This window comes from Meriones unguiculatus, chromosome 10 (genome assembly GCF_030254825.1).
Source record: "Meriones unguiculatus strain TT.TT164.6M chromosome 10, Bangor_MerUng_6.1, whole genome shotgun sequence".
Taxonomy (NCBI): Eukaryota; Metazoa; Chordata; class Mammalia; order Rodentia; family Muridae; genus Meriones; species Meriones unguiculatus.
Window position 1 is genome coordinate 111,785,351 of NC_083358.1, and position 72,089 is coordinate 111,857,439.

A 72,089-nucleotide genomic window follows, 5' to 3' on the forward strand; every position below is an offset into this window, starting at 1 on the left:
TCTGAGCTGCCCAAAGTCACACCCCTTGATGTTAGGGGTCAGAGCAAAATATCACATGCTCTCCCACCAGGAAACCTAGAGCAAAACATCATGTGCCCCACTTGCAGTAAAACATCACATGACAAAACTGAGTCTTCAGGGAAACCAGAAACTTCCACATCACATATTTATTTCTGTTTTAAAATATATATATATATATATATATATATATATTTACCTTTTACATTAACAATCCACACACAATAAGAATAATTATAATTATGGGAACCATAAGACTAGAACTATATGTCAAATAACACTCAAACAAAACTACATTAAATTTCTATCAATAAATAATAATTAAACAAAATAGCTTTTACATTTCCAAAGTCATACAAAATAACCTAAATTTCTATCAATATACAATAGTCACACAAAATAACCTTAAATTTCTATCCACATACAATACAAAATAACCTTAAATTTTCACAAAATAACCTTAAATTTTTATCAATATACATTAATTCATACCTAGGCAAAGTAACACATCAAATGACCAAAAACATCCTCCCCACCTTTTGAGAATGGGAATATCCTATATGCAAAGACATCTTTTGAGTACCCTATGAAAATCTGGGATATTGACCATGTCCCATGAAAACTAGCTGAATATTTGTTTTCCATTATTTCTGTTGTCTGGTCTCTGTGATGTGTCTAGTCTCTGTGTTGTCTGTCCAGTCTCTGTGTTGTCTGTCCTTTGGGCTAGCTCTCTTGAAAATGATTTGCATGCAAATTTTAATTTTAGAAAAATCAGTAATTGAGGTAAAACAAAACAAAACAGAACAAGTTTGCAGGAGTGAATCACTTGGGCTATTTGCTTTGTGAAGACCCTCATGGCTCAGGTGATGAGAGGTTTTCTCTGGTCAAAACTAATCTATATAATTTTTTTGGTAAGCATATTTTGACATTCCCTGTAGATACATAAGCCTAACCAGATCCCCATCTCATAACTATTGCAGATTTCCATCCTATTACCGCATCCTTAAAGTATATTGGTGGACCTAGATCTTCAGTGGTTTTTTGTTTGTTTGTTTGGGTTTTTTTTTGTTTGTTTGTTTGTTTTTAGTAACCCAGTGTCTCTCAGGTGCTGTTGTTCCTTTTTTTCCAAACATCAAGAAAATTTAGAATTAACAAAGCATTATTTAGTTTGTCCCTTTTTTTTTTTTTTTTTTTTTTTTTTTTTTTTTTACTTTTCCTTTTTGTTTAATAAACGTCTCTTCTAAGGTGCGATTGGTCCTTTCTTCAACTCCTTGTCCTGTAGGATTGTAATACCTGTAATGTGCTTTATATTGTAATATGCAAAGAATCATAGGATGAGTAATGTTTGCTAGCCCTTCTATGTATTGTATCTGATTGAAATAATACAGAATAAATACTTCATAGAAAATAGAGACAAACTCCCTGGCAATAATCAATGGGAATCGGTTGGAAATCAGGTGGGAAAATTCTTCCCAATGTTACAGATATGGTTTAGAAAAAGAGCCATTGTGATAATTTGCCTTAGCCATTGTGATTGTGTGCCTCAGAAAAGGTCAGCCCACCCTGCTAAACTTTACCCAATTCTGTAAAGGCAAGGCTTATGGTCCCTGCTTGCTGCCATGGAAACCCCCTGATCACAGACTTTCCCTTTAAAAATCCTGTTCACTCAGAGCTCAGGGTCCGACTTCTCTACTGCTGTGTTAGTGAGACTTGGGTCCTGAGTTTAATCGCTCTTGTAATAAAGCTCTCTTGCAATTGCATTGAGTCATCTCCTGGTGGTCTCTGAGGGTCCAGTGAACCTGGCATCACAGTAGTAGGCCTTTTATTTGAAAAGGGAAACAGTTTTGCCTTCCTTACAGGCTTCATGTTAGTTGTTTATTTTATTATAAATAGTTGGATAAAAAGATATAAAATTTATATAAAATTTAAGGATCTGGAGAAAAGTTTCAGAGATAAAAAATTAATGAAAGGTTCTAAATAAATATTTTAAGGCAATGTTTCAGATTTCTCCCCCCTTCTTTGCTATTGATATGCTTATATTGTTATAAGATTTCAGAAGTATAGGCTTATAATATTGATTAATAAAATTGGGATACAGTGATGGAACACTGACTGCTTATTTTCCAGTCACAATCTTGAGATTTTAATTTTCTCTTGGTTGTCTTCTGGAGATAGACTTAAAGATGCATTTCATCATGCTCAGATTATCTGTCCAAAATGTTTATTTGACCCAAAAAGTCAGAGATTTTACTATGGCATTTTGAATATCTGTGACTTTGGAGGTAGACTTTGATACAGGATTTAGGAATATTTTAAATTTATTTCTTCTAGTTGTTTTGTTAAGGAAAGCCCAAGCATTCAGAGTTTAATACTAAAGCCATTAATGTATATCTGCCAAAATTTTCAGTGTAACATGGAGATGGGGACGAAAAGTAAATGCTGAGTGTATAAAAAATGGCCAAGCTCCATTGGTGCTGATTACAATTAAAATGTTAAAGTTTCAGACCATGGACACATTTAAATTTTTATAAAGTTTGCTAAAGAAATAGCTAAGAAGAATTGGCACTCATTCCATTGGATGCAGTTTTATCTTATTTTTCTGAGTCTTTTTATATATTTCCTTTCGCAAACTCTAACTTTTAGCATTTATTAGACAATTTTTAGTTTTTGTGTCTAGTTTGAATTTGCCTCAGCAGATTTTCACCTGGTTGAGACTGCAAACTGACATCTGACATCTGAACTTGCTAGAAGCTGACTTGATTGCTCACTGCCTCCTCAGATAGATCAACAACTAACCAGAGGCTTCTGAGGACCACCCCATTCCCAGGCTTTGGCTGGCATTTCAGCCTCCCTAGCCCCTGATGCCAAAGGTCCTATTGTCACATTGAATACATTTTAGAAGAAGAGACCACTGGCCCAAAATCCTACCTACAGGCTGAAATGCTAAGTCAAAGGGGGGGCCCTGACATTAGCTATTATCTTGGGGACATACTTAGCTGGAGCAGAAACTAGTACTGCAGTACTGCAATTCTTTTGTTCAGTTTTGGATCATGCTTGCTTAACAAGTTCTTAGGATATATTAGGCAAAGACTACAGTTGATGGTAATGAGAACCCAATACTGCCAGTTAAAATCTGTCCATGGAATGTAAGAGCCCAAGATTGGCCTCTTTATTTACAAGAAAGGGGGTGGGAAATGAAGAGTTAAAGTTATCCTGAATGACTCCGTTTTGAAATGAGGAGCCATCTTGATTGGGGGCTGAACTCAAGTATCAGGAAATATCACACAATGTGCCCCTGGCAGAAAACAAATTTAGCTCTTCTAGCAACGGCCTACAGGAAATATCACAGAATAAATGTTTATTAAAAAAATAGAGACAATCTCCCTGGCAATATTTAATGAGAATCAGTTGGGAGTATTCTCCCCAAAATTTCAGATGTAGTTTAGAAGAATGGCAATTGTGCTTATTTAAAGAGTCACCTCTCCCCTATGGCTTTTACTCAATCCTGTAACATCAAGGCATGAACCCAGATATTTTCTGTCATGGAAACAGATCAATCCCCCCGCTTGCCGTCAAGCAAAGCTCCTGCTTGCAATCTTTCCCTTTAAAAACCCTGCACACTCAGAGCTCAAGATCCCACTTCTCTACTGCTGTGTCAGTGAGACTTGGATGAGGTCACTCCCTCTTCTGATAAAGCTCTCTTGCATGGAGTCATCTCCTGGTAGTCTCTGAGCGTCCCATGATCGCGGTATTACAACCTGAATTCCTTTGGCATTCACTTCCCAAAGAGAACCATCCCAAAAAGTGCACCTTCCCTTTTCTCACTCAAAGAATGAGAACCTTTATGATCAGAGCCCAAGCTTCCTGCTCCAGAGGATTGCAGCTCTCCTGTAAGAGGCTGCTCCCACTCTCCTGAGGCATGCTCTTCTCTGCACAGGATGCAAAATTAGGAGCACATTGCTTACAAAGGAGGTGACTTGAATTGATCACCTGCAAAAATTCAAGGGACAGATTTGAGAAAAGGAGTACCAGTTACCCTAACCTTAAAGCCACCTGGAAACCACTTAGTAGACACACTCTAGAAATCTAACTGAGGAGCCAAAAGTCAAAGGATCAAAGCCAATTGACTGATTTATGCTGTACTGAGGGATGAGCAACATTGGAGCCAGACTCACAAGAGTTCTAGGCTGGGAACTGCTGAGCTGATTGAATCACAGAAACTATTTCTGTGTTCTGTAAGCTGAGTGAATCTCTCCAAGATGTGAAGAACTGAGCAGAAAAAAGAGATGTAGGTTCCATTTTACACATCACTTTACAGAAGGGGAAACATCACACAGCACAATCTTGGGTACTGTTGACTATATGCTGCACCTTTGGAAACCTGAATAATCTCTTACTACTAAGGCCCAGCAGAGGAATCGTCAGTTCTAAGGTTGAAGAAGACTGAATTCACCAATGGAGAATGCAGAACATGAGGTGTTGAGTACCTGAATTCTGTGATTGAATTGAAAACCTCCCAGAGAGTCATAAACCACACCTTCAGTTAGACCTGGGAAAGTATTTCCAAGGAGGATTCTCTGAGGGGAAAGTATAAGACCATTAACAAAACTGGGAGGAGCCATCACACAGACTACTGGTCTGTTTGGAATAAAAGGCAGAAAGAATCCCACATTCACAGCTTCATGGCTCTGCTTCCTGCACAACATATACGAGATCTTCCTCTTGTCTTCCATGCTGTGAAGACTCAGACCTCTGACAAGGTAGAGACAACACCCTTCCCTGATTATGTTCCTGGAAGGGATGAGTGTAACACTATCACAAGTGTAAACAATATCTGGACAGAGACTGACTTCATCCTTTTTATGGAATATTGACCAAAGTATGCTCAATACAGTTGTGATGTCCATTTATGTTCCCAATAGGACAACTTCAGGAACTTAGTAAAATACAAAACAGCAGGGCACAACTTTTAGAAGAATTTTGCTTGACATGAATTAGGTAGACCCAGTTCAAATGCAGATTTTTGCAGTAGGAAAACACACACACCTTTAATCCAGATCTTGGGGCTACAAGACACACCTCTAATTGGGCCACACCTTCTACTATAAGCCTATACAAGCACATGAAGACGGAAACTCTGGTTCTTTGCCTGCTTGCCCTCAACTTGATAGCAAGTGGATCACTTCACTGGCAGTAGAGCCTACTTGTTCAGAAGTCCAGCATATATACTGAAGACACCTGAGACTTCTAGACTTTTGGATTAAGTAAGTACTGGCTTTAACTATTGTGGGATTAGCTGGACTGCAGTTTGTAAGTCATTGTCATAATTCCTCTTTCTGTATGTATATAGAGAAGTTCATTCTGTACATTGTTACTCTACAGGACCCCAACTGAAACCACATGAATGAAATGAGAGTCTCTAATATTTTCCATTCTTCAGAAGTTGGATATGAAAGCTAAATCTAGTTATTATTGACCTAAGTGTCAAGATACACCACACACACACACACACACACACACACACACAGAAACAATTTAGCCGTGGCTAGTGGCTGGTGCTAACTTCTCTGACTAATGTTCAAGTCTAGATAAATATTTTCAGAGAGATACAAATGTCCAAAGTCATAGAAAGGGGAACCTAGGAGAATTTGAAACTAAACTTTAATAATTATCTATAATTTTGTCATTCATGGTAAAGACATAAGAAATCCTAACTCTTTTTGTGTGTTTGTTTGTTTGTTTTTTTGTTTGTTTGTTTGTTTGTTTTTCTGGTCCAGTTTAACTTCTAAGCTACCTCCAGGAGAAATGTCTGACAACTTGGTAGCTGAGAGCCGGGGCTCCACACAGATCACCGTCCAGACATTTTCCTTCAGGTGGACCATAAGCAACTTCTCCTTTTGCATGGAGGAAATGAGGGAAACCATTAAAAGTGCCAGTTTCTCATCAGGAGCCAATGACAAACTGCACTGGCGTTTGAGTGTAAACCCCACTGGGAGCGATAAAGATAGCAAAGATTACGTGTCAGTTCATCTACTCTTGCTCCGCTGTCCAAAAAGCCCTGTTTGGGCGAAGTTCCACTTTTGGATCATAAATGCCGAAGGAGAGAAATGCCTAGGACTATGGAGCCAAATTGTCTTTAGGTTTGTGCCTGGTGGTGGCTGGGGATTCAAAAAATTCATCCTTAGAGATTTCCTGTTGTCCCAGGCAGAACACCTTCTTCCTGAGGACCACCTCACCCTCCTGTGTGATGTGTATGTGGTTCAAGACTCCTGCAGCACTCCAGGACAGAACATGATATCAGCAATCAAGGTTCCAAGCTGCACTTTGACAGATGAGCTAGGAGCACTGTGGAAGAATTCCCAATTCACAGACTGCTGTTTCTTGGTATCTGGTCAGGAATTCTGGGCTCACAAGGCCATCTTAGCAGCTCGATCTCCAGTTTTCAGAGCCATGTTTAAAGATGACATGGAGGAGAGGCAGAAGAACAGAGTTGAGATCAAGGACCTGGAGCCTCAAGTCTTCAAGGAGATGATGGGCTTCATTTACACAGGGAAGGCACCAAACCTCCACACCATGGCCACTGGTGTGCTGGCAGCTGCTGACAGGTATGGCCTGGAGCGCTTGAAGGTCATGTGTGTGGATGCCCTCTGCAGGGACCTCTCAGTGGAAAATGCTGCTCACAATCTCATCCTGGCTGACCTCCACAGTGCAGAGCAGCTGAAAATGCAGGCACTGGATTTCATTACACTTCATGCTTCTGAGGTCTCTGAGACTTCCGGGTGGAAGGTCATGGTGGATTTCCATCCCCAGTTGCTGGCTGAAGCATTCCACGCCCTGGCTTCTGCACAGAGCCCTTTCCTGGAACCCCCTCTCAAACGCCTGAAGAGATAGATGTTAGCAATGCTTCCTTGTGACCTACAACTGTCTTCCTAAAGTAGCAGCCACTATTGTTACCAGCAACTCCCAGGTAGACTATGGCATTAGTGCGGCGTTTACATTGAATCTTGGGAAGGAGAGTGTCATGGCTCAGGATTTAGGACCCCGGGGAAGAAGGTAGAATGCTATTCAGCTGGACAGCCCTGGGTTCTTGCTTATTCTACCTCAAATCTACCTTGTTGCTGTACTGATGTGATAGTTGTCAAATGAGTTGGAAACTGAGTTTGAACTCAGTTGATTGCAACAAATGCATCTCAACAGTGGTTCTTTGGGCTGAGACATGTCTGGATTGGACTGAAGAGAACCCATGATCAGGGGCTCAGAGCAAAGGGAAAAATAGAAATGAACCTGTAATGATACGAGAAGGGACAGACTTTTTTTTTTAAGCTCAGGTTGTAAGGACTGAAGGGATAACTTCATTGGGAAGAGCACCTGTTGCTCTTGCAGAGGACACCTGGACACTTCGAAGCAAAGACAGGAGAGGTTTCAACCATGATTAACTGGATATACACAGGGTCAGAGAGACTTTCTTGTTTCCATGGGCATATACCTTTCTGTATACAATACCTTGCAAATAAAATGCAAAATGAAAAAAAGGATGAAGTTCATTGTGTGTTTTTGTGGTTTCTTTGTTTAGGGAAGACAAGTTTAGTGCATCAAGGTCTGCTCAGCTGTGGAGGTTTGTGCAGACTCCTCAGTGCCCCAGGCGTATTAAAACCCTTTCTCCTCTTTCTTAACACTCAGTGTCTACTGCTGCAACTCATTTTTCCTTCTTTCATTCATTACTTACTTACTTGACTTTACATCATAAGATGATCAATCCTCATTCAGAAAGGAAATGGGGCAGATATCAGAAAAAAAAGTGAAATCAAGTAACAAGACAGGAGCCTACCACAGAGAGCCTTTGAAAGACTCTACCTGGCAGGGTATTAAAGCAGATGCTAAGACTGATAGAAAAACTTTGGGCAGAGTGCAGGCAATCTTATGTAAGAAAGGGGAAATAGAAAGACCTGGAAGTGTCTGAAGTTCCAAAAAGAAAACAACAGAATCAAAAATTCTGTGCTCAGTGGTCTTTTCTGAGCCTGATACACCTACCAGATTCCATTTATAAAGATAACTTAAAACCCTTGCACTAGTGTAGCCTGTGTAGCTCAGTCTCCAAATGTGCACCTTAGTAAGGCGAACAGGGGCTGTCTCTGACATGAACTCAGTGGCTGGCTCTTTGATCACCTCTGAGTGGGGTTCTGCATGACCTGGCCACAGAGGAAGACCTTGAAGGACAGTCCTGATGAGACCTGAAAGGTGAGGGTCAGATGGCAGGGGAGGATGTCCTCCCCTATCAGTGGACCGAGGAAGGGGCATGGGAGGAGATGATTGATGGAGAGAAGGAAGGATTGGGAAGGATTGAGGGTGGAGGCTACAGCTGGGATACAAAGAGAATAAACTCTAATAAATAAAAAATTATATTTAAAAAATCTAGGGAGGAAACAGAAACCATGAAACAGAACAACTACTCCACAAAGGCATCCAGAAATCAGCACCTAGACCTGTAATCATTCCAATCCCAGATTTGTAGGCTTAGATTTTCACCAAACCTACTTTATTTGGGGTTGTCATACAACTTTAATGCTCTTTCAATCCCCACCCCCATCCTAAGTAGAAGATTAGAAGGGAAAAGGGCTGTAGACCGCTTCTGTCTACTTCCTCCTGATTAGGGTCAATGGGTCTGTAGGGGGTTACCAAAACAAATTTATTAGGATACCAACAGCCCAGTCCAAAGATCGATACCAAGTAGCAACATGAAGTCAGAAAAAGCTGCAAGACTCAGTTGAATTGCCTGGAGAAGTTCTCTGGAATGTTTCTCTCCTCAAAGTCAAGTGTCAGAGCACTAATACCAGTGCAGACACGTCAACCCAAAAAACGAAGCCTCACTGTGTGGGAACCTATATATATATATATCTTCTCCTCAGAGTCCTCCCAGAGATGGTCTGAGCTGCCCAAAGTCATACCCCTTGATGTTAGGGGTCAGAGCAAAATATCACATGCTCTCCCACCAGGAAACCTAGAGCAAATCATCATGTGCCCCACTTGCAGTAAAACATCACATGACAAAACTGAGTCTTCAGGGAAACCAGAAACTTCCACATCACATATTTATATCTGTTTTTTAAAAATATATATATATATATATATATATATATATATATATATATATTTACCTTTTACATTAACAATCCACACACAATAAGAATAATTATAATTATGGGAACCGGGGGGAGGGGCAAGATGGCGGCGCCGGGAGGACTCTCATTCTGAGCAGCAGCACAGCAGGATCAGCACAGTGAACAGCAATCAGAACTCTCGGCCATAAAACACAGTCATTGTGTTTCCCAGGTGAGAGGATACCCCACGGTGGGGGATTCAATCAGCTTTTAACTCACCTGGCTAAACCGCGGAAGAGATCCTGGTTCCGCCAGACGCTTGGCTGCCGGCCGCCAGCCCCAGCCCCAGCCCAGAGCCACAAGCCAGTGTCTCTGGTCACGGTCCCAGACTGAACCTTGGGCACCATACTATCAGAGACTGGAATTTTCAGTCGAGAGATAACCCCAGGGTACAGGAAACGATTGGGACCGGCCTTAGGTCACCCAGACATCCCCTGGAAAAGACTCGGGCGGGTTCCATGGGCACCCCAGGAGCCAGCCCGGAGCCAGAGCTGGGGACCCAGGTTCCAGCACAGAGCCCTGCCTACCTTTGCGCCTGATTCGCCGCCAGAGATAGAAACGGCGGGTCTGATCTCAGAGCACTCAGCTCACCCCCAACCTGAAAAGGTCCCCGGAAAATTACCCAGCTTAGGGAGCCACTCAGACTCCCAAAAGCCACAAAGGCAGACACAGGCAGTTTCTGCGCACCAGACAGCTGGCAGAGACTGAGCCGCCATCACACAGCTGTGCTCCAGGCACAGGCAAATTTCTGTGGCCAGCCAGCTGGCGGACACTGAGCAGTGTGCACCAGGGCAAAAAAAGACACTAGGAGTCCCTGTCTCCAGAGAATCCACGGGGAAGGAAGGAAACTGTACTGATCTAAATCACCCAATCCTTCCCTAGAAAAAGTCTAGCAGTCTAGTGGGGCCGAAGCGCCAGCACTCAGCTGTGCTCCAGACACAAGCACAAACAGTTGAGGCGCACCTGATGTCCAACTGGGTCACAGCAGCTGATCATTAAATTTGCAACAAGAAACCCAGAAACAGGGCAGCTGCCCTCAGGACTTCCCTGGGTGAGAGGAGAACCCTCTCGACTAACAAAGACCACAGTTACCACTCAGGTCTATATCCCTGAGGTGAGCAACTCCTGAAAAAACACCAGCCATACAGGGACTATACCCAAAAAGCTGAGAAGACATCCTTCAGGAAAATCCAGCTTTCTGCAAAGGGGATTCTCTCCACCACAGGATCCCCAGGAACCACCAGAAAATAACCCCAAACTCCTAAGATAACACAATGGGTAGAGGCCAGCGTAAAAGCTCAAGCAACAAAAGACAGAGCAATATGGCATCTCCAGAACCCAGTTACCCAGGGGCAAGTAGCCCTGGACACCCCACCATAACTGAAATCCAAGAAGATGACCTAACAAGTATGCTCATGAAGATGATAACAGAGGAAACAAATAAGATTCGTAAAGACATAGAGGAAGATAAACTCAAACAGAATATTGCCATCCGTAAAGAAATAGAGGAAGCTGCAGCCAAACAGTTTATGGCCTTTAGAAAGGAAATGCTTAAAACACTGAATGAAATGAAAGAAACAGAGTTGAAGGAACTAAAAGAAAAACAGGAAAGTACAATCAGACAGGTGAAGGAAGTAAACAAAACAACTCAAGACCTGAAGATAGAATTGGAAAAATTAAAGAAAACACAAATGGAAGAAATAATGGAAAGGAAGAATCTAGGGAAGAAAACAGGAACTACAGAGGTAAGCATAACCAACAGACTACAAGAGATGGAAGAAAGAATCTCAGGTGTAGAAGATACAATGGAAGAAATCGATGTATCTGTCAAAGAAAATGTTAAATCTGAAAAATTCCTGACACAGACCATCCAAGAAATGCAAGACAATATGAAAAGACAAAACCTAAGAATAATAGGTATAGAGGAAAAAGAAGACTCCCTTCTCCAAGGCCCAGAAAATATTTTCAACAAAATCATTGAAGAAAATTTCCCCAAGCTAAAGGAGAGGCCAATTAGAATACATGAGGCCTACAGAACACCCAGCAAATTTGACCAGAAAAGAAAATCCTCCCGCCATATAATAATCAAAACAGTAAGTATACAGAACAAAGAAAAAATACTAAAACCTGCAAGGGAAAAAGGCCAAGTAACATATAATGGCAAACCCATTAGAATCACACCTGACTTTTCAACAGAGACTATGAAAGCCAGAAGGGCCTGGACGGATATCATGCAGACCCTAAGAGAACACAGATGTCAGCCCAGGCTACTATACCCCGCAAAACTCTCAGTCCTCATAGATGGAGAAAACAAGATATTCAATGACAAAAACAAATTTCAACAATACCTACAAACAAACCCAGCATTACAGAAGACACTGGAAGGGAAAATACAACCCAGGAAAACTAGCTACATTCAAGAAAACACAGGAAATAAATAACCTCACTTCAGTAAAAGAAAAAGCAACCAAGCACACAACCTGATGACCACAGCCAACATCAAAATCAAGAGATCTAACAGCCACTGGTCATTAATCTCTCTCAACATCAATGGACTCAACTCTCCAATAAAAAGACACAGATTAACAGAATGGATACGTAAACAAAACCCAGCAATCTGTTGCATACAAGAAACACACCTAAGACACAAAGATAGACATTACCTGAGGGTAAAGGGTTGGAAGACGACTTTCCAAGCAAACGGACCCAAGAAGCAAGCAGGAGTAGCCATTCTAATATCTGATAAAATAGACTTTCAACCAAAATTAATCAAAAGAGATGGGGAAGGACACTTCATACTCATCAAGGAAAAATTCCACCAGGAAGACATCACAATCCTGAACATATATGCCCCAAATACAAGGGCACCCACATTTGTGAAAGAAACATTGATAAAATTTAAAGCACATATAGATCCACACACATTAATAGTGGGAGACTTCAACACCCCACTCTCAACAAAGGACAGGTCAACCAAACAGAAATTAAACAAAGAAACAATGTCTCTGACAGAGGTCATGAATCAAATGGACCTAACAGACATTTACAGAACTTTACACCCAAACACAAAAGAATTTACCTTCTTCTCAGCACCTCATGGAACCTTCTCCAAAATAGACCACATAGTGGGTCACAAAGCAAGCCTCAACAGATACAAGAAGATTGAAATAATCCCATGTATCTTGTCTGATCACCATGGAATAAAGCTGGACCTCAACAATAACAGAAATAACAAAAAGCCTACACACACATGGAAACTGAACAACTTGTTACTAAATGACAGCTGGGTCAGGGAAGAAATAAAGAAAGAAATTAAAGTCTTTCTAGAAATCAATGAAAATGAAGACACAACATACCCGAACTTGTGGGACACAATGAAAGCAGTGCTAAGAGGAAAGTTCATAGCACTAAGTGCCTTCAAGAAGAAATTCGAGACAGCTCATTCAAGCACCCTAATGGCTCACTTAAAAACCCTAGAAAAAGAAGAAGCAGACACACCAAGAAGGAGTAGACGGCTGGAAATAATCAAACTCAGGGCTGAAATCAATCAATTGGAAACAAATAAAACAATTCAAAGAATCAATGAAACCAAGAGCTGGTTCTTTGAGAAAATCAACAAGATCGACAAACCCTTAGCCAGGCTAACTAAAAGGCAGAGAGACACCACCCAAATCAACAAAATCAGAAATGAAAAGGGGGATATAACTACAGACACTGAGGAAATCCAAACAATCATTAGGACTTACTTCAAAAGTCTATATGCCACAAAATTTGAAAATCTAAATGAAATGGACAATTTTCTTGATCGATTTGACTTACCAAAGCTGAACCAGGACCAGGTAAATCAACTAAATAGACCTATATCCCCCAAAGAAATAGAAGCGGTCATCAAAAGTCTCCCATCCAAAAAAAGCCCAGGACCAGATGGCTTCAGCGCAGAATTCTACCAGACCTTCAAAGAAGAGCTAACACCAATTCTCTTCAAACTATTCCACAAAATAGAAACAGAAGGAATATTACCAAATTCATTCTATGAAGCCACAGTCACCTTGGTACCTAAACCTCACAAAGACTCAACAAAGAAAGAGAATTTCCGGCCAATCTCCCTTATGAACATTGATGCAAAAATACTTAATAAAATACTTGCAAACCGAATCCAAGAACACATCAAAGATATTATCCACTATGACCAAGTAGGCTTCATCCCAGGTATGCAGGGGTGGTTCAATATACGGAAATCCATCAATGTGATCCACCATATTAACAAACTGAAAGAAAAAAACCACATGATAATCTCCCTAGATGCTGAAAAAGCCTTTGACAAAATCCAACATCCATTCATGTTCAAAGTATTGGAGAGATCAGGGATACAAGGCACATATCTAAACATAGTAAAGGCGATATACAGCAAGCCTATAGCCAACATCAAACTGAATGGAGAGAAACTTAAAGCAATCCCACTGAAATCAGGGACAAGACAAGGCTGCCCACTCTCTCCATATCTCTTCAACATAGTGTTGGAAGTCCTTGCTAGAGCAATAAGACAGTTGAAGGAGATCAAGGGGATACAAATTGGAAAGGAAGAAGTCAAATTATCACTATTTGCAGATGATATGATAGTATACGTGAGTGACCCCAAAAACTCTACCAGGGAACTCCTACAGCTGATAAACACCTTCAGCAAAGTGGCAGGATACAAAATTAACTCAAAAAAATCAGTAGCCCTCCTGTATACAAAAGACAAAAGGGCTGAGAAAGAAATTAAGGAAACAACACCCTTCACAATAGCCACAAATGACATAAGGTACCTCGGAGTAACCCTAACCAAGGAAGTCAAAGACTTGTATGAAAAAAATTTCAAGTCTCTGAAGAAAGAATTAGAAGAAGATATGAGAAGATGGAAAGATCTCCCATGCTCATGGCTTGGTAGGATTAACATAGTAAAAATGGCCATCTTACCAAAAGCAATCTACAGATTCAATGCAATGCCCATCAAATTACCAACACAATTCTTTACAGACCTGGAAAGGAAAATTCTCAACTTCATATGGAATAACAAGAAACCCAGAATTGCTAAAACAATCCTCTACAATAAAAGATCTTCTGGAGGTATCTCCATCCCTGATCTTAAGTTGTACTATAGAGCAACAGTTTTAAAAACTGCATGGTACTGGCATAGAAACAGAATGGTGGATCAATGGAACCGAACAGAGGACCCAGAAATAAACCCACACACTTATGGACACCTGATCTTTGACAAAGACGCCAAAACCATACAATGGAAAAAAGATAGCATCTTCAACAAATGGTGCTGGTCTAACTGGATGTCTACATGTAGAAAAATGAAAATAGATCCATACTTGTCACCCTGCACAAAACTGAAGTCCAAATGGATCAAAGACCTCAACATAAAACCAGACACATTAAATCGGCTTGAAAAAAAAGTGGGAAATACCCTAGAACTCATTGGTACAGGGGGAAACTTCCTGAACAGAACACCAACAGCACAGGCTCTAAGAGCAACAACCAATAAATGGGACCTCATGAAACTGAAAAGCTTCTGTAAAGCAAAGGACACCGTCATCAAAACAAAGCGACCACCTACAGATTGGGAAAGAATCTTCACCAACCCTTTATCTGACAGAGGACTCATATCCAGTATATATAAAGAACTAAAGAAGCTGAAAAGCAGCAAACCAAGTACTCCACTTAAAAAATGGGGAACAGAGCTAAACAGAGAATTCTCTGTAGAGGAATACCGAATGGCAGAGAAGCACTTAAAGAAATGCTCAACCTCATTAGCCATTAGGGAAATGCAAATCAAAACAACCCTGAGATTTCACCTTACACCCATGAGAATGGCCAAGATCAAAAACTCAAGTGACAACACATGCTGGAGAGGTTGTGGAGAAAGGGGAACCCTCCTCCACTGCTGGTGGGAATGTAAACTTGTACAACCACTCTGGAAATCAATCTGGCGCTTTCTCAGACAACTAGGAATAGCGCTTCCTCAAGATCCAGCCATACCACTACTGGGCATATATCCAAAAGAGGCTCAAGTACACAAAAAGGACATTTGCTCAACCATGTTTGTAGCAGCTTTATTTGTAATAGCCAGAAGCTGGAAACAACCCAGATGCCCCTCAATTGAAGAATGGATGCAGAAATTGTGGTACATCTACACAATGGAATATTACTCAGCAATGAAAAATAAGGAAATCATGAAATTTGCAGGTAAATGGTGGGATCTGGAAAGGATCATCCTGAGTGAGTTGTCTCAGAAGCAAAAAGACACACATGGTATATACTCACTCATATAGACATACAACATAGGACAAACCCACTAAAATCTGTGCATCTAAAGAAACTAAGCAAGAGAGAGGACCCTAACTAAAACGTCCAATCCCCATCCAGAAAGGCAAAGAGGGTGGACATCAGAAGAAGAAGAAAACAGGAAACAACCTAGGAACCTACCACAGAGGGCCTCTGAAAGCCTCTGCCCTTCAGACTATCAAAGCAGATGCTGAGCCTGATGGGCAACTGTTGGGCAGAGTGAACAGAATTTTAGGTAAGAAGTGGGAAATAGTAAGAGCTGGAGAGGACAGGGTCTCCACAAGGAGAGCAACAGAACCAGAAAATTTGAACACAGGGAACTTCCCAGAGACTCATACTCCAACCAAGGACTATTCATAGAGATAACCCAGAACCCCTGCACAGATGTAGCCCAGGGCAGTTCAGAGTCCAATTGGGTTACAAAGTAATGTGAAGAGGGACTGCCTCTGACATGAACTGACTGGCCTGCTCTTTGATCACCTCCCCCTGGAGGGGAGCAGCCTTACCAGGCCATAGTAGAGGACAATGCAGCCACATTTGAAGTGAACTGATAGACTAAGATCAGAAAGGAGAGGAGAACCTCCCCTATCAGTGGACTTGGGGAGTGGCATGCATGCAGAGGGAGGAGGGAGGGTGAGATTTGGAGGGGAGGAGGGAGGGGCTTATGGGGGGATGCAGAATGAATAAAGTGTAATTGATGAAAAATTAAAAAAAAAATAATTATGGGAACCATAAGACTAGAACTATATGTCAAATAACACTCAAATAAAACTACATTAAATTTCTATCAATAAATAATAATTAAACAAAATAGCTTTTACATTTCCAAAGTCATACAAAATAACCTAAATTTCTATCAATATACAATAGTCACACAAAATAACCTTAAATTTCTATCCACATACAATACAAAATAACCTTAAATTTTCACAAAATAACCTTAAATTTTTATCAATATACATTAATTCATACCTAGGCAAAGTAAAACATCAAATGACCAAAAACATCCTCCCCACCTTTTGAGAATGGGAATATCCTATATGCAAACATATCTTTTGAGTACCCTATGAAAATCTGGGATATTGGCCATGTCCCATGAAAGCTAGCTGAATATTTGTTGTCCATTATTTCTGTTGTCTGGTCTCTGTGATGTGTCTAGTCTCCGTGTTGTCTGTCCAGTCTCTGTGTTGTCTGTCCTTTGGGCTAGCTCTCTTGAAAATGATTTGCATGCAAATTTTAGAAAAATCAGTAATTGAGGTAAAACAAAACAAAACAGATCAAGTTTGCAGAAGAGAATCACTTGGGCTATTTGCTTTGTGAAGACCCTCATGGCTCAGGTGATAAGAGGTTTTCTCTGGTCAGAACTAATCTATATAATTTTTTTGGTAAGCATATTTTGTCATATTTTGTAGATACATAAGCATAACCAGATCCTCATCTCATAACTATTGCAGATTTCCATCCTATTACCACATCCTTAAATCATATTGGTTGACCTAGATCTTCAGTGATTTTTTTGTTTTTGTTTGTTTGTTTGGTTTTTTTTTTTTTTTTTTTTTGTAACCCATTGTCTCTCAGGTGCTGTTGTTCCTTTTTTTCCAAACATTAAGAAAATTTAGAAGTAACAAAGCATTTTTTAGTTTGTCCCTGGTTTTTTTTTGTTTGTTTGTTTGTTTTTACTTTTCCTTTTTGTTTAATAAACATCTCTTCTAAGGTGCGATTGGTCCTTTCTTCAACTCTTTGTCCTGTAGGATTGTAATACCTGTAATGTGCATTATAGTGTAATATGCAAAGAATGGTTTCGTCTTATTGCCTACATATGTGGGGGCATTATAGATCCTATTTTGTGTACATATCCCCTAATTGCCATTATTTCTAATAAGTGTATAATTGCACAATCATCCTTTGCAGAACTTGAAGCAGTTGCACATTGAAAGCCTGAGTATCTATCAATGGTGTGGTGTATATACCTTTGTTTTCTAAATTTTGCAAAATGAAAAACATTCACCTGCCATGGTTCATTTTGTGTTTGGTCCCCTTAAGGTTACTACCAGTAGGTAACAGAATTTGGTTATGTAGAGAACATGGAGGAAATGTTTTATTATTATCATTTCCTTAGCTTGTTGCCAATGTTTTCTTGAAACATTTCCCATTAACATGATGTTTCTCATGAAATTTAGAGGCTTCTAAAATGTTCCATATTCGCAATTGGTCAGTTTGCTCATTTGCTTGTGCTTGGCAAACATGTATGTGAACAGAATGGATAGTTTCTACTTCTGACATACTGTTGTAATCACATAAATAACGAAGTTATTTCTGAGCCTGGTTTTTCAGGAACAAATTCAGCAGTCTCTACATGGAAAACAACTCTTTCTGCATATAGATAATCAGTAATTATATTAAGAGATTCTGGAGAATCTAATAATACCATGAAGATTGCATACAGTTGTGAGTTTTGAACTGAGGTATATGGACTTTTGGTCACCTTTTTGTCTGACTTATAACCTGCCAGCGCTATCTTGTTTGCATCAGTCTAGAATGTTGGTGCCTCTGGAATTGCTGTTCTCTTTACAATATTTGGAAGAATCCAATTAGTTTCTTTTATAAAATGAATACATCTGCTTTTAGGATATTTATTATTAATTTCTCCCTATTAGTTAGACAAACTCTTTGCCAACCATCATTGATCACCCACAATGACATTATCTCAGTATTAGTAAGAAGCACTACAATTTCAGCCATATCTCTTCTTTTATAATTTGTTCAGAAATATTTTCTATATATGTTGGGACTAATTAAATAATGATGAGGCACACAACAGATCTTATATGAAAGAGGTTTCTTAGAAGGGGTTGAAGAGAGAGGGAGAAGAGGGAGGAGAGAAGGAGAGAGGAAGACGTGATGGAGGGAAGAGAGAGCGGGCACCACGACAGAGAGAGTGGAGAGTGCAAGAAGGCAAGAGAAGCCAAGAGAGAGACTAAGTAATGGGTCGATCCTTTTAAGGAGCAAAGTAACCATTCCTGCCAGGTGTGGCCACCTTGCCTGTGACACATAGGTTGCTAGGCACCCAGAAGCAAGTGACTAAATACTTACAATATATGTCTTCAGTTTTTTAATGTTCATTTATGTGCTCAGAAAATCCATTCCACAATGCTGTATTCCCATTGCATAATGAGCTCAGAAGGAGAAAGAGTTGAAGTCAAAATGATCAAAATGCAATCAAGTTTAGGATCAATTTGATCCACATAAGCATCTTGCAGTCTTTGTTATTCACGAGTTAACTCTTTTGCTGCTTCAGCTCTTGGACATCTTGCACTGTTTAAGTTTGAATCTCCTTGAAATTTTGAAACAAATTACTTAACTCATAAATATTCAACCCAATTATAGGCTTAAGCAATTAACATTTCCCATTAATTTTTGAAAATCATTAAGACTTTGCATTTGGTCCCTATGGATTTGTACCTTTTGTGGTCAACCTATTTGATGACTGATTTTATAACCCAAACAACTAAGCGAATCTCCTCTTTGCATTTTTTCCTGGAGCAATCTGTAACACAATCTTGGTAGGATTTTTTTTGTTTCCTTAAATATTTTCTCTGAGGTATCTGTATCATAATCAGCTAACAAAACATCATCCATGTAATAATATATGAAAGATGGAGGAAATTGCCTACTAATTATTTCTGATGGTTTTAACACAAAATATTGATTTAAAGTTGGATTATTTAACATTCTCTGTGGCAACATCCTCCAGTGCTATCTCTTTATTGAACCAGCATTGTTCAGAGTAGGTACTGAGAAAGCAAACCTTTCCCTGTCCTGCTTATCAAGTGTATTGTTCAAAAGGCAATCTTTCAAATCAATTGTTATTATAGGCCATGCTCTAAGTAACAAGGAAGGTAAAGGAAGCCCAAGATGCAAAGGACCCATTGGTTGAATAACTCTATTGACTCTCTTAAATCTGTTATCATCCTCCAATTTCCTGATTTCCTTTCTTCAACAAACACGGGTGGAATTACATGAGCTTGTAGACTCTACTATATGTTGAGCCTCCAGCTGCTCTTGAACCAGTTCTGTGATGGCCTGCAATGTTTCTTTTGTTATGGGCCACTGCTCTTGCCACACAGGTCTGTTTGATATCCAGTTCAGGGGCAAGGCTGTTGGTATTTCAGCAGTGGTTCCTACTATAAATTTGGAAAGTCAGTTACTGTGATGTCCTACATTTGGACAATGGGCACAGTTTCTATTTGTTCTTGATCACGTGTATCTATACCTTCTCCAGAAGCATCCAACATATGATCCCCAAGTACCTCATTTACTGTCCCTGAGATTGCAGGAATATTAATTTGAGTACCCCATGGTTATGAAAGATCCTTTCCTCATAAATTGAGGGGAAATTTATGTCAGCCAGATAGGGTCTCAACTTTCCTGTTTGCCCTTCTGTTCTCCCACCTTTAATCCACCTGACACTTTGTCTTATCTGCAATAATTTACCAATTCCTGTAAACTGTGTTATAAACCTTCTGAAGTGGCCAATCTGGATTCCAAGACTTTGGGAAAGTATACTGGCATCAGCTACTGTTTCCACCAAACCTTTTATTTCAACACTATTCATTTACACCATTAATTTAGGTCTCATCCTTAACTACTGTTTGCCAGAACACATGTTTCCTGGTATTCCCAAAATCCTCTGTTTTCTCTATTGGAGCAGCCTTGTCTTTGATGTAAGGAAACAGTAACACTGAGCAATTCTATCCCTTGCATTAAATTGCATCTTTTGTTTTTCACATATGCCAGATTTTAATTTCTTCCTTGCAAATCTCCATCTGTGACACCTAGATGCACAATAAATCCTGGAGAAGTTAATCCACTTCTTCTCAGGATTATTTCTACTGTCCCTGAAGGTAAAGGACCATAAACAACAGTGACTATCTTATAACATTCAACATTTGGGGATAGTGAAAGAGGAGTACCTGTGGCCAGATCCAGAGCTCCAGTACCTTCAGTAGCATACATTAGGTCATCCATACTTAGTTGTCATATTCCTGTCTGTTTGGTACCCCTTGGCTGACTGAAGGAAAATGACGGCATTGCCTGTTGTGGGACCTCGAGGTGACAGGCTCCTTTATTTGTTTTCCTGATGACAAGAGTTTACCATGTTTTCCCTTGCCACCAGAGCTAACAAGACCCCTAAAGCTTTTGCATTCCATGGCAGCCAGAAACTGCTTGTGCTCTTCCACAAACACCATTTTCTCCAGAGTCAATAGGCCTTCTCTTTTGAACTCTGAAGCTTCTAGTCTTACAGTTTCTTTGGAAAAGGCCAGATTCACCACAATTGTGAAACTGTGTGTTTTTATCTCTGAGATTTCTATCTATAGTGGGTCCAGTGATATTGTCATTATGCTCCTGAGAACCAATATCTGTTGTCTCTCATAACCATTGGTCTATTGGGGCTCCTTGTACTTTTAATGGCCTAATTGCTCTCTTACTTTCAATATTTAAATTTTCAAATGGCAAGATCTCTATCGACTATTTCTGGTTTCAGGAGCTTGTATAGCTCTATTGATGGCAGAAGTCAATCTCTATAAGAATTCAGTGAAGCCTTCTCCAGAGCCTTGTATTACTTTAGAAAAGGAGATAGTTTTTTCCCCTGGCTCTTCAACCATGTCCCACACTCTTAAAGCTGCAGCACAACATTGTTCAAGTATGAATTTATCATATCCAATTTGCTCTTTTAAATCAGCATAATGACCTTCACCAAACAGTTGGTCTTTAACATTATCCTCCTTGCTATATCATGATGTTGCACTTTCATGTCTTTGTCCTTCCAACACCATAACCATTGCTCTGGGCACCTGGTGATGAAAAGATATGGAGAAGGGTGGAGCTGCAGCCTGCCTTCCAGCCTAGATTGCTTCCCTCTTTTATCATGTGGGAAATTTCCTGTGTCAGATGCCAAGCCTGAAACCTGTTGTTGTCCCACTTACTCCTTTTGTTTTCCAAGCACACTCTAGGCAAAACTTCTGTAGGAGCACAACGAACTCTGCAATCCTTTTCAATACCAGATAAATTCGTGAACCTTCTGAGTTTTCAACATTCCCTGAACTTCTTTCTCAACAGTATTTATGAAGACCACATAACAAACCAGAAAATTTCCTCCAGGAGCAAGACAAGAAACCACCCTTCAGCAAGAGATGCTCTTTTGCCAATCTCCTTAAACAACATTGCCAACCCATCAAAACCTGAGGTTTAGTCCATTATGTTAGAATCAAAGTTACCCATTGTGCCTATGTCACGTTGGGCACCTCCTTTAGATTTCACTAAACCTACTGTTATTTAATATTTTATTTTATTTTTTAATATTTAAACATATATCATTTTTAATATAATTTTTATTTGTTACAATTTATTCATTTTGTATTGTAAGACCTGGGGTCTCACAGCTCAGGAGTTCAAGATCATGCCCTTCCTAGAAACTCCCACAGACCATGACTCCTTGTAAAAGCAAGAAGTTTATTAACCATTGCATAATGGGGTCACCTGTGCCAGTCAGCAAAGAGTGGCACCAGGAGACAAAAGCCTTAGGTTTTTAAAAGAAAAATGGCGGAAAATTTGAAGTTGCAGTTTGGGCAATTTAGGATTGGATGAGGAAGCTATAAAGTAAGATAATTGGTTAGTCTTAGGTACTCAAGCTTGGCCAGTGCTGCCAAGTGTGGATGCAGCTGCAATTGAAGGTGGGGGTGGTTAGCTCATCACTTAAGACTGGGGCTGCGGACTTTAGGCTGGAGGTCAGGAGCTACTCAGAAGAAGGATTGAGGCCATCTGGGTTGGTTGCTAAGAAACACTATCTCGAAGACAAGGGTCTGTTCCTTGTTTTTGCTGAGTGAAGGTCATTGCTTGCTTGCTGTTTTTTCTATCTGTCCTCACAGAAAGGGTCACATTTCTCCATTCTCTGAAAAGGTAATAAGAGGCTTTAGCTTAAACTGAACCTAAAACTCAAAACTATAGGCTTTAGAAGACATACAGGTTACAAAGTTAGTCTAACCCTTTCAGTATCTTAGCTGTAGTGCCACCCTCATTCCATCCCAAACCTGCTCTTTCTCCATCCCTCATCTCCCATTCCCCTTCCACAGTACACTGATGATGGAGGACCTCTTCCCCTTTCATCTGACCCTAGCCTATCATGTCTCATTAGGACTGTGTTTTATAGTCTTCCTCTGTAGCCTGATCAGGTTGGCCCCCTCATGGGGAGGTAATCAAAGAGTCAGCCACTGAGTTCATATCAGAGATAGCCACTGCTCCCCTTCTTAAAGAGTCCATTTGGAGACTGAGCTGACAACAGCTACCTCTGTGAGCATGGGGTCTAGGTTATCTCCATGAATGTTCCTTGGTTGGAATATCAGTCTCAGAAAAGGTCCTCTAGGCCAAGGTTTTTACTCTGTTGTTTTTCTACTGGAGCTCCAGACTTTTCTAAACCTACAGTATTTGGGATTCTTAAATACCTTTAAAACTCTTCCAACCCTCCTACCTTAGGTAGGAGTTCAGGAGGAGAAACGGCTGTAGACCTTCTTTATCTACTTCCTCTTGCTAGGGTCAATGGGACTTGAGGGTATTGCCAAACCCAGTCAGCAGGATAGCAGCAGTCCAGTCCAAAGGCCCACACAAAGCAACAAAATAAAGCCAGCGAAAGCCACAAGACTTCTGGATTCCCTTAGAAGGTTTCCTGCTGCAAAGTCATGTGTAGAAGCCCGAAGATCAGTGCAGCAATCTCAGTCCAAAAATGGATGATTCCCTATCCATCAGCCTCTATATATCTCCTCCCCTCAGAGTCCCCTCATGGATAATCTCAGTAAGCCAAAGTTATACCCCTCACATGTGAGGGCTCACAGAAAAACATCACATACCCTTTCACAAGCCAACGTACAACAAAATATCATGTGCTGAGCTTGCAGCAAAATATCACTTGACAAAACTCAGTCTTCAATAAACGACAAATTTCCACTTAGTCTAATACACTATCCAAGGACCATTCACAGAGATAACCTGTACCCAGTGTACAGTGGTAGCCCTTGCTAGCTCAGTTTACAAATGGGCATCCTAGTAAGGGGAACAGGGGCTGTCCCTGACAAAACCTCCGTGGCTGGTCTTTGATCACTTCCCCCTGAAGTGAGAGAACCCTGAACAGGCCACAGAAGAAGGCTATGAAAGACAGTCCTGATAAGACCTGACAGGCTAGAGTCAGGTGGAAGGGGAGGAGGTCCTCTACAGTCAGTGGACTGGGGAAGAGGCATGGAAGGAGATGAGGGAGGGAAGGAAGAAGAGCAGGAATGGGAAGGTACAAGGGTCATGATCTGATGGGATACAAAGTGGATAAATTGTAATGATTAAAAAAAATCATACTAAAAAGATTTTTGAAAGAGTAAAAAAGCTTAAGAAAAGATATGAGAAGTCTAGCATAACTGTCTTCTGAGAGGATTCATGCAAGAACTGATGGAAGCAGATAAAAAGACCCACATCCAAACAACAGGCATAGCCCATGGAGTCTGGGAAAAGATTGAAGGTGTCAGAGGGGTCAAGAACACAAAAAAGAAACCTACAGAGTAAACTAACCAGGGCCCATGGGAGTTCACAGAGATGAGCCATCAACCAAAGAACATGCATGGGCTGGACCTAGCCCTCCCAAACACATGTATTTAGCAAATGTGCAACTTATTTTGCAATTCCTCTAAGAATTGGAGCACAGTGCTTTTGCTGGTCCTGAAACCTGTCTCTGAATCTTTTTCCCATCACTGGCTGCCTGTGTGGCCTCAGCAGGAGACCATGTGCTTAGTCCTAGTGGGACTTGATGTGCCAGGGTCAGCTGGTATTCATGGGAAATATTCTCTTCTCTGATGAGGAGTGGAGGGGAAAACTTGGGGTGTGAGTGGTCCCTGGGAGTAGAGAATAAATGGACAAAAAGAGATTATAAAGTTAACTAATTACATAGTTAAATAATTAATTACATCATTAAAAGTTAAAAAAGAAAAGAAAGAAATAAAAAAAATCAGAGGAGGTAAATAAATCCCTTCAAGAAAGCCAAGAAGGCAAAAAAAACCCTCTAAAACCCAAAAAACAAACCAACCCAACAAAAAGAAAATGTTGTAGAAACTCAATAAAACACTTGAAGACCTGAAGATGATAATAGATGCAGTAAAATGAAAACCACCTGAGGGAACTCTGGAAATGAAAAATCTGAGTAAGTGCACAGGAAATATAGACACAAGCATTACCGACAAAATACAAGATAAGGACTAGAGAGCTCAGGTGTTGAAGATATTATAATAGAAAATGAAAATGTCAAATCCAAAAGAAATTTCCTGACTCAATTCATTCAGGATTTCTTGGACATTATCAAAAGAGCACTCTTAAAAATGATAGGACTAGAAGGACCTGAGAATCCCAGCTCAAAGGCCCAGGAAATATTGTAAACAAAATCATATAAGAAAAGTCCCCTAACCCAAGGGAGATACAGATAAAGATACAGGAAGCATCCAGAACACCAAATTAATTGGACCAAAAATGAAAGTTCCCATGCCACACGATAATCAAAACACTAGATGTAAAGAAAAGGAAAGAATATGAATAGGTCCAAGGACAAAAGACCAAGTAACACATTAAAGGGCAGACCCAACTTCTCACTGGAGCCTCCAAAAGCAAGAAGGGCCTGGATAACATGACTGACAAGGAAATTTCATCCCGAGTGAAGTAACTGAGACCCAGAAAGACACACATGGTTGTGCTCACTTGAAAGGATATATGTTGGTATAATGTTCTTGTGGAATGTACACAATTACCCTTGTTCATTAAAATGCAGATCTCTCTACACCAGCATGTGGTTTCAATCTGAACATTACATTGGGATGTAAACATCACATTGGGATTCTAAGCATCACCTGTTCAAGTTTGTGTAAATATGCTACCATTTGTTCTCTGTATTGTGAATAAAATTCTCTCCAATATTGTGCAATGGAGAGAATAGGGTAGAACATCCGGGTCTGAGAAGGAGGAGAAAGAAGCAAGTGAGAGGAGTCTGAGAGGAGAGATCAGAAGGACAAAACTTGGAACCATAGGAGAGATGAACCTGGAATTAAGCTATGAGGAACAGCAAGTATAATGTGGCAAATCTGAATGGGAGGAAACGATGTGGGTTTGGAGGTTTATGATGGACTAACTATTGCCTAGCATTGTGCTCTATGTTAATTAAATAAATCCTAGTCTCTGTATGGTGATTTTGGTATACAGCTGGGTTAGGAATAACTACTGTATAGCTAAAACATAAACCAATATTAAAAAATTAATATTCAACAACATAATTATTGCCCATAGAGTATATGATAACCATGCTATAATACACAAACCCAAAGAATCCAAAGAGGACCCCAAAGAGGATATTTGAATCCCACTCAAAGAGTTAAAAATAGACATCTGAAGTAGATATAATGAAGAAAGTGGATGAAAAGGGGTGTGGAGATTTAGCAGGAATGGAGATCAGGTAAAGGGAGAGTAGGGTAGGAGGGTGATGGGAGAGGATGGACCTGTGCTAGGATGGAAATAGGTGTGGGCAGTAGACCTCTCTGAGACAGGGGAAGCTACCAGAAGGCTATAGGGACACCCTAACAGAGATATATAGTAGTGAAGTGTATGGAGTCTTCACTGACAACTTCCTGTAGCCAGGTGGAACTACCAGTGGAGAGAGGGAGACACCAACTCACTCACAAAACCTTCTGTTTGAAATGTGTCTCCTGTATAAGAAGTGTAGGGATTAAAGTGTAGTGGCGATTCAGGGAATGGCAAGCCAGGGCAGACCAACTTGAGTCCCATCCAAGAGAGAGCCAACCCCTGACACTTTAATGAAACTTTGATGTGCTTGCAGACAGAAGCCTGTCTTCAGAAAGGCTTCATCCAACAGCAGATGGAAACAGGTACAGAGACTTACAGTCAATTAATAGGCCAATTTCCGGAACTTTTGTGGAAGAGGGGAAGGAGGTTTGATGGAGCCAGAAGGGACAAGGACTGCACAAGACGGCATAGGGAATCAACTAACCTAGGTCTTTGGGAACTCACAGAGACTGAACCACCAAACAAATAGCACGCAAGGCAGGACCCAGACCCCCCTACACACATGGACCAGATGTGCAGTTTGTCATCAGAGGGATTCCCTAACAATGAGAGTAGAGGTTTTTTGTTGCCGGCCTTTGGATCACTTTCTTCCAAATGGACTGCCTGATCTATCCTCAATAGAAGATGTGCCCAGTCCTACTTGACATTCCAAGGGGTTGCTATCCATCAGTGGTCTATCATTCTCTGGGAATCAAGTGGGTAGGGATGCAAGGGAGGAGGTGGTATAGTTAGGGGATTAAAGAGGAAGAGGTAGGGTTAGTTCACATCCTGATGTAAAGCCAATTGATTAATTAAGTAAATAAGTAATGAAGAAAAAAGTAGTTGATGCAGTAGACACCAAGTGCTAAGAAAAAGGAGAAAGGGTTTTAATAGGAAAGGAGCACTGAGGAGTCTATACAAACCTCCATGGCTGAGCAGAGCTGGATGAACTAAACTTGAATTTCCTAAACGTATAAACCAAAGAAACTAACAAAACACTTCAGTGCTTTTATTGATTTTATATTTTATTTGTAACATTTGCTATATGGAGATGTATGAGCCCATGGAGGCAAGAAAGTGCCTCAGATCCTGTGTATGGTCAGTTACAAATGGATAAACTTTCTCCTGTATATGCTGGGAAGTGTGCAGGTGTCCTCTGCATGAGCAACAGGTGCTCTTCCCAACTGAGTTATCACTCCTGTCCTTACAAACTTATCTCATAGAACAGTCTTCTTTGCCTGTCCCTTCTCATATCATTACAGGTTCATGGATGTTTTTTCCTTTGTTCTGATCCATCAGTCATGGATTCAGATCAATCTAATCCAGACATGTTTCAGCCTAAAGAACCCCTGTTGAGATGTGTTTGTTGCACACAACTAAGTTCAATCTCAGTTTGCAACTAATGAGACAAATATCAAACCAGTAGGGAAACAAAATAGATATGAAATAGAATAAACCAGAGTCCAGACATGTCCACCAGAACAGCATTCCACATTCTTCCAGCTGTTTGAAATCTTAAGCCACAATGCTATCCTTCCCGAGACTCACTGTGAATGCTGCAGCAATACATAGCCTACCTTGGAGTTGCTGGTAACAACAGTGGCTGCTGTTCCAGAAACACAGGTGGAGGTCACAAGGAAGCAGGTGCTAGGATCTTTCTCTTCAGGTGTTTGAGAGGGGATTCCAGGAAAGGTCTCTGTGCAGAAGCCAGGGCATGGAATGCTTCAGCCAGCAAGTGGGGATAGAAATCCACCATGACCTTCCACCCCGAGGTTTCAGAGACCTCAGAAGCATGAATTGTAATGAAATACAGTGCCTGCATTTTCAGCTGCTCTGTACTGTGGAGGTCAGCCAGGATGAGAGTGAGAGCAGCATTCTCCACGAAGAGGTTCCTTCAGAGGGCATCCTCACACATGACCTTCAAGCGCTCCAGGCCATACCTGTCAGCAGCTGCCAGAACACCAGTGGCCATGGTGTGGCAGTTTGGTGCCTTCCCTGTGTAAATGAAGCCTATCATCTCCTTGAAGACTTGAGGCTCCAGGTCCTTGATCTCAACTTGGTTCTTTCGCCTGTTTATCATGTCATGTTGAAACATGGCTCTGAAAACTGGAGAGTGAGCTGCTAAGATGGCCTTGTGACCCCAGAATTCCTGACCAGATACCAAGAGGCAGCAGTCTGTGAAGAGGGAATTCTTCCATAGCTCTCCTAGCTCATCCATCAGAGTGCAGGTTGGAACCTTGATTGCCGATGTTGTGTTCTGTCCTGGAATGCTGCAGGAGCTTGGAACCATGTACACATTGCATAGGAGAATCAGGTGGTCCTCAGGGAGAAGGAGTTCTGCCTGGGACAACAGGAAATCTCTCAGGATAAACTTTTTGAATCTCCAGTTGCTGCCTGGCAGAAACCTAAGGACAATTTGGCTCCACAGTCCTTGGGTTTTCTCTCCTTCAGCATTTATGATCTAAAAGTTGAACTTCACCCAAATGGGGCTTTTTGGACAGTGGAGCAACACTAGGTGAACTGACAGGTAATCTTTGCTATCTTCATCGCTCCCACCGGGGTGTACTCTCAAAAGCCATTGGAGTTTGTTATTGGCTCCTGATGAGAAAGTCACACATTCAATGGCTTCCCTCATGCTCTCCAGGAAAAAGGAGAAGTTGCTGATGATCCACCTGTAGGAAAATGTCTGGATGGTGATCTGCATGGAGCAACAATTCTCAGCTGCCAGGTCATCTGACATTTCTGCTGGAGGCAGTTTGAAGTTTCAACTTGGCCCCAAACAAAGAATCAAGATTGTTTTCCCTTTAACATGTAGGACACAATTACAGATACTGTAGAATCTTAGAATGTGCTCTCTGCTTTCTTCCCTCTTTGATGAGACTGGAATCTCTCTGTAATTTACTATCCAGATTTCAGTATTAGTTTCAGAGAAGACAGTCCAGCCAGTCCCTTAACGATTCTCACATCACTCCAATGACTTCTCTGTATAGAATCTTAGGTCAAATGGTAACTACTTTTGGCTATTATACACAACTTTTGAAGTGTTTTCTATGTTCAATACATTCTTCCTTCAAAACATGTTGTATTTGCCAGAGTCCTGTAGATTAACAGTACCTACAGAATTAGTGTGTATATGTTTATGTATGTGTATATGCATATGTATACATAAACATATATACATACTTATATACTACAAAGAGGATTAAGGAGAATGACTTACCCGCTACGGTCAGGGTAATCCACTGATGGCTAACTGGGCACAGAAAGTCCAGGAAGCCAGTGAGTTGTTAAGTCCAGTAGGCTAGACATCTCGGGTTGTTCAGTGTATGCTGGAATGCTGAAGAAGGAGGCTGCAATGCCAGTGAAGAGTTGGGATTGCCAGCAAGATGAGGGCAAGCAGGGGAATGAACAAAGCTTCCTTCTTCCATGTCCTCATTTAGGCTTGCAGGAGAAGGTGTGGCCCAGTTAAAGATGTGTCTCCCATGACCAAGACCCGGATTAAAGGTGTGTGTCTTCTTGTTTCCAGGATTGAATCAAATGTGTCTTTGGACCTCCAAGTCAGTATTCAAAGTGGATCTACCAACTTGAAGTTAAGCAAAAACTTTCTTACAGGCTGATGCTCCAGTTTTCGGCATGAGTTAATTCCAGACGTAATCAAGTTTTTAACAAGAGGAGACATCATGTGTATTTTATTACAGTAGTTAAATTGCCACAAGTGAAGGGATCATGGTATGTACTCACTTATAAGGGGGCATTAGCCATTTGGTAGAGGATAACCATACTCCAATCCACAGACCCAAAGAAGCCAAGGAGGGCCTAAGGTAGGATATTTCAATCTCACTTAGAATGACAATAAAATGGAAACTGAATGAGGTGGAAGGAGAGAGGTAGGTGGGAGAGGGGTTTGGGAGGGAAACAATAGTGGGATCATGTTAGGGGGATACAGGTTGTGGACTAAAAAGGAAGGACCTTGAGAGAGGTGAAAAATTGCTAAGATGGGGCATCTCTGAGAGAGGGGTGGCTCCCAGGAGTCTATGGGGGATAACCCTAGCTGAGATTCCTTGAAGCTAGGGATATGGAAACCCACAGTATCCATGGGGAATGCTCAGTGGAGGGAGGGAGAGACCCACTCACTCATAAAAGCTGCAACCTTAAATGTGTCTCACCAACAAGAAGTGTAGGGATTCAAGTGGAGTGGAGATTGAGGGAATGCCTAGCTGATGAGCAGACCAACTTGAGAGCCATCCCATGAGAGAGAGCCACCCGCTGATACTGTTACTGAAACATAGATGTGCTTGCAAACAGAAGCCTAGCATAAATATTTTCTGAAAGGCTGCATCCAGTAGCAGATGGAAACAAATGCAGAGACCAACAGGCAATTAAGAGGCCAATATCCAGGAGTGTTGTGGAAGAGTGGGAGGAAGGTTTGAGGGAGCCAAGGGGTGAAAGACAGCAGAAGAAGGCTTAGGGAATCAACTAACCTGGGCATATGGGTGCTCACAGAGACTGCACCACCAAGCAAAAAACATGTATGGGCTACACCCAGAACTCGAATACACATGTAGCAGATGTGCAGGTTGGTCATCATAGGAATTCCCTAACAATGGGAGTATAGCTTCTTTGTTGCCTGCCTTTGGATCACTTTCTTCTAACTGGACTGCATGGTCTAGCCTAAATAAGAGATGTGCCCAGTCCTACTTGACATTTCAAGGCTGATTAATATGCATGTAGGTCTACCCTTTACTGGGAATAAAGTGAGTGGGGAAGAAAGAGAGGGGGAAGTAAAGATAAAGGCTTAAATTGGAGGAGGTAGTGTAAGTTCACATCCTGATGCAAAGGCAAATGATTAATTAAGTAAGTAAGTAAGAAATAAAGGAAGTAAAAATGAGTTGCAACAGTAGACACCGAGTGCTAAGAAAGAGAAGAAAGTGTTTTAACGGGGCGGGGAAACTGAGGAATCTGCACAAACACCCACAGCTGAGCAGAGCTGGATGCACTAAACTTCACTTCCTTAAACATAAAAACTAGAGAAACTCAAAACTGACTTCATCATTTTTATTAATTTTATATTTTATTTCTAAGGGTTGGTATACAGAGATGTATGTGCCGCTGGAGGCAAGAAAGTGCCTCAGAGCCTGTGTATGTCCAGTTACAGATGGTCGAAACCTCTTCTGTGTTTGCTGGGAAGCACCCAGGTGTTCTCTGAAAGAGCAACAGGTGCTCTTCCCAACTGAGTTATCACCCTTGTCCTTACAAACTGAGCTTTAAAAAAAAGTCGTCTTTGTCTGTCCCTTCTCATATCATAACAGATTCATGTTTGTTTTCCCCATTGTTCTGATCCCGTGGTCATGGGTTATGCTCAGTCCAATCCAGAAATGTTTCATTAAAAGAACCCCTGTTAGATGTGTTTGTTGCAATCAACCGAGTTCAATCTCAGTTTCCAAGTCATGGGACAACTATCAAACCAGTACAGCAACAAGTAGGCATGAGGTAGAATAAACCAGAGTCTAGGGCTGTCCACCTGACCACCATTCCACCTTCTTTCCAGCTCTTTGATATCTTTAGCCACAATGTTGTGCTTCCCAAGATTCACTTTAAACATGGCAGAAGTACCATAGTCTACCTGGGAGTTTCTGGTAACAGTGACTGCTGCTTCAGGAAGACAGGTGGAGGTCACAAGGAAGCAGGTGCTAAGATCTATCTCTTCAGGCATTTGAGAAGGGGTTCCAGGAAAGTCTTCTGTGCAGAATCCAGGGCATGGAATGGTTCAGCCAGCAAGTGGGGATGGAAATCCACCAAGACTTTCCAACCCAAGGTCTCAGAAACCTCAGAAGCATGAACTCTAATGAAATCCAGTGTCTGCATTTTCAGCTGCTCTGCACTGTGGAGGTCAGCCAGGATGAGAGTGTGAGAGGCATTCTCCACACAGAGGTCTCTACAGAGGGCCCTCCAGGCCATACCTGTCAGCAGCTGCCAGCACACCAGTGGCCATGGTGTGGCAGTTTGGTGCCTTCCCTGTGTAAATGAAGCCCATCATCTCCTTGAAGACTTGAGGCTCCAGGTCCTTGATCTCAACTCTGTTCTTTCTCCTCTCCTCCATGTCATGTTGAAACATGGCTCTGAAAATTGGAGAGCGAGCTGCTAAGATGGCCTTGTGAGCCCAGAATTCCTGACCAGATACCAAGAGGCAGCAGTCTGTGAAGAGGGAATGCTCCCACAGTGCTCCCAGCTCATCTGTCAAAGAGCACCTTGGAATCTTGATTACAGATGTCTGTCGAGAAAGGCTGATGACATCTTGGCCCACACTCACCTTGCAAAAGAGTGTGAGCCTGCCATCAGGTAGTAGCCATTGCTCCTGGGACAGGAGGAACTCTCGAGGGATGAACTTTTTGAATCCCCAGTGTTGGTATGGCAGGAAACCCTTGACATTTTGGCTCTCCACATTATTTCTTTTCTCCCCATTCTCATCTAAAATCCAAAACTGGAACTTTGCCCAAGTGGGGCTCTTTGGACAGCTGAGCAATGCCAGGTAAACTAAAAGGTAATCTCTGCTTTCTTCATCAAACCCATTCTAGTATAATTTCAAACACCATTTTCTTTGGTCATTGGCTTCTGATGAGAAAACTGGACTGCTAATGACTTCGCTCAATCCCTCCAGAGAAAAATGGAAGTTACTGATTGTCCACTTGTAGGAAAATGTCTGCAACTGTGGATTATGGTATGCTAACCACTGGGAAATACTGCCTCAACTGGCCTACTACTAGTGCCCAGCCAAACGTGTGGACAAAGCCATGGACACCTGGAGAGCTATTCTTTCACATTGCGAGACGCAAGGTGAGGTCAATCTCTCGTGTTCATTCTTTCCACAGAAGAAGCTTCTCATCCTCTATGCCTGATGGCTGGACTGCCTCTGCTCAGGAAGCAGGAGACCACAGGAGCCAGGGACACTGCCAAGGTGATGGACTAACTAGTCATCTCTGTCATTTTGATTGGTACATTTACTTAGCTCATAATTTATCCTTCTCAGGTCTCTGTTCACATTGATGGCTAGGCTGGAGGGCTAGGCTTAGCTAATGGTAGCTTGGCAGCTAAAGAACAGACAATTAGGTTCACTATCAGCTCATTGGACAGTTCACTAGTTAGTTAAAACTACTAGGTACAATATCTTTTATATAAAACAAAACAACAAAACAAAACAAAAAAACAGTTTTGCCCTGCTCACAGGCTTTACATCAGTTGCCAATGTCTTATGATAATAGTTAAATAAAAAATATAAAGTTTATGTAGGATCTGAGGATATAAGAGTTCAGGTTATAAAAATGTAAAAAATGTTTATCTACATTTCAAAGTGTCGATTTAATGGATATCAGGTTAACACTGTAGTAAAAAAAAAAAAGAACAGTACAAGCAGTTTCTCAGGCAGGCAATTTTACTTAGCCCAAATATAAGAGGGCTTACTCAAGATTGCACAGAGCCTGCTGTCTGGTTACTATGGTTGCCCGGGGTTTCTCAGGGTCAGAACAGTCTTCTGTAGGACCACCAAGGTCAGTCTATAAGAGACTGGACTTTGAAAAATAGCCAAGAGGCTGAATTCTACTGTTCAGATGCCATTAACTCCAAAAAGGCTGCCACATGGACACACTTAAGTTGTTTATAAAAGATATAAAACAAACAGCTGACTGGTACCCATTCTGTTGGATATAGTTTTACCTGTTACTCTCAAAATGTTGTTGTATTAGACTTGCTGATATGTTACTTTTCTGAGTTTTTAAAGATATATATTTCCTTTTGTATACCAAAAATTCATATGAGTTTATAAAAATCAAATCATGAGACCTGGATCTGGCATAGCTCAAATGGATCTTAGATAAGTTTTTTCCTGGTGTTGGCATTCCTCACTTTTCTGATTTAACAGACAAATCTTAACTTCTGTCTCTAGTCCGAATTTGTCTCAGCAGATTTTCACATGGTTGACTCTATTTCTGGGATCAGCTATGGACTGCAAGCTGAAATCTGGACTTGGAAGCCAACATGACTGCTCCCTATCTCTTCAATCGGATCAAGTAACCAGAGACTGTTAAGGACTGCTTCATTGATCAGCCTTTGACTGGCTCCTAGTAATCTTTACTAAATTGGGAAAAACTTATGATTAGACAAAAGGTCATGATTTTGGCATCAAAGTAAGATTCTAGTATCTTGGGCAGGAGCTCTAAAGATTGTAAAAAATCTTAATATTCAGTTAAAAGCAACCCCCCTGCCCACTCAAGGAATGGGACCCTTATCTACTTTGTTTGTTTCTTTAACGTTTTAACCCAGATAATTACAGACTAAGGTAAATACCCATGTACTCTCCCCAACTTTTGACCAAAAATTTCAGCCTCTTTCAAACTGAGATATCAACGATCCAATCATCAGAACTGAAGAAACTTCAGAAGACAGATATTCGGCCCATTGTCCCATTCTACAGGCTGAAATGTTGAGTCAAAAGGAAAAAAAATCATAAGATAAAATTCTCACTCTTCAGCTGCCTCATGATTGAAGCAGTTACAAATAGAAGGGGGAAAATGAAAGGTTAGACTAACTTTGTAACCTGTATGTCTTCTAAAGCCTATAGTTTTGAGTTCTAGGTCCAGGTTAAGCTAAAGCCTCTTAGTACCTTTCCAGAGAACAGAGAAATGTGACCCTATCTGTGAGGACAGATATTTTAAAAAGTGAGCAAGCAATGAGCTTCACTCAGCAAAAAGAACAACCAGAACCTTGTCTTTGACATAGTGTTTCTTAGTAACCAACGCAAACTTCTGAGTAGTTTCTGACCTCCAGCCAAGAGTCTGCAGCCCCAATATTCAAGGATGAGCTAACCACCCCCACCTTCAATTGCAGCTGCATCCACACTTGGCAGGACTGGCCAAGCTTGAGCACCTAAGACTAACCAATTATCTTACTTTATAGCTTCCTCATCCAATGACAAACCTGCGACTTCAAATTTCCTGCAATTTTTCTTTTAAAAACCTAAATGACTTTGTCTCCCAGTGCCACTCTTTGTTGACCAAGCAGAAATGACCCCATTGTGCAATGGTTAAAATAAACCTCTTGCTTTTGCAATGAGTAGCATGGTCTGTGGGAGTTTCTGGGAAGGGCACAAACTTGAACTCCTGAGCTGTGAGACCCCAGGTCTTACACTATGAACATGGTTGAGGAAATGTCCTTGATGTATACTTGAGCATCATTTGGATATATGCCTAGGAATGGTATGGCTGGGTCTTGAGGTAACACTATTCCTATTTATCTGAGAAAGCACCAGATTGATTTCCAAAATGGTTGTTCAAGTTTGCGTTTCTACCAGCAATGGAGTAGGGTTCCTCTTTCTCCACATCCTCTCCAGCACGTGTTTTCAGTTGAGTTTTTGATCTTAGCCATTCTGATGGGAGTAAGGTGAAATCTGAGGTTTATATTGATTTCTGTTTCCCTGATGGCTAAGGATGTTGAGCATTTCTTTAAGTGTTTCTCTGCCATTCTATATTCCTCTACAGAAAATTCAGTTTAGCTCTTTTCCACATATTTTAATTGGATTACTTAATGTGTGGCAGCCCATTTGAAGATAATGGCAAACTAGAGTGGGCATCTCAGCAGTGGAATTCGGCCTCTTGGCCCTGGTTCCTATCTAAAGCTTGGTCTCTCAGAGATTGACCCTGGCAATTCTACAGCAGAGGGCTCTGACCCTGAGAACTAGACAATAAATTCCATGCAATCATGGTAACCAGACAGCAGGTTCTGTGTAACCTTGAGTGAGCCCTCTGTGTTTTGGCTAAGTAAAATTGCCTCCGTGAGAAACTGCTTGTACTTTCCTGCTACTTAAGTGTTAACCTGACTTTCAGTAAAGGACACCTGGATCAGAGCCTAGACTTAGTGTCCCTCTTTGTGTTGCCCTGTCTCCTTCCCCCCAGCCCTCACTCAAGTGGTATCCAGGTTTCATTGCAGGCCGATGACAGTAATTTGTCGCTGTTTAACTTTTTTTTAATGATTTGACTTTACTTTTAAAAGAAATAACAAAACTTTAGTTATAACAGCAAAAAAAATAGAGAAAACATATTTTTTTAACTGTCCAAACTTTCAATATTCATTTAACCATCCTGTTCCAGCTTTGCTGTGGCCATTGTTAGAGGATCTTTATTGCTGCATTAAAATAGGTGAGAATGAACACTGCACACTATGAATGCATACAAAAATGTCAAGGACAGACTCAATAAATAAAAAACAGCCAGTCTATTTAATAAAAATTGACGAATAACAAAAGTGTTCAAAGTTTCCAGTTCCTCTTCTGCCATCTCAGTAGGTTAAAAAGTAGGGCTGCCATGCGACTATGGTGTTGATGTCTTTTTATATTCTGGATATTGGCCCTCAGTCAGATACAGGGCTGGTGAAGATCCTTTTCCAATCTGTAGGTTATTGTTTTGTTCTGATGACAGTATCCTTTGCTTTACAGAAGCTTTTCAGTTTCATGAGGACCTGCTTATTGATTGTCAGTCTTAGAGACTGTGTTGTTGGTGTTCTGTTCAGGAAGTTGTATCCTGTGCCAATGAGTTCAAGGCTCTTCAGGGGGATGTTTCTTATATGATTTTGTTTAAAATATTTTCTGGGAATTTGAGCTGGGATTCATTGCTCCTTCAAGTCCTATTATTCTTAAGTTTGTTCTTTTCATAATGTTCAAGAAATTCTGGATGCTTTGACTCAGGAAATTTTTTTTGGAGTTAACGTTTTCATTTCCTTTTATTGTATCTTCAGTACCTGAGATCTCTAGTCCTTATCTTCTATTCTGTTGGTAATGCTTGTTTCTATATTTCCTGTTCACTTACTCCATTTTCCATTTCTAGAGTTCCCTCAGTTTGTTTTCATTTAATTGAATCTATTTCCATTTTTAGTTATTCAAGAGTTTTATTGAGTTTCTACAACAATGTTTTTGTTGTTACTAATGGTTTGTTTGTTGGTTTTTTGGTTTGGCTTTATGGCTTTCTTCAAGGTATTTATTTACCGCCTGTAATTTTTGATTGTCTCTTTTTTTACCTTTGAATTATCGAATTAATTACTTAACTAATTAATAAGTTAACTTTACGATTTCTTTTTTCCCTTTTATTCTCTTCTCCCAGTGCCTACTCACCCGACATTTTCCCCTCCCCTTCTTATCAGAGAAGAAAATATTTCCCTATGAATGCCAGTTCATCAGGCATTTTAGACAATGAATGACCTTGGGCATTCAAATAGAGAACTTGGAACACTTTCTCAATACTTTGGGGAAGAACAAAAGACTTTGGTATTTATTTTGTTAATTTTACCAAATGAAACCAAGCCATACAATATGAGTCAATTAAAAAATCGCACTGTTTATAATGTATTATATCAGAATGATAAAATAATGAAAACACTTCTGATGAAAATTTTTACATTGTCTGAAAATCAAGAAAAATATCTTAAAATAAAAAGAACTGGGCTGGGGAAAGGCTAACCTGAAGGTATTATGGAATGTTATAGAAGGTATGAACTGTATTTGCTTTGTTTTTTCACACCTGCAAGCATGATCTGAGAGAGAACTGTAAGATATGTTGCTCTTAATTTAAAAGACTAATGTTTCTTCCAAACAAAATGGGTTGTTGTTGTTGTTCTTGTTGTTTTTTGTTCTTCTTTGCAGCTCTATGTTAGCCCAGGGTTTTATAGGGGTATATTCAAGTCCTTGTTAGTTATTATAAAAATATATCCCTAGTTGCCAGTTCCTATATAGATGATTTAATGCTGTTTCTTTCAGGCCAATAGGTTTGAAATGGCGAGAACTGTCCACCTCTGCTAAGGTTGACAGCTGTGTTTAGTTTTCCATTTAGTGCTAAATGAAACTTTTATCCTTTATGCTTTTTTGCTGTTCAGTCTTAATGCAATATCATAGGATGAGTAAGATTTGCTAGCCCTTCTATATATTGTATCTGATTGAAATAATACAGAATAAATACTTCATAGAAAATAGAGACAAGCACCATAGCAATAAACAATGGGAATTAGTTGGAAATCAGGTGGGAAAATTCTTCCTAATGTTACAGATATGGTTTAGAAAAAGAGCCATTGTGATAAATTGCCTTAGGCATTGTGATTGTGTGCCTCAGAAAAGGTCACCCCACCCTGCTAAACTTTACCCAATTCTGTAAAAGCAAGGCTTATGGTCCCTGCTTGCTGCCATGGAAGCCCCCTGATCACAGACTTTGCCTTTAAAAACCCTGTTCACTCAGAGCTCAGGGTCTGACTTCTCTACTGCTGTGTTAATGAGACTTGGGTCCTGAGTTTAATCGATCTTGTAATAAAGCTGTCTTGCAATTGCATTGAGTCATCTCCTGGTGCTCTCTGAGGGTCCAGTGAACCTGACATCACAGTAGTAGGACTTTTATTTGAAAAGGAAAACAGTTTTGTTTTCCTTACAAGCTTCATGTTAGTTGTTTATTTTATTATATATAGCTGGATAAAAATATATACAAATTATATAAAATTTAAGGATCTGGAGAAAAATTTCAGAGTTAAAAAAGTAATGAAAGGTTCTAAATAAAATTTTAAGGAAATGTTTCAGATTTCTACCCCCTTCTTTGCTATTGATATGTTTATATTGTTATAAGACTTCAGAAGGATAGGCTTATAATATTGATTAATAAAATTAGGATAGAGTGATGGAACACTGACTGCTTATTTTCCAGTCACAATCTTGAAATTTTAATTTTCTTTTGGTTGTCTTCTGGAGATAGACTTAAAGATGCATTTCATCATGCTCAGATTTTCTGTCGAAAAAGTTTATTGGACCCCAAAAGCCAGAGATTTTACTATGGTATTTTTAATATATGTGATTTTGGAGGTGGACTTTGATACAGGATTTAGGAAAATTTTAAATTTATTTCTTCTAGTTGTTTTGTTAAGGAAAGCCCAAGCATTCAGAGTTTAATACTAAAGCCATTAATGTATATCTGCCAAAATTTTCAGTGTAACGTGGAGATGGGGACGAAAAGTAAATGCTGAGTGTATAAAAAATGGCCAAGCTCCATTGGTGCTGATTACAAACAGCTGTACCCACAATTAAAATGTTAAAGTTTCAGACCATGGACACATTTAAATTTTTATAAAGGTTGCTAAAGAAATAGCTAAGAAGAATTGGCACTCATTCCATTGGATGCAGTTTTATCTTATTTTTCTGAGTCTTTTTATATATTTCCTTTAGCAAACTCTAAATTTTAGCATTTATTAGACAATTTTTAGTTTTTGTGTCTAGTTTGAATTTGCCTCAGCAGATTTTCACCTGGTTGAGACTGCAAACTGACATCTGACATCTGAACTTGCTAGAAGCTGACTTGATTGCTCACTACCTCCTCAGACAGATCAGCAACTAAACAGAGGCTTCTGAGGACCACCCCATTCCCAGGCTTTGGCTGGCATTTCAGCCTCCCTAGCCCCTGATGCCAAAGGTCCTATTGTCACATTGAATACATTTTAGAAGAAGAGACCACTGGCCCAAAATCCTACCTACAGGCTGAAATGCTAAGTCAAAGGGGGGGCCCTGACATTAGCTATTATCTTGGGGACATACTTAGCTGGAGCAGAAACTAGTACTGCAATACTGCAATGCTTTTGGTCAGTTTTGGATCATGCTTGCTTAACAAGTTCTTAGGATATATTAGGCAAAGATTACAGTTGATGGTAATGAGAACACAGTACTGACAGTTAGAAGCTGAGCAAGGAATGTAAGAGCCCAAGATTGGCCTCTTTATTTACAAGAAAGGGGGGGGAATGAAGAGTTAAAGTTATCCTGAATGACTCCATTTTGAAATGAGGAGCCATCTTGATTGGGGGCTGAACTCAAGTATCAGGAAATATCACACAATGTGCACCTGGCAGAAAACAAATTTAGCTCTTCTAGCAATGGCCTCCAGGAAATATCACAGAATAAATGTTTATTAAAAAAATAGAGACAATCTCCCTGGCAATAATTAATGAGAATCAGTTGGGAGTATTCTCCCCAAAATTTCAGATGTAGTTTAGAAGAATGGCAATTGTGCTTATGTAAAGAGTCACCTCTCCCCTATGGCTTTTACTCAATCCTGTAACATCAAGGCATGAACCCAGATACTTTCTGTCATGGAAACATATCACCCCACCCCAATGCTTGCCTTCAAGTAAATCTCCTACTTGCAATCTTTCCCTTTAAACACCCTGCACACTCAGAGCTCAAGATCCCACTTCTCTACTGCTGTGTCAGTGAGACTTGGATCTCCAGTTCACTCCCTCTTCTCATAAAGCTCTCTTGCATGGAGTCATCTCATGGTAGTTTCTGAGCATCCCATGATCGTGCTATTACAACCTGAATTCCTTTGGCATTCACTTCCCAAAGAGAACCATCCCACAAAGTGCACCTTCCCTTTTCTCACTCAAAGAATGAGAACCTTTATGATCAGAGCCCACGCTTCCTGCTCCAGAGGATTGCAGCTCTCCTGTAAGAGGCTGCTCCCACTCTCCTGAGGCATGCTCTTTTCTGCACAGGATGCAAAATTAGGAGCACATTGCTTACAAAGGAGGTGACTTGAATTGATCACCTGCAAAAATTCAAGGGACAGATTTGAGAAAAGGAGTACCAGTTACCCTAACCTTAAAGCCACCTGGAAACCACTTAGTAGAGACACTCTTGAAATCTAACTGAGGAGCCAAAAGTCAAAGTATCAAAGCCAATTGACTGATTTATGCTGTACTGAGGGATGAGCAACATAGGAGCCAGACTCACAAGAGATCTAGGCTTGTAACTGCTGAGCTGATTGAATCACAGGAACTATTTCTGTATTCTGTAGGCTGAGTGAATCTCTCCAAGATGTGAAGAACTGAGCAGAAAAAAGAGATGTAGGTTCCATTTCAAACTTCACTTTACAGAATGGGAAACATCACAAAGCACAATCTAGGGTAATGTAGACCATATGCTGCACCTTTTGAAACCTGAATAATCTCTTACTACTAAGGCCCAGCAGAGGAATCGTCAGTTCTAAGGTTGAAGAAGACTGAATTCACCAATGGAGAATGCGGAACATGAGGTGCTGAGTACCTGAATTCTGTGATTGAATTGAAAACCTCCCTGATGGTCATAAACCACACCTTCAGTTAGATCTGGGAAAGTATTTCCAAGGAGGATTCTCTGAGGGAAAAGTATAAGACCATTAACAAAACTGGGAGGAGCCATCACACAGACTACTGGTCTGTTTGGAATAAAAGGCAGAAAGAATCCCACATTCACAGCTTCATGGCTCTGCTTCCTGCACAACATATACGAGATCTTCCTCTTGTCTTCCATGCTGTGAAGACTCAGACCTCTGACAAGGTAGAGACAACACCCTTCCCTGATTATGTTCCTGGAAGGGATGAGTGTAACACTATCACAAGTGTAAACAATATCTGGACAGAGACTGACTTCATCCTTTTTATGGAATATTGACCAAAGTATGCTCAATACAGTTGTGATGTCCATTTATGTTCCCAATAGGACAACTTCAGGAACTTAGTAAAATACAAAACAGCAGGGCACAACTTTTAGAAGAATTTTGCTTGACATGAATTAGGTAGACCCAGTTCAAATGCAGATTTTTGCAGTAGGAAAACACACACACCTTTAATCCAGATCTTGGGGCTACAAGACACACCTCTAATTGGGCCACGCCTTCTACTATAAGCCTATACAAGCACATGAAGACGGAAACTCTGGTTCTTTGCCTGCTTGCCCTCAACTTGATAGCAAGTGGATCACTTCACTGGCAGTAGAGCCTACTTGTTCAGAAGTCCAGCATATATACTGAAGACACCTGAGACTTCTAGACTTTTGGATTAAGTAAGTACTGGCTTTAACTATTGTGGGATTAGCTGGACTGCAGTTTGTAAGTCATTGTCATAATTCCTCTTTCTGTATGTATATAGAGAAGTTCATTCTGTACATTGTTACTCTACAGGACCCCAACTGATACCTCATTAATGAAATGAGAGTCTCTAATATTTTCTATTCTTATGAAGTTGGATATGAAAGCTAAATCTAGTTATTATTGACCTAAGTGTCAAGATACACCACACACACACACACACACAAACACACACACACACAATTTAGCAGTGGCTAGTGGCTGGTGCTAACTTCTCTGACTAATGTTCAAGTCTAGATAAATATTTTCAGAGAGATACAAATGTCCAAAGTCATAGAAAGGGGAACCTAGGAGAATTTGAAACTAAACTTTAATAATTATCTATAATTTTGTCATTCATGGTAAAGACATAAGAAATCCTAACTCTTTTTGTGTGTTTGTTTGTTTGTTTGTTTGTTTGTTTTTCTGGTCCAGTTTAACTTCTAAGCTACCTACAGGAGTAATGTCTGACAACTTAGAAGCTGAGAGTGGGGGCTCCACACAGATCACCGTCCAGACATTTTCCTTCAGGTGGACCATAAGCAACTTCTCCTTTTGCATGGAGGAAATGAGGGAAACCATTGAAAGTGCGAGTTTCTCATCAGGAGCCAATGACAAACTGCACTGGCGTTTGAGTGTAAACCCCACTGGGAGCGATAAAGATAGCAAAGATTACGTGTCAGTTCATCTACTCTTGCTCCGCTGTCCAAAAAGCCCTGTTTGGGCGAAGTTCCACTTTTGGATCATAAATGCTGAAGGAGAGAAATGCTTAGGACTATGGAGCCAAATTGTCTTTAGGTTTATGCCTGGTGGTGGCTGGGGATTCAAAAAATTCATCCTTAGAGATTTCCTGTTGTCCCAGGCAGAACACCTTCTTCCTGAGGACCACCTGACCCTCCTGTGTGATGGGTCTGTGGTTCAAGACTCCTGCAGCACTGCAGGACAGAACATGATATCAGCAATCAAGGTTCCAAGCTGCACTTTGACAGATGAGCTAGGAGCACTGTGGAAGAATTCCCAATTCACAGACTGCTGTTTCTTGGTATCTGGTCAGGAATTCTGGGCTCACAAGGCCATCTTAGCAGCTCGATCTCCAGTTTTCAGAGCCATGTTTAAAGATGACATGGAGGAGAGGCAGAAGAACAGAGTTGAGATCAAGGACCTGGAGCCTTAAGTCTTCAAGAAGATGATGGGCTTCATTTACACGGGGAAGGCACCAAACCTCCACACCATGGCCACTGGTGTGCTGGCAGCTGCTGACAGGTATGGCCTGGAGCGCTTGAAGGTCATGTGTGTGGATGCCCTCTGCAGGGACCTCTCAGTGGAGAATGCTGCTCACACTCTCATCCTGGCTGACCTCCAAGGTGCAGAGCAGCTGAAAATGCAGGCACTGGATTTCATTACACTTCATGCTTCTGAGGTCTCTGAGACTTCCGGGTGGAAGGTCATGGTGGATTTCCATCCCCAGTTGCTGGCTGAAGCATTCCACGCCCTGGCTTCTGCACAGAGCCCTTTCCTGCAACCCCCTCTCAAACGCCTGAAGAGATAGATGTTAGCAATGCTTCCTTGTGACCTACACCTGTCTTCCTGAAGTAGCAGCCACTATTGTTACCAGCAACTCCTAGGTAGACTATGGTATTAGTGCGGCATTTACATTGAATCTTGGGAAGGAGAGCGTCATGGCTGAGGATTTAAGACCCCGGGGAAGAAGGTAGAATGCTATTCAGCTGGACAGCCCTGGGTTCTTGCTTATTCTACCTCAAATCTACCTTGTTGCTGTACTGATGTGATAGTTGTCAAATGAGTTGGAAACTGAGTTTGAACTTAGTTGATTGCAACAAATGCATCTCAACAGTGGTTCTTTGGGCTGAGACATGTCTGGATTGGACTGAGCAGAACCCATGATCAGGGGCTCAGAGCAAATGGAAAAATAAAAATGAACCTGTAATGATATGAGAAGGGACAGACTTTTTTTTTTTAAGCTCAGGTTGTAAGGACTGAATGGATAACTTCATTGGGAAGAGCACCTGTTGCTTTTGCAGAGGACACCTGGACACTTCGAAGCAAAGACAGGAGAGGTTTCAACCATGATTAACTGGATATACTCAGGGTCAGAGAGACTTTCTTGTTTCCATGGGCATATACCTTTCTGTATACAATACCTTGCAAATAAAATGCAAAATGAAAAAAAAATGATGAAGTTCATTGTGTGTTTTCGTGGTTTCTTTGTTTAGGGAAGTCAAGTTCAGTGCATCAAGGTCTGCTCAGCTGTCGAGGTTTGTGCAGACTCCTCAGTGCCCCAGGCTTATTAAAACCCTTTCTCCTCTTTCTTATCACTCAGTGTCTACTGCTGCAACTCATTTTTCCTTCTTTCATTCATTACTTACCTACTTGACTTTACATCATAAGATGATCAATCCTCATTCAGAAAGGAAATGGGGCAGACATCAGAAAAAAAAAGTGAAATCAAGTAACAAGACAGGAGCCTACCACAGAGAGCCTTTGAAAGACTCTACCTGGCAGGGTATTAAAGCAGATGCTAAGACTGATAGAAAAACTTTGGGCAGAGTGCAGGCAATCTTATGTAAGAAAGGGGAAATAGAAAGACCTGGAAGTGTCTGAAGTTCCAAAAAGAAAACAACAGAATCAAAAATTCTGTGCTCAGTGGTCTTTTCTGAGCCTGATACACCTACCAGATTCCATTTATGAAGATAACTTAAAACCCTTGCACAGGTGTAGCCTGTGTAGCTCAGTCTCCAAATGTGCACCTTAGTAAGGGGAACAGGGGCTGTCTCTGACATGAACTCAGTGGCTGGCTCTTTGATCATCTCTCCATAAGGGAGTGGGGTTCAGCATGACCTGGCCACAGAGGAAGACTTTGAACGACAGTCCTGATGAGACCTGATATGCAAGGGTCAGATGGCAGCGGAGGATGTCCTCCCCTATCAGTGGACTGAGGAAGGGGCATGGGAGGAGATGATTGATGGAGAGAAGGGCTTGACGTAGCCCTCCCATACACATGTATTTAGCAAATGTGCAACTTATTTTTCATTTCCCCTAACAATTGGAGCACAGTGCTTTTGCTGGTCCTGAAACCTGTCTCTGAATCTTTTTCCCATCGCTGGCTGCCTGTGTGGCCTCAGTAGGAGCCCATGTGTTTATTCCTAGTGGGACTTGATATGCGAGGGTCAGCTGGTATTCATGGGAAATATTCTCTTCTCTGATGAGAAGTGGAGGGGAAAACAGTGTATGGAGTGTTCACTGACAACTTCCTGTAGCCAGGTGGAACTACCAGTGGAGAGAGGGGGACACCAACTCACTCACAAAACCTTCTGTTTGAAATGTGTCTCCTGTATAAGAAGTGTAGGGATTAGAGTGGTCCCTGGGAGTAGAGAATAAAAAGGACCAAAAGAGAATATAAAGTTAAATAGTTACATAGTTAAATAAATAATTACATAATTAAAAGTTAAAAAATAAAAGAAAGAGAGAAATAAAAAAAATCAGAGGAGGTAAATAAATCCCTTCAAGAAAGCCATGAAGGCAAAAAAAAAAAAACCCTCCAAAACCCAAAAAACAAACCAACCCAACAAAAACAAACTGTTGTAGAAACTCAATAAAACACTTGAAGAACTGAAGATGATAATAGATGCAATAAAATGAAAACAAACTGAGGGAACTCTGGAAATGAAAAATCTGAGTAAGTGAACAGGAAATATAGACACAAACATTACCAACAAAATACAAGGTAAAGACTAGAGAGTTCAGGTGTTGAAGATATTATAATAGAAAATGAAAATGTCAAATCCAAAAGAAATTTTCTGACTTGATTCATCCAGGATTTCTTGGACATTATCAAAAGATCAAACTAAAAAATGATAGGACTAGAAGGACCTGAGAATCCCAGCTCAAAGGCCCAGAAAATATTGTAAACAAAATCATATAAGAAAAGTCCCCTAACCCAAGGAAGATACAGATAAAAATACAGGAAGCATCCAGAACACCAAATTAATTGGACCACAAATGAAAGTTCCCTTGCCACACCATAATCAAAACACTAGACGTACAGAAAAGGAAAGAATATGAATAGTTCCAAGGAAAAAAGACCAAGTAACACATTAAAGGGCAGACCCAACTTCTCACTGGAGACTCCAAAAGCAAGTAGGGCCTGGTGAGATAAAATAAGATATTTGGGATAACATGATTGACAAGAAAATTTCATCCTGAGTGAAGTAACACAGACCCAGAAAGACACACATGGTTGTGCTCACTTGTGAGGACATATATTGGTATAATGTTCTTGTGGAATGTACACAATTACCCTTGTTCATTAAAATGCAGATCTCTCTACACCAGCATGTGGTTTCAATCTAAACATTACATTGGGATGTAAACATCACATTGGGATTCTAAGCATCACCTGTTCAAGTTTGTGTAAATATACTACCATTTGTTCTCTGTATTGTGAATAAAATTCTCTCCAATGCTGTGCAATGGAGAGAATAGGGTAGAACATCCTGGTCTGAGAAGGAGGAGAAAGAAGCAAGTGAGAGGAGTCTGAGAGGAGAGATCAGAAGGACAAAACTTGGAACCATAGGAGAGATGAACCTGGAATTAAGCTATGAGGAACAGCAAGTATAATGTGGCAAATCTGAATGGGAGGAAACTATGTCGGTTTAGAGGTTTAGGATGGAGTAACTATTGCCTAGCATTGTGCTCTATGTTAATTAAATAAATCCTAGTCTCTGTATGGTGGTTTTGGTATACAGCTGGTTTAGGAATAACTATTGTATACCTAAAACATAAACTAATATTAAAAAATTAATATTCAACAACATAATTATTATCCATATAGTATATGATAACCATGCTATAATACACAAACCCAAAGAAGCCAAAGAGGACCCCAAAAAGTGTATTTGAATCCCACTCAAAGAAGGAAAAATAGACATCTGAAGTAAATATAATGAAGAAAATGGATGAAAAGGGGTGTGGAGATTTAGCAGGAATGGAGATCAGGTAAAGGGAGAGTGGGGAAGGAGGGTGATGGGAGAGGATAGACCTGTGCTAGGATGGAAATAGGTGTGGGCAGTAGACCTCTCTGAGACAGGGGAAGCTACCAGAAGGCTATAGGGACTCCCTAACAGAGATATATAGTAGTGCAGTGTATGGAGTGTTCACTGACAACTTCCTGTAGCCAGGTGGAACTACCAGTGGAGAGAGGGAGATACCAACTCACTCACAAAACCTTCTGTTTGAAATGTGTCTCCTGTATAAGGAGTGTAGGGATTAAAGTGTAGTGGTGATTCAGGGAATGGCAAGCCAGTGAGCAGACCAACATGAGTCCCATTTCAAGAGAGAGCCAACACCTGACACTTTAATGAAACTTTGATGTGCTTGCAGACAGAAGCCTGCCTTCAGAAAGGCTTCATCCAACAGCAGATGGAAACAGGTACAGAGACCTACAGTCAATTAATAGGCCAATTTCCAGAAGTTTTGTGGAAGAGGGGGAGGAGGTTTGATGGAGCCAGAAGGGACAAGGAGTGCACAAGATGGCATAAGGAATCAACTAACCTAGGTCTTTGGGGACTCACAGAGACTGAACCACCAAACAAATAGCATGTAAAGCAGGACCCAGACCCCCTACACACATGGACCAGATGTGCAGCTTTGTCATCATAGGGATTCCCCAACAATGAGAGTAGAGGTTCTTTGTTGCCGGCCTTTGGATCACTTTCTTCCAAATGGACTGCCTGGTCTAGACTCAAGAGAAGATGTGCCCAGTCCTACTTGACATTCCAAGGCTGTTGCTATCCATCAGTGGTCTATCCTTCTCTGGGAATCAAGTGGGTGGGGACGCAAGGGAGGAGGTGGTATAGGTAGGGGATTAAAGAGGAGGAGGTAGGGTAAGTTCGCATCCTGATGTAAAGCAAATTGATTAATTAAGTAAATAAGTAATGAAGAAAAGAGTAGTTGATGCAGTAGACACCAAGTGCTAAGAAAAAGAAGAAAGGGTTTTAATAGGAAAGGAGCACTGAGGAGTCTGTACAAATCTGCAGAGCTGAGCAGAGCTGGATGCACTAAACTTGACTTTCCTAAATGTATAAACCAGAGAAATTCACAAAACATTTAAGTGTTTTTATTCATTTTATATTTAATTTGTAACATTTGCTATACGGAGATGTATGTGCCCACGGAGGCAAGAAAGTGCCTCAGATCCTTTGTGTTCGGTTACAAATGGTTGAACCTTCTCCTGTATGTGCCGGGAAGTTTGCAGGTGTCCTCTGCAAAAGCAACAGGTGCTCTTCCCAACTGAGTTATCACTCCTGTCCTTACAAACTGAGCTCATAAAACAGTCTCCTTTGCCTGTCCCTTCTCATATCATTACAGGTTCATGGATGCTTTTTCCTTTGTTCTGATCCATCAGTCATGGATTCAGATCTAATCCAGACATGTTTCAGCCTAAAGAACCCTGGTTGAGATTTGTTTGTTGTGAGCAACTAAGTTCAATCTCAGTTTCCAACTAATGGGACAACTATCAAACCTGTATGGAAACAAAATAGATATGAGATAGAAAAAACCAGAGTCCAGAGGTATCCACCAGAACAGCATTCCACATTCCTCCACCTGTTTGAAATCTTAAGCCACAATGCTATCATTCCCCAGACTCACTGTGAATGCTGCAGCAATACAGAGTCTACCTGGGAGTTGCTGGTAACAACAGTGGCTGCTGCTCCAGGAACACAGGTGTAGGTGATGAGGAAGCAGGTGCTAAGATCTATCTCTTCAGGCGTTTGAGAACGGGTTCCAAGAAAGGCCTCTGTGCAGAAGCCAGGGCATGGAATGCTTCAGCCAGCAAGTGGGGATAGAAATCCACCATGACCTTCCACCCCAAGGTTTCAGAGACCTCAGAAGCATGAATTGTAATGAAATCCAGTGCCTGCATTTTCAGCTGCTCTGCACTGTGGAAGTCAGCCAGGATTAGAGTAAGAGCAGCATTCTCCATGGAGAGGTCCCTGCAGAGGGCATCCTCACACATACCTTCAAGCCCTCCAGGCCATACCTGTCAGCAGCTGCCAGCACACCAGTGGCCATGGTGTGGAGGTTTGGTGCCTTCCCCGTGTAAATGAAGCCCATCATCTCCTTGAATACTTGAGGCTCCAGGTCCTTGGTCTCAACTCTGTTCTTTCGCCTCTCCTACATGTCATGTTGAAACATGGCTCTGAAAACTGGAGAGTGAGCTGCTAAGATAGCCTTGTGAGCCCAGAATTCCTGACCAGATACCAAGAGACAGCAGTCTGTGAAGAGGGAATTCTTCCACACCTCCCCTAGCTCCCGAAGCTCTCAGCTGCCAGGTCGTCTGACATTTCTGCTGGAGGCAGTTTGAAGTTTCAACTTGGCCCCAAACAAAAAAATCAAGTTTGTTTTCCCTTTAACATGTAGGACACAATTACAGATACTGTAGAATCTTAGAATGTGCTCTCTGCTTTCTTCCCTCTTTGCTGAGACTGGAAACTTGGGTCTCTCTGTAATTTTCTATCCAGATTTCAGTATTAGTTTCAGAGAAGACAGTCCAGCCAGTCCCTTAGTGATTCTTACATCACTCCAATTACTTCTCTGTATACGATCTTAGGTCAATTTGGTAACTACTTTTGACAATTATACACAACTTTTGAAGTGTTTTCGATGTTCAATACATCCTTCCTTCACAATATGTTATATTTGCCAGTCCTGTAGAGTAACAGTACCTACAGAATTAATGTGTATATGTTTATGTATGTGTATATGCATGTATATACATATACATCCATACATACTTATATACATACTACAAAATGATTAAGGAGAATGACTTACCTGCTACTGTCAGGGTAATCCACTGATGGCAAACTGCACAGAAAGTCCAAGAAGCCAGTGAGTTGTTCAGTCCAGTAGGCTAGAAGTCTTGGCTTGTTCAATGTATGCTGGAATGCTGAAGAAGGAGGCTGCAATGCCAGTGAAGAGTTGGAATTCCAACAAGATGAGGGCAAGCAGGGGAATGAGCAAAGCTTCCTTCTTCCATGTCCTCATTTAGGCTTGCAGGAGAAGGTGTGGCCCAGTTAAAGATGTGTCTCCCATGACCAAGACCCGGATTAAAGGTGTGTGTCTTCTTGTTTCCAGGATTGAATCAAATGTGTCTTTGGACCTCCAAGTCAGTATTCAAAGTGGATCTACCCACTTGAAGTTAAGCAAAAACTTTCTTACAGGATGATAATCCAGTTTTGGGTATGAGTTAATTCCAGACGTAATCAAGTTTTTAACAAAAGGAGACATCATGTGTATTTTATCACAGTAGTTAAACTGCCACAAGTGAAGGGATCATGGTATGTACTCACTTATAAGGGGGCATTAGCCATTTGGTAGAGGATAACCATACTCCAATCCACAGACCCAAAGAAGCCAAGGAGGGCCTAAGGTAGGATATTTCAATCTCACTTAGAATGACAATAAAATGGAAACTGAATGAGGTGGAAGGAGAGAGGTAGGTGGGAGAGGGGTTTGGGAGGGAAACATAGTGGGATCATGTTGGGGGGATACAGGTTGTGGACTAAAAAGGAAGGACCTTGAGAGAGAAGAAAAATTGCTAAGATGGGGCATCTCTGAGAGAGGGGTGGCTCCCAGGAGTCAATGGGGGATAACCCTAGCTGAGATTCCTTGAAGCTAGGGATATGGAAACCCACTGTATCCATGGGGAATGCTCAGTGGAGGGAGGGAGAGACCCACTCACTCATAAAAGCTGCAACCTTAAATGTGTCTCACCAACAAGAAGTGTAGGGATTCAAGTGGAGTGGAGATTGAGGGAATGCCTAGCTGATGAGCAGACCAACTTGAGAGCCATCCCATGAGAGAGAGCCACCCGCTGATACTGTTACTGAAACAGATGTGCTTGCAAACAAAAGCCTAGCATAAATATTTTCTGAAAGGCTGCATCCAGTAGCAGATGGAAACAAATGCAGAGACCAACAGGCAATTAAGAGGCCAATATCCAGGAGCGTTGTGGAAGAGTGGGAGGAAGGTTTGAGGGAGCCAAGGGGTGAAAGACAGTACAAGAAGGCTTAGGGAATCAACTAACCTGGGCATATGGGTGCTCACAGAGACTGCACCACCAAGCAAAAAACATGTATGGGCTACACCCAGAACTCAAATACACATGTAGCAGATGTGCAGCTTGGTCATCATAGGAATTCCCTAACAATGGGTGTATAGCTTCTTTGTTGCCTGCCTTTGGATCACTTTCTTCTAACTGGACTGCATGGTCTAGCCTAAATAAGAGATGTGCCCAGTCCTACTTGACATTTCGAGGCTGGTTAATATGCATGGAGGTCTACCCTTTAATGGGGATAAAGTGAGTGGGGAAGAAAGAGAGGGGGAAGTAGAGATAAAAGGCTTAAATTGGAGGAGGTAGTGTAAGTTCACATCCTGATGCAAAGGCAATTGATTAATTAAGTAAGTAAGTAAAAAATAAAGAAAGTAAAAATGAGTTGCAACAGTAGACAGTGCTAAGAAAGAGAAGAAAGTGTTTTATCAGGGTGGGGAAATTGAGGAATCTGCACAAATACCCACAGCTGAGCAGAGCTGGATGCACTAAACTTCACTTCCTTAAACATAGAAACTCACAACTAACTTCATCATTTTTATTAATTTTATATTTTATTTCTAAGGGTTGGTATACAGAGATGTATGTGCCGATGGAGGCAAGAAAGTGCCTCAGAGTCTGTGTATGTCCAGTTACAGATGGTTGAAACCTCTTCTGTGTTTGCTGGGAAGCACCCAGGTGTTCTCTCCAAGAGCAACATTTGCTCTTCCCAATTGAGTTATCACCCTTGTCCTTACAAACTGAGCTTAAAAAAAAAAAAAGCCGTCTTTGTCTGTCCCTTCTCATATCATAACAGATTCATGTTTGTTTTCCCCTTTGTTCTGATCCCCTGGTCATGGGTTATGCTCAATCCAATTCAGAAATGTTTCCGTAAAAAAAACCCCTGTTAGATGTGTTTGTTGCAATCAACTGAGTTCAATCTCAGTTTCCAAGTCATGGGACAAGTATCAAACCAGTACAGCAACAAGTAGGCATGAGGTAGAATAAACCAGTGTCTAGGGCGGTCCACCTGACCACCATTCCACCTTCTTTCCAGCTGTTTGATATCTTTACCATAATGCTGTGCTTCCTGAGATTCACTTTAAACATGGCAGAAATACCATAGTCTACCTGGGAGTTGCTGGTAACAGTGGCTGCTGCTTCAGGAAGACAGGTATAGGTCACAAGGAAGCAGGTTCTAGGATCTATCTCTTCAGGCGTTTGAGAGGGGATTCCAGGAAAGGCTTCTGTGCAGATTCCAGGGCATGGAATGCTTCAGCCAGCAAGTGGGGATGGAAATCCACCAAGACTTTCCAACCCAAGGTCTCAGAAATCTCAGAAGCATGAACTGTAATGAAATCCAGTGCCTGCATTTTCAGCTGCTCTGCACTGTGGAGGTCAGCCAGGATGAGAGTGTGAGAGGCATTCTCCACACAGAGGTCTCTACAGAGGGCATCCTCACACATGACCTTCAAGCCCTCCAGGCCATACCTGTCAGCAGCTGCCAGCACACAAGTGGCCATGGTGTGGAGGTTTGGTGCCTTCCCTGTGTAAATGAAGCCCATCATCTCCTTGAAGACTTGAGGCTCCAGGTCCTTGATCTCAACTCTGTTCTTCTGCCTCTCCTCCATGTCATGTTTAAACATGGCTCTGAAAACTGGAGAGAGAGCTGCTAAGATGGCCTTGTGAGCCCTGAATTCCTGACCAGATACCAAGAGGCAGCAGTCTGTGAAGAGGGAATTCTCCCACAGTGCTCCCAGCTCATCTGTCAAAGAGCATCTTGGAATCTTGATAACAGATGTCTGTCGAGAAAGGCTGATGACATCTTGGCCCATACTCACCTTGCAAAAGAGTGTGAGGCTGCCATCAGGTAGTAGCCATTGGGCCTGGGACAGGAGGAACTCTCGAGGGATGAACTTTTTGAATCCCCAGTGTTGGTATGGCAGGAAACCCTTGACATTTTGGCTCTCCACATTATTTCATTTCTCCCCATTGTCATCTAAGATCCAAAACTGGAACTTTGCCCAAGTGGGGCTCTTTGGACAGCTGAGCAATGCCAGGTAAACTGAAAGGTAATCTCTGCTTTCTTCATCAAACCCATTCTGGTATAATTTCAAACACCATTTTCTTTGGTCATTGTCTTCTGATGAGAAAACTGGACTGCTAATGGCTTCGCTCAATCCCTCCAGAGAAAAATGGAAGTTACTGATTGTCCACTTGTAGGAAAATGTCTTGATTGTGATATGTGTGGAGCCCCAGTTCTCAGCTGCCAAGTCCTCTGTCATTTCTGCTGTAGGCAGTTTAGAAATTAAACTGGATCAAAAGAAAAAAAAAGAGAGCTAGCATTATTTTCTCTTCACCATGCAGGACACAATTATAGATGATTATTAAAATTTACTTTCAAATACACCTTGGTTCTCTATTCTATAACTTTGTAAATTTGTATCTCTCTGAAAATATTTATCTAGATAATTGAATATTAGTCAGAGAAGTTAGCACCAGTCACTAGCCACTACTAAATTGTGTGTGTGTGTGTTGACTTTTAAGTCAATGGTATTTAGTTTGTATTATCATATCCAACTTTTGAAGAGTGGAAAATATTAGAGACTTGCATTTACATGTGCTGTATTAGTCAGGGTCCTCTAGAGTAGCAATGAACAGAAGGAACTTTTTTCTATATATGCAGAAAGTGGAATTTTGACAATGACTTACAGGCTGCAGTTCAGCTAATCCAATCATAGTTAAAGCCAGTACTCACTTAATCCACAAGGCTAAAAGTCTCAGGTGGTCTTCAGTATATGCTGTACTCCTGAATAAGTAGGCTCTAATGCCAGTGAAGTGATCCACTTGCTATCACCTTGAGGTCGAGCAGGCAAAGAACCAAGGTTTCCCTCTTCCATGTGCTTATATAGGCTTATGGCAGAAGGCGTGGCCTAATTAGAGGTGTGTGTTTATCCTACCTCAAAAGTCTGTATCTGAATTGGGTCTTCGTACTTCATCGTAAGCAAAATATTCTAATAGGTGTGCTCTCCCAGTTTGAACTTTACTAAGTTCCAGAATTTATCCTATTGGGAGGGGGAAAAAGGACATCAAAAGTGTGTTGGGCTTACCATGGTCAATGTTCCTTAAAAAAGGATGAAGGCAGTATCTCTCCAGCTATTGTTTACCTTTGTGATTGTGTTACACTCATCCCTGCCAGAGACAGGGAAGGGTGTTGTCTCTGTCTTGTAAGGGTTCTGAGTGTTCACAGCATGGAGGATGGGAGGAAGAGCTTGTATATGCTGTCCAGGAAGCAGAGCCAGGAAGCTGTGAATGTGGGGTTCTTTCTGTCTTTTATTCCAAACAGACCAGCAGTCTGTTTGATGGATCCTCTCAGTTTTTTGCTGGTCTTATACTTTTCTCTCAGAGAATCATCCTTGGAAATATTTGCCAAGCTCTACTTGAGGGTGGGGTTTATGAATATCCTAAAGTTTTCTCGATTCAATCATAGAAGAGAGTTATTCAATACCTCATGTTCTGCATCCTCCCCTGGTGAATTCTATCCATTCAACCTTAGAACTGCCATGCTTGCTCTGCTAGGCTTTAGTACTGAGAGATTATGCAGGTTTCCAAAGATTATTCAGGTTTCTAAGGGAGCAGCATATAGTCAACAGTACCCAGTATTATGCTTTGTGATATTTCCCATTCTGTAAAGTGATGTGTAAATGCTCCCTACATCTCTTTTCTCTTCTCAGTTCTTCACATCTTGGAGAGACTCACTAAGCCTAGAGAACATGGAAATAGTTTCTGTGATTCAATCAGCTCAGCAGTTCCCAGGCAGCTCTCTTTTGAGTCTGGCTCCAATGCTGCTCATCCCTCAGTACAGCATAATTCAGTCAATTGGCTTCGATTCTTTGACTTTGGCTCCTTAGTTAGACTTCTTGTGTGTCTTTACTAAATGTTTCCCAGGTGGCTTTAGTTTTCAGTTAACTGGTACACCTTCTCAAATCTGTCATTTGGATGTTTGCAGGTGATCAATGCAGGCCACCTCCTTGGCAAGAATTGTGCTTCTAATTCTGCTTACTGAGCACAGAAGAGCATGATCCAGGAGAGTGGGAGCAGCCTCTTACAGGAGAGCTGCAATCCTCTGGAGCAGGAAGCTTGGGCTCTGACCATAAAGGTTCTCAGTCTTGGAGTGAGAAAGGGGAAAGTGCTCTTTGTTGGATAGTTCTCTTTGAGACATGACTGACAAAAGGAATTCAGTTTGTAATACCATGATCACGGAAACTCAGAGTCCACCATGTGATGACTCCATGCAAGACAGCTTTATTAGGACATTGATCAAACTCGGGACCCAGGTCTCACTGATGCAGCAGCAGAGAACTGGGACCCTGAGCTCTGAGTGAGCAGAGTTTTTAAAGGGAAAGATTGCAAGCAGGGGGTTTCCATGATAGCAAGCAGGGGTGTACTTGATATTATGACAGAAAGCAGGTGGGTTCATGCCTCGATGTTACAGGATTGGGTAAAAGCCATAGGGGAGAGGTGACTGTTTGCATAGTCACAATTGCCATTCTTAAAAACTACATCTTAATCACTGGGGAGAATTTTCCCAACCAATTCTCATTAATTACTGCCAGAGAGATTGTCTCTATTTTATACTAAATATTCATTATGTGATATTTCCTGAAAGCAGTTGCTAGAAGAGCAAACTTTGTTTTCTGCCAGGTCACATTCTGTAGTATTTCCTGGTACCTGAGTTCAGTTTACACTCAAGAAGCCTCCTCATTTCAAAATGGAGTCACTCAGGCTAACTTAATCTCTTCATTCCCCCCTTTTCTTGTAAATAAAGAGGCCAATCTAGGGCTCTTACAGACAATGGTCAGCTTCTAATAGGCAGTACTGGGTTCTAGTTAACATCAACTACATAATCCCTAGTCTTTGTCTAATATATCCTAACAACTTTTTAAGCAAGCATGATCCAAAAATGACCATAAGCAAAAGATTCTGCCTTTGAGCTGTTATAATACTGGCTTTGAACATCCAGTATTGCAGTACTGAAAGGGTTAGACTAAGTTTGTAACCTGTATGTCTTCTACAGCCTATAGTTTTGTGTTTTAGGTTCAGGTTAAGCTTTCCAGAGAATTGAGTAATGTGAACCTATCTGTGAGGACAGATAAAAAAAAAAAAAAAGCCTTCAAGCAATGACCTTCACTCAGCAAAAGAAAGACCAGACCCTTGTTTTTGAGATATTGTTTCTTAGCAACCAATCCAGATGGCCTCAGTCCTTCTTCTGAGTAGCTCCTGACCTCCAGCCAAAAGTCTGAAACCCCAATCTTCAAGGATGGGCTAACCACCCCCACTTTCAATTTCAGCTGCATCCACACTTGGCAGGACTGGCCAAGCTTTAGTACCTAAGACTAACCAATTATCTTACTTTATAGCTTCCTCATCCAATCCTAAATTGCCAAAACTGCAACTTCAAATTTCCCACAATTTTTCTTTTAAAAATCTAAGGTCTTTGTCTTCCAGTGCCACTCTTTGCTGACCAGCAGGGGTGACCCCATTGCATAATGGTTAATAAATCTCTTGCTTTTGCAATGAGTAGGGTGGTCTGTGGGAATTTCTGGGAAGGGAGCAATCTTGAACTACTGAGCTGTGAGACCCCCAGCTCTTACATTTTTGGTTCATTTGGCCTGGAAAAGGCGTGCCCCTTCCACAACCCTCATCAGACTGAACTCAGAGGTCAAGCTCAGAAAAGGTTAGTCTGATTTCTGTTTTGCTTTGCTTGTTTCTGTCTTACTAATTTGTTTCTGTTTAGGCACCTATCTGGACCTTTTTTGGTCATCTGATCAGTCCTTGCAATAGACAGATTGGTCAGAATATCGCTTAACTGGGAACTGGAGGATGCTCCAGTTTGGGAGGCTAGGACCAGGATGGTCCTCCACCCATCTGTTTCTTGTCAGAGTCCGCCGCAGTGAGGCAGCCTCTCATTTGAAATTCTGTGGTACCATCCTTAAGGGCACCCTTGTCTAATTGCCTGTCTTGTTCTCTTTGTCTCTATCTTGTTGCCTCTTTGACTTTCTTGATGGATGACTTTATTATGGGACAGACTATGACTACACCCTTATCCCTCATCCTTGAGATATAGGGCACATAACCTTTCAGTTAATGTTTAAAAGAAAAAATGACAAACTTTCTGTTCCTCAGAGTAGCCTACTTTTCAGCTGGGATGGAGCTCGGAGAACTGGCTGGACAGAATGCTCACACCCTCAGAGTTGGCCTAAAACCTGCCTCCTCTGGCTGCTGAACAGTAGTTCATTTCACCCCCTTCCTCCTTCCATCCCTCCTCCCATGGGCTTCAGTCAGGGGCCGGAGGGATGGAGCTACTTCTGGTTCTAAATCTTAAATTGTTTGCACTGATAAAATATGGTCTTATGGTTGTGCTCTGTAAATTCACTCCTAAAGAAGATACTTGGTTTTGATAATGCAAAAACTAGTTTTAAAAAATGTTTAGATACTTAAGGTGATAAAGCATTTAAAGTTTATCAGGTTTTCAAAGCAATAACAATTGGGCAGTCTAACAAAAAACTTAAAACAGTTTCTTAACCCTTTGGGGAGGTCAAAAGACCTTGGTATTTATTTATTTTATTTATTTTTTTTATTTATGTATTTTTTTTTATTTTTCATCAATTACACTTTATTCATTCTGCATCCCCTCATAAGCCCCTCCCTCCTCCCCTCCCAATCCCACTCTTTCTCCTCCCTCTGCATGCATGCCACTCCCCAAGTCCATTGATAGGGGAGGTTCTCCTCTCCTTTCTGATCTTAGTCTATCAGTTCACATCAAAAGTGGCTGCATTGTCCTCTACTATGGCCTGGTAAGGCTGCTCCCCCCCAGGGGGAGGTGATCAAAGAGCAGGCCAATCAGATTATGTCAGAGGCAGTCCCTCTTCACATTACTATGTAACCCAATTGGACTCTGAACTGCCCTGGGCTACATCTGTGCAGGGGTTCTGGGTTATCTCTATGAATAGTCCTTGGTTGGAGTATGAGTTTCTGGGAAGTTCCCTGTGTTCAAATTTTCTGGTTTTGTTGCTCTCCTTGTGGAGACCCTGTCCTCTCCAGCTCTTACTATTTCCCAGTTCTTACATAAAATTCCATTCACTCTGCCCAACAGTTGCCCATCCGGCTCAGCATCTGCTTTGATAGTCTGAAGGGCAGAGGCTTTCAGAGGCCCTCTGTGGTAGGTTCCTAGGTTGTTTCCTGTTTTCTTCTTCTTCTGATGTCCATCCTCTTTGCCTTTCCGGATGGGGATTGGACATTTTAGTTAGGGTCCTCTCTCTTGCTTAGTTTCTTTAGATGCACAGGTTTTAGTGGGTTTGCACTATGCTGTATGTCTATATGAGTGAGTTTATACCATGTGTGTCTTTTTGCTTCTGGGACAACTCACTCAGAATGATCCTTTCCAGATCCCACCATTTACCTGCAAATTTCATAATTTCCTTATTTTTCATTGCTGAGTAATATTCCATTGTGTAGATGTACCACAATTTCTGCATCCATTCTTCAGTTGAGGGGCATCTGGATTGTTTCCAGCTTCTGGCTATTACAAATAAAGCTGCTACAAACATGGTTGAGCAAATGTCCTTTTTGTGTACTTGAGTCTCTTTTGGATATATGCCCAGGAGTGGTATGGCTGGATCTTGAGGAAGCACTATTCCTAGTTGTCTGAGAAAGCACCAGATTGATTTCCAGAGTGGTTGTACAAGTTCACATTCCCACCAGCAGTGGAGAAGGGTTCCCCTTTCTCCACAGCCTCTCCAGCATGTGTTGTCACTTGAGTTTTTGATCTTGGCCATTCTCATGGGTGTAAGGTGAAATCTCAGGGTTGTTTTGATTTGCATTTCCCTAATGGCTAGTGAGGTTGAGCATTTCTTTAAGTGCTTCTCTGCCATTCGGTATTCCTCTACAGAGAATTCTCTGTTTAGCTCTGTTCCCCATTTTTTAAGTGGATTACTTGGTTTGCTGCTTTTCAGCTTCTTTAGTTCTTTATATATACTGGATATGAGTCCTCTATCAGATAAAGGGTTGGTGAAGATTCTTTCCCAATCTGTCGGCGGTTGCTTTGTTTTGATGATGGTGTCCTTTGCTTTGCAGAAGCTCTTCAGTTTCATGAGGTCCCATTTATTGATTGTTGCTCTTAGAGCCTGTGCTGTTGGTCTTCTGTTCAGGAAGTTTTCTCCTGTACCAATGAATTCTATGGTATTTCCCACTTTTTTTTCAAGCCGATTTAATGTGTCTGGTTTTATGTTGAGGTCTTTGGTCCACTTGGACTGCAGTTTTGTGCAGGGTGACAAGTATGGATCTATTTTCATTTTTCTACATGTAGACATCCAGTTCGACCAGCACCATTTGTTGAAGATGCTATCTTTTTTCCATTGAATGGTTTTGGCGTCTTTGTCAAAGATCAGGTGTCCGTAAGTGTGTGGATTTATTTCTGGGTCCTCTGTTCGGTTCCATTGATCCACCATTCTGTTTCTATGCCAGTACCATGCAGTTTTTAAAACTGTTGCTCTATAGTACAGCTTAAGATCAGGGATGGAGATACCTCCAGATGATCTTTTATTGTAGAGGATTGTTTTAGCAATTCTGGGTTTTTTGTTATTCCATATGAAGTTGAGAATTTTTCTTTCCAGGTCTGTAAACAATTGTGTTGGTAATTTGATGGGCATTGCATTGAATCTGTAGATTGCTTTTGGTAAGATCTTGCCAAGCCATGAGCATGGGAGATCTTTCCATCTTCTCATATCTTCTTCTAATTCTTTCTTCAGAGATTTGAAATTTTTTTCATACAAGTCTTTGACTTCCTTGGTTAGGGTTACTCCGAGGTACCTTATGTCATTTGTGCCTATTGTGAAGGGTGTTGTTTCCCTAATTTCTTTCTCAGCCCTTTTGTCTTTTGTATACAGGAGGGCTACTGATTTTTTTGAGTTAATTTTGTATCCGGCCACTTTGCTGAAGGTGTTTATCAGCTGTAGGAGTTCCCTGGTAGAGTTTTTGGGGTCACTCACGTATACTATCATATCATCTGCAAATAGTGATAATTTGACTTCTTCCTTTCCAATTTGTATCCCCTTGATCTCCTTCAACTGTCTTATTGCTCTAGCAAGGACTTCCAGCACTATGTTGAAGAGATATGGAGAGAGTGGGCAGCCTTGTCTTGTCCCTGATTTTAGTGGGATTGCTTTAAGTTTCTCTCCATTCAGTTTGATGTTGGCTATAGACTTGCTGTATATCGCCTTTACTATGTTTAGATATGTGCCTTGTATCCCTGATCTCTCCAATACTTTAAACATGAATGGATGTTGGATTTTGTCAAATGCTTTTTCAGCATCTAGGGAGATTATCATGTGGTTTTTTTCTTTCAGTTTGTTAATATGGTGGATCACATTGATGGATTTCCGTATATTGAACCAACCCTGCATACCTGGGATGAAGCCTACTTGGTCATAGTGGATGATATCTTTGATGTGTTCTTGGATTCCGTTTGCAAGTATTTTATTAAGTATTTTTGCATCAATGTTCATAAGGGAGATTGGCCTGAAATTCTCTTTCTTTGTTGTGTCTTTGTGAGGTTTAGGTTCCTATGTGACTGTGGCTTCATAGAATGAGTTTGGTAATGTTCCTTCTGTTTCTATTTTGTGGAATAGTTTGAAGAGAATTGGTGTTAGCTCTTCTTTGAAGGTCTGGTAGAATTCTGCGCTGAAGCCATCTCGTCCTGGGCTTTGTTTGGATGGGAGACTTTTGATGACCGCTTCTATTTCTTTGGGGGATATAGGTCTATTTACTTGATTTACCTGGTCCTGATTCAGCTTTGTTGAGGCAAATCGATCAAGAAAATTGTCCATTTCATTTAGATTTTCAAATTTTGTGGCATATAGACTTTTGAAGTAAGGCCTAATGATTGTTTGGATTTCCTCAGTGTCTGTAGTTATATCCCCCTTTTCATTTCTGATTTTGTTGATTTGGGTGGTGTCTCTCTGCCTTTTACTTAGCTTGGCTAAGGGTTTGTCGATCTTTTTGATTTTCTCAAAGAACCAGTTTTTGGTTTCATTGATTCTTTGAATTTTTTTATTTGTTTCCAATTGATTGATTTCAGCCCCGAGTTTGATTATTTCCAGCCGTCTACTCCTTCTTGGTGTGTCTGCTTCTTGTTTTTCTAGGGTTTTTAAGTGAGCCATTAAGGTGCTTGAATGAGCTGTCTCGAATTTCTTCTTGAAGGCACTTAGTGCTATGAACTTTCCTCTTAGCACTGCTTTCATTGTGTACCACAAGTTCGGGTATGTTGTGTCTTCATTTTCATTGATTTCTAGAAAGACTTTAATTTCTTTCTTTATTTCTTCCCTGACCCAGCTGTCATTTAGTAACAAGTTGTTCAGTTTCCATGTGTGTGTAGGCTTTTTGCTATTTCTGTTATTGTTGAGGTCCAGTTTTATTCCATGGTGATCAGACAAGATACAAGGGATTATTTCAATCTTCTTGTATCTGTTGAGGCTTGCTTTGTGACCCACTATATGGTCAATTTTGGAAAAGGTTCCATGAGGTGCTGAGAAGAATGTAAATTCTTTTGTGTTTGGGTGTAAAGTTCTGTAAATGTCTGTTAGGTCCATTTGATTCATGACCTCTGTCAGAGACATTGTTTCTTTGTTTAATTTCTGTTTTGTTGACCTGTCCTTTGTTGAGAGTGGGGTGTTGAAGTCTCCCACTATTAATGTGTGGGGATCTATGTGTGCTTTAAATTTTATCAATGTTTCTCACAAATGTGGGTGCCCTTGTATTTGGGGCATAGATGTTCAGGATTGTGATGTCTTCCTGGTGGAATTTTCCCTTGATGAGTATGAAGTGTCCTTCCCCATCTCTTTTGATTAATTTTGGTTGAAAGTCTATTTTATCAGATATTAGAATGGCTACTCCTGCTTGCTTCTTGGGTCCGTTTGCTTGGAAAGTCGTCTTCCAACCCTTTACCCTCAGGTAATGTCTATCTTTGTGTCTTAGGTGTGTTTCTTGTATGCAACAGATTGCTGGGTTTAGTTTACGTATCCATTCTGTTAATCTATGTCTTTTTATTGGAGAGTTGAGTCCATTGATGTTGAGAGAGATTAATGACCAGTGGCTGTTAGATCCTTTGATTTTGATATTGGCTGTGGTCATACAGTTGTGTGCTTGGTTGCTTTTTGTTTTACTGAAGTGAGGTTATTTATTTCCTGTGTTTTCTTGAATGTAGCTAGTTTTCCTGGGTTGTATTTTCCCTTCTAGTGTCTTCTGTAATGCTGGATTTGTTTGTAGGTATTGTTGAAATTTGTTTTTGTCATTGAATATCTTGTTTTCTCCATCTATGAGGACTGAGAGTTTTGCGGGGTATAGTAGCCTGGGCTGACATCTGTGTTCTCTTAGGGTCTGCATGATATCCGTCCAGGCCCTTCTGGCTTTCATAGTCTCTGTTGAAAAGTCAGGTGTGATTCTAATGGGTTTGCCATTATATGTTAGTTGGCCTTTTTCCCTTGCAGCTTTTAGTATTTTTTCTTTGTTCTGTATACTTACTGTTTTGATTATTATGTGGTGGGAGGATTTTCTTTTCTGGTCAAATTTGCTGGGTGTTCTGTAGGCCTCATGTATTCTAATTGGCCTCTCCTTTAGCTTGGGGAAATTTTCTTCAATGATTTTGTTGAAAATATTTTCTGGGCCTTGGAGAAGGGAGTCTTCTTTTTCCTCTATACCTATTATTCTTAGGTTTTGTCTTTTCATATTGTCTTGGATTTCTTGGACTGTCTGTGTCAGGAATTTTTCGGATTTAACATTTTCTTTGACAGATACATCTATTACTTCCATTGTATCTTCTACAAATAAGATTCTTTCTTCCATCTCTTGTAGTCTATTGGTTATGCTTACCTCTGTAGTTCCTGTTTTCTTCCCTAGATTCTTCCTTTCCATTATTTCTTCCATTTGTGTTTTCTTTAATTTTTCCAATTCTATCTTCAGGTCTTGAGTTGTTTTGTTTACTTCCTTCACCTGTCTGATTGTACTTTCCTGTTTTTCTTTTAGTTCCTTCAACTCTCTTTCTTTTATTTCATTCAGTGCTTCAAGCATTTCCTTTCTAAAGGCCATAAACTGTTTGGCTGCAGCTTCCTCTATTTCTTTACGGATGGCAATATTCTGTTTGAGTTTATCTTCCTCTATGTCTTTACGTATCTTATTTGTTTCCTCTGTTATGATCTTCATGAGCATAGTTGTTAGGTCATCTTCTTGGATTTTAGTTATGTTGGGGTGTCCAGGGCTACTTGCCCCTGGGTAACTGGGTTCTGGAGATGCCATATTGCTCTGTCTTCTGTTGCTTTAGCTTTTACCCGTTGTGGTATCTTAGGTGTTTGGGGTTATTTTCTGGTGGTTCCTGGGGATCCTGTGGTAGAGAGAATCCCCTTTTCAGAAAGCTGGTTTTTCCTGAAGAATGTCTTCTCAGCTTTTTGGGTATAGTCCCTGGATGGCTGGTGTTTTTTTCAGGAGTTGCTCACCTCAGGGATATAGACCTGAGTGGTAACTGTGGTCTTTGTTAGTTGAGAGGGTTCTCCTGTCACCCAGGAAAGTCCTGAGGGCAGCTGCCCTGTTTCTGGGTTTCTTTGTTGTAAATTTAATGATCAGCTGCTGTGACCCAGGCTCTTTGACCTCCCCACCTCCCAAGGGAGGAGCAGTACTGTTAGGCCACAGAGGAGGACGTTGCAGCCAGTCTTGAAAATACCTGACAAAAGGGAGTCATATGAAAGGGGAGGAGGTCCTCCCCTACTAGTGGACTTGGAAAGGGGCAGGGAGGAGATGAGGGAGGGAGGGTGGGATTGGGGAGGGAATGAGGGATACAGCTGGGATACAGAATTACAAAATGTAACTAATGAGAAAAACAAAATTATGGAAAAGAAAAAAAAAAGAAATTAAAAGGGAGACATAACTACAGACAGTAAGGAAATCCAAACAATCATTAGGTCATACTACAATAGCCTATATGCCACAAAATTCCAAAATCTAAAAAAAAAATGGATAATTTTCTATATAGAGTCCATCTACCAAAATTAAGTCAAGATCAGGTAGAAAGATTGAATACTCCTATATCCCCCAAGGAAATAGAAGCAGTCATCAACAATCTCCCTTCCAAAAAGATCCCTGGACCAGAGGGGTTCAGTGCAGAATTCTACCAGACCTTCAAAGAAGTGCTAACTCTAATTCTCTTCAAACTATTCCACAAAATAGAAACAGAAGGAACATTACCAAACTCATTCTATGAAGCCACAGTCACCTTGATATCTAAACCACAGAAGGACCCAACAAAAAAAAGAGAACTTCAGACCTATCTCTCTTATGAACATTGATGCAAAAAATACGCAATAAAATACTTGCAAACCGAATCCAAGAACACATCAAAGATAGCCACCATGACCAAGTAGGCTTCATCCCAGGCATGCAAGGGTGGTTCATCATATGGAAATTCATCTATGTAATGCACCACATAAACAAACTTGAGGAGAAAAACCACATAATCATCTCCTTACATGCGGAAAAAGCATTTGGCAAAGTCCAACACCCATTATTGTTTAAAGTCTTGGGGAGATCAGGGATACAAGGCACATACCTAAACATAGGAAAGGCAATATACAGCAAGCCTATAGCCAACATCAAACTCAATGGAGAGAAACTTAAATCAATCCAACTGAAATCTGGCACATGACAAAGCTGCTCACTCTCTTCATATCTCTTCAACTTAGTACTTGAAGTCCTAGCTAGAGCTATAAGACAACTAAAGGAGATCAAGGGGATAAAAATCAGAAAGGAACAGGTCAAAGTGTCACTAGTTGAAGATAATATAATAGTATTCATGAGCGATCCCAAAAATTCAACCAGAGAACTCCTTCAGCTGATAAACATCTTCAGCAAAATGGCAGGATACAAAAACAACTAAAAAAAAAAATCAGAAGCCCTGCTATATACCCAAGACAAAAAGGCCAAAGAAGATATCAGAGAAACAACAATATTCAAAATAGCCACTAATAATATAAAGTAACTTGGTGTGACACTAACCAAGCAAGTGAAAGACCTGTTTGAAAAAAACTTTTTTAAGTCTCTGAAGAAAGAAATTGAAGAAGATATCAGAAGATGGAAAGGTCTCCCATGCTCATGAGTTGGTAGGATTAACATTGTGAAAATGGCCATGCTGCCAAAAGCAATCTACAGATTCAATGCAATTCCCATCAAAATACCAACTCGGTTCTTTACAGACCTTGAAAGAAAGATTCTCAGCTTCATATGGAGAAACAAAAAAACCCAGAATCTCTAAAACGATCCTGTACAACAAGAGATCATCTGGAGGTATCTCCATCCCTGAACTCAAGCTGTACTACAGAGCAATAGAAATATAAACTTCATGGTATTGGCATAGAAACTGAAAGGAGGATCTATGGAACCGAATAGAAGACCCAGAAATAAACCCACACACCTATGAATACTTGATTTTTGACAAAGAAGCCAAAACCATTCATCTTCAACAAATGGTGCTGGTCCAACTGGATGGCTACATGCCAAAAAATGAAAATAGATCCGTATTTATCACCCTGCACAAAACTAAAGTCCAAGTGGATCAAAGACCTCAACATAAAACCAGATATTTTAAAATGGTTAGAAGAAAAAGTAGGGAACAGCCTAGAACTCATTAGCACAGGAGACAACTTCTTGAACAGAACACCAACAGCACAAGCTCAAAGAGCAACAATCAATAAATGGGACCTCCTGACTGAAAAGCTTCTGTAAAGCAAAACACACTGTTGTCAGAATAAAAGAACAGCCTACAGAATGGAAAAGGATCTTTGCCAAACCTGTATCTGACAGAGGGCTGATATCTGGCATGTATAAAGAACTAAGGAAGTTAAAAAGCAAGAAATCAAGTACTCCAATTAAAAAAAAATGGGGTACGGAGCTTACACAGAGCTAAACAGAGAATTTACTGTAGAGGAAGATAGAATGGCAGAGAAACACTTAAAGAGATGCTCAACATCCTTAGCCATCAGGGAGTTGCAAATCAAAACCACCCTGAGATTTCACCTTACATTCATCAGAATGGCTAAGATTAATAACTCAAGTAACAACACATCCTAGAGAGGTTGTGGAGAAAGGGGAACCCAACTCCACTGCTGCTGGTAATGTAAACTGGTACAACCACTTTGGAAGTCAATCTGGCACTTTCTCAGACAATTAGGAATAGTGTTTCCTAAAGATCCAGCTATACCACTCCTAGGCATATACCCAAAATTTGTTCAAGTACACAACAAGGACATTTACTCCACCATGTTTTAGCAGCTTTATTTGTAATAGCCTGAACCTGGAAACAACCCAGAGGTCCATCAACGGAGGAATGGATACAGAAATTGTGGCATTTTTACACAATGGGATACTACTCAGCAATCAAAAACGAGGAAATCATGAAATTTTCAGGCAAATGGTGGGATCTGGAAAATATCATTCTGAGTGAGGTATTCCAGAAGGAGAAAGACAGACATGGTACTCACTCATATCGTCCTATAAGATATGATAAACATAATGAAATCTATATACCTAAAGAAGATAAACAAGAAAGAGGATCCGGGGCAAGATGATCAATCCTCACTTACAAAGACAAATGGGAGGTGCATTGGACTTAGGAGAAAACAAGTAACAGGACAGGAACCCACCACAAAGGGCCTCTGAAAGACTCTACCTAGCAGTGTATCAAAGCAGATACTGAGACTCATAACCAAGCCTTTGGCAGAGTGTAGGAAATCATATGAAAGAAGGGGAGTTTGTATCACGTGGAAAGGGTAGGAGCTCCACAAGGACCAAATATATCTGGGCACATGGGACTTTTATGAGACTGACACTCCTTCAAGGACTATGTATGGAATGGATATAATCTATAACCTCTGCTTGGATGAAGCCCGTGGTAACTCAGTAATCAATTGGTTTCCCATAGTAAGGGGAACAGGAACTATTTCTGACAGGAACTTAATTGCAGGCTATTTGACCTCCCCACCCCTCAGGGAGGAGCAATCCTGCTAGGCCAAAGAGGAGGACTTTGCAGCCAGTCCTGAAGATACCTGATAAAACAGGGTCAGATGAAAGGGGAGGAGGTCTTCCCCAAGCAGTGGACTTGGAAATGGGCAGGGAGGAAATGAGGGAGGGAGGGATTGGAGACTGTTTATTCCTAGGTACTGTACTCTTTTAGAACTTATTGAGAATAGATTTAGTGTTTCACCTTATCTTGTTTTTTCCTTGTTCTTGTAAAGAAATACAATTAAAATCTTTACTTTGGCTTTTATATGTTACTAAATGTTTTCAGTCAAAAAAAAAAAAAAAGGAGGAGAGGTGGAGGAGGTCCTCCCCAATCAGTGGACTTGTAAATGGGCAGGGAGGAGAGGAGAGAAGGAGGGTTTGGGAGAGAATTAGGGAGCAGGATACAGCTGGGATACAGAGTTAATAAAATGTAACTAATAATAATAATAAAATAAAAAAATATTAAATTGTCTGCATTGATAAAATTTGGTTTTGACTTTTAAAATTATGGTTATACTTTGTGACTTCATTCCTTAAAAGGGTACTTTATTTTGATATTGCAAAAATCAATTTATGGTTTAAATTATGTTTAAGGCAATAAAACATTTTAAAGTTCATCAGGCATTTTAGACAATGACCTTGGGCATTCAAATAGAGAACTTGGAACACTTTCTCAATACTTTGGGGAAGGACAAAAGACTTTGGTATTTATTTTGTTAATTTTACCAAATGAAACCAAGCCACACAATTTGAGTCAATTAAAAAATCACAGTGTTTATAATGTATTATATCAGAATGATAAAATAACGAAAACAGTTCTGATGAAAACTTTTACATGGTCTGAAAATCAAGAAAAATATCTTAAAATAAAAAGAACTGGGCTGGGGAAAGCCTAACCTGAAGGTATTATGGAATGTTATAGAAGGTATGAACTGTATTTGCTTTGTTTTTTCATACCTGCAAGCATGATCTGAGAGAGAACTGTAAGATATGTTGCTCTTCATTTAAAAGACTAATGTTTCTTCCAAACAAAATGGGTTGTTGTTGTTGTTGTTGTTTTCATTCTTCTTTGCAGTTCTATGTTAGCCCAATGTTATATAGGGGTATATTCCAGTCCTTGTTAGTTATTATAAAAATATATCCCTGGTTGCCAGTTCCTATATAGATGATTTAATGGTGTTTCTTTCAGGCCAATAGGTTTGAAATGGCCAGAACTGTCCACCTCTGCTAAGGTTGACAGCTGTGTTTAGTTTTCCATTTAGTGCTAAATGAAACTTTTATCCTTTATGCTTTTTTGCTTTTCAGTCTTAATGCAATATCATAGGATGAGTAAGATTTGCTAGCCCTTCTATGTATTGTATCTGATTGAAATAATACAGAATAAATACTTCATTGAAAATAGAGACAACTCCATAGCAATAAACAATGGGAATTAGTTGGAAATCAGGAGGGAAAATTCTTCCCAATGTTACAGATATGGTTTAAAAAAGAGCCATTGTGATAATTTGCCTTAGGCATTGTGATTGTGTGCCTCAGAAAAGGTCACCCCACCCTGCTAAACTTTACCCAATTCTGTAAAGGCAAGGCTTATGATCCCTACTTGCTTCCATGGAAACCCCCTGATCACAGACTTTCCCTTTAAAAACCCTGTTCACTCATAGCTCAGGGTCCGACTTCTCTACTGCTGTGTTAGTGAGACTTGGGTCCTGAGTTTAATTGCTCTTGTAATAAAGCTCTCTTGCAATTGCATTGAGTCATCTCCTAGTGATCTCTGAGGGTCCAGTGAACCTGGCATCACAGTAGTAGGCCTTTTATTTGAAAAGGGAAACAGTTTTGCCTTCCTTACAGGCTTCATTTTAGTTGTTTATTTTATTATATATAGCTGGATAAAAACATATACAAATTATATAATATTTAAGGATCTGGAGAAAAATTTCAGAGTTAAAAAATTAATGAAAGGTTCTAAATAAAATTTTAAGGCAATGTTTCAGATTTCTCCCCCTTTCTTTGCTATTGATATGCTTATGTTGTTATAAGACTTCAGAAGTATAGGCTTATAATATTGATTAATAAAATTGGGATACAGTGATGGAACACTGACTGCTTATTTTCCAGTCACAATCTTGAGATTTTAATTTTCTCTTGGTTGTCTTCTGGAGATAGACTTAAAGATGCATTTCATCATGCTCAGATTATCTGTCCAAAATGTTTATTTGACCCAAAAAGTCAGAGATTTTACTATGGCATTTTTAATATCTGTGATTTGGAGGTAGACTTTGATACAGGATTTAGGAATATTTTAAATTTATTTCTTCTAGTTGTTTTGTTAAGGAAAGCCCAAGCATTCAGAGTTTAATACTAAAGCCATTAATGTATATCTGCCAAAATTTTCAGTGTAACATGGAGATGGGGACGAAAAGTAAATGCTAAGTGTATAAAAAATGGCCAAGCTCCATTGGTGCTGATTACAAAGAGCTGTACCCACAATTAAAATGTTAAAGTTTCAGACCATGGACACATTTAAATTTTTATAAAGGTTGCTAAAGAAATAGCTAAGAAGAATTGGCACTCATTCCCATTGGATGCAGTTTTATCTTATTTTTCTGAGTCTTTTTAAATATTTCCTTTAGCAAACTCTAACTTTTAGCATTTATTAGACAATTTTTAGTTTTTGTGTCTAGTTTGAATTTGCCTCAGCAGATTTTCACCTGGTTGAGACTGCAAACTGACATCTGACATCTGAACTTGCTAGAAGCTGACTTGATTGCTCACTACCTCCTCAGACAGATCAGCAACTAACCAGAGGCTTCTGAGGACCGCCCCATTCCCAGGCTTTGGCTGGCATTTCAGCCTCCCTAGCCCCTGATGCCAAAGGTCCTATTGTCACATTGAATACATTTTAGAAGAAGAGACCACTGGACCAAAATCCTACCTACAGGCTGAAATGCTAAGTCAAAGGGGGGGCCCTGACATTAGCTATTATCTTGGGGACATACTTAGCTGGGGCAAGAAAACTAGTACTGCAATACTGCAATGCTTTTGGTCAGTTTTGGATCATGCTTGCTTAACAAGTTCTTAGGATATATTAGGCAAAGACTACAGTTGATGGTAATGAGAACCCAATACTGCCAGTGAAAATCTGTCCATGGAATGTAAGAGCCCAAGATTGGCCTCTTTATTTACAAGAAAGGGGGTGGGAAATGAAGAGTTAAAGTTATCCTGAATGACTCCATTTTGAAATGAGGAGCCATCTTGATTGGGGGCTGAACTCAAGTATCAGGAAATATCACACAATGTACACCTGGCAGAAAACAAATTTAGCTCTTCTAGCAACGGCCTCCAGGAAATATCACAGAATAAATGTTTATTAAAAAAATAGAGACAATCTCCCTGGCAATAATTAATGAGAATCAGTTGGGAGTATTCTCCCCAAAATTTCAGATGTAGTTTAGAAGAATGGCAATTGTGCTTATGTAAAGAGTCACCTCTCCCTTATGGCTTTTACTCAATCCTGTAACATCAAGGCATGAACCCACATACTTTCTGTCATGGAAACAGATCATCCCCCCGTGCTTGCCGTCAAGTAAACTCCTGCTTGCAATATTTCCCTTTAAACACCCTGCACACTCAGAGCTCAAGATCCCATTTCTCTACTGCTGTGTCAGTGAGACTAGGATCTCGAATTCACTCCCTCTTCTAATAAAGCTCTCTTGCATGGAGTCATCTCATGGTAGTCTCTGAGTGTCCCATGATCATGGTATTACAACCTGAATTCCTTTGGCATTCACTTCCCAAACAGAACAATCCCACAAAGTGCACCTTCCTTTTTCTCACTCATAGAATGAGAACCTTTATGATCAGAGCCCAAGCTTCCTGCTCCAGAGGATTGCAGCTCTCCTGTAAGAGGCTGCTCCCACTCTCCTGAGGCATGCTCTTCTCTGCACAGGGTGCAAAATTAAGAGCACATTGCTTACAAAGGAGGTGACTTGAATTGATCACCTGCAAAAATTCAAGTGACAGATTTGAGAAAAGGAGTACCAGTTACCCTAACCTTAAAGCCACCTGGAAACCACTTAGTAGAGACACTCTAGAAATCTAACTGAGGAGACAAAAGTCAAAGTATCAAAGCCAGTTGAATGATTTATGCTGTACTGAGGGATGAGCAACATTGGAGCCAGACTCACAAGAGTTCTAGGCTGGGAACTGCTGAGCTGATTGAATCACAGAAACTATTTCTGTGTTGTGTAAACTGAGTGAATCTCTCCAAGATGTGAAGAACTGAGCAGAAAAAAGAGAAGTAGGTTCCATTTTACACATCACTTTAAAGAATGAGAAACATCACAAAGCACAATCTTGGGTACTGTTGACTATATGCTGCACCTTTGGAAACCTGAATAATCTCTTACTACTAAGGCCCAGGAGAGGAATCGTCAGTTCTAAGGTTGAAGAAGACTGAATTCACCAATGGAGAATGCAGAACATGAGGTGCTGAGTACCTGAATTCTATGATTGAATTGAAAACCTCCCAGATAGTCATAAACCACACCTTCAGTTAGATCTGGGAAAGTATTTCCAAGGAGGATTCTCTGAGGGAAAAGTATGAGACCATTAACAAAACTGGGAGGAGCCATCACACAGACTACTGGTCTGTTTGGAATAAAAGGCAGAAAGAATCCCACATTCACAGCTTCATGGCTCTGCTTCCTGCACAACATATACGAGATCTTCCTCTTGTCTTCCATGCTGTGAAGACTCAGACCTCTGACAAGGTAGAGACAACAC

The 72,089-nt window shown here is 40.7% G+C and overlaps 3 protein-coding genes and 3 pseudogenes across 3 annotated transcripts; 2 read left to right on the top strand and 4 right to left on the bottom strand.

Annotated features, from left to right (window-relative positions):
• Positions 1 to 5,817: 5,817 nt before the first annotated feature.
• Positions 5,818 to 6,909, top strand: LOC132657089 (speckle-type POZ protein-like). The gene has a single exon (XM_060393307.1). The coding sequence runs from the start codon at positions 5,824 to 5,826 to the stop codon at positions 6,907 to 6,909; it is 1,086 nt and encodes a 361-aa protein (XP_060249290.1). The 5' UTR covers positions 5,818 to 5,823.
• A 20,868-nt stretch (positions 6,910 to 27,777) lies between these two features.
• On the bottom strand, positions 27,778 to 28,893 carry LOC132646037 (speckle-type POZ protein-like; annotated as a pseudogene).
• Positions 28,894 to 31,844: 2,951 nt separating this feature from the next.
• On the bottom strand, positions 31,845 to 41,499 carry LOC110543955 (TD and POZ domain-containing protein 2-like; annotated as a pseudogene).
• Positions 41,500 to 42,557: 1,058 nt separating this feature from the next.
• Positions 42,558 to 43,643, top strand: LOC132657090 (speckle-type POZ protein-like). The gene is given in 1 exon segment (XM_060393308.1): positions 42,558 to 43,643. A coding segment is annotated over 1 exon segment (1,086 nt).
• Positions 43,644 to 48,869: 5,226 nt separating this feature from the next.
• Positions 48,870 to 52,316, bottom strand: LOC110544686 (speckle-type POZ protein-like; annotated as a pseudogene).
• Positions 52,317 to 52,411: 95 nt separating this feature from the next.
• On the bottom strand, positions 52,412 to 53,491 carry LOC110544607 (speckle-type POZ protein-like). Its single transcript, XM_060393309.1, is given in 1 exon segment — positions 52,412 to 53,491. A coding segment is annotated over 1 exon segment (1,080 nt).
• Positions 53,492 to 72,089: the final 18,598 nt, after the last annotated feature.

Coding starts and splice junctions, on each gene's coding strand:
- LOC132657089 (XM_060393307.1), top strand. CDS start 5,824: ATGTCTGACAACTTGGTAGCTGAGAGCCGGGGCTCCACACAGATCACC.